The sequence below is a fragment of the Globicephala melas genome, chromosome 4, assembly GCF_963455315.2.
Source record: "Globicephala melas chromosome 4, mGloMel1.2, whole genome shotgun sequence".
Lineage (NCBI taxonomy): Eukaryota > Metazoa > Chordata > Mammalia > Artiodactyla > Delphinidae > Globicephala > Globicephala melas.
Window position 1 is genome coordinate 114,696,886 of NC_083317.1, and position 72,089 is coordinate 114,768,974.

The window sequence follows — 72,089 nt, forward strand, 5'->3', positions numbered from 1 at the left end:
TATTATGTTTTTTAATGGTTGTGTTTTTTTATTGAAGGCTGTTTATATTTGTACCTAAAACTTCGTATAGCTTGTAATAGTTTTGATTTTGAATCTCGTGGCTTTTCAAGTACTACAATGCTATCATGTGCAAGTAACGTTAATTTTGCCTTTTTCCTCCAAGTTTTACAGCATATATTTCTTTCTTTTCTTTCTTTCTTTTCTTTCTTCTTTGTCTAAGTGTGTTAGCTAGAAGCCAGTTTTCATCTTCTAGTTGTTTCCTATTAAGCTTGCTGATGGATTTTGTATTTAGAAATAACTAGAAAATATCCATCTGTTGTTATTTTATGAATGGCTTTAACCCAGCATAGATATTAAATTTTATCAAATGTTGTTTCAGCAACTACAGCAGTTGTGCATCAGTATGGGTGCAGATATCATGCAGTCTTTCTGTACTCAAATGGAATGTCTCTAATTGTAACTGTGTAAGTGGGTAGAGCTATTTCAGCTCTTTTAAATAGGCAGACAGTATGGTCCTACTTCCTGGGCTCACATGGGGAGCCATTTCCTGTTCCCTGCTATGTGTGTGGCCGATTTGACTTCCATACCTACAGTCCCTAAAGTACCATCTCTAGTACATATATATGGTTATGACTCGATCTGGGTTATAATACTGTAATCTCTGCTATTGCCCTGGGCTCCCTCTGCTTCTGTAACATGAAGATTTTCCCTTTCTATTTTTGAGTGTGGTCCTATACCTTTTAACACTTAAATATTCTATCCCTTATTTCTATTTTGGTGGGAAAGAGAGATCCAAATGAGGAACTGCTCCATGTTGACCCAGACATTCTGCTCTCTCTGTGCACTGTCAAGTCACTGAGTTATTCAGTGGCTTTTATCCAAAAGTGGATAACTAATGAAACTTAAAAGCTTTTGCACAGCAAAGGAAACTATAAACAAGGTGGAAAGACAACCCTCAGAATGGGAGAAAATGTTTGCAATCAAATCAACGGACAAAGGATCTCCAAAATATATAAACAGCTCATGCAGCTCAATATTAAAAAAACAAACAACCCAATCCAAAAATGGACAGAAAACCTAAATAGACATTTCTCCAAAGAAGACATACAGATGGCCAAGAGGCACATGAAAACCTGCTCACCATCACTAATTATTAGAGAAATGCAAATCAAAACTACAATGAGGTATCACCTCACACCAGTTAGAAGGGGCATCATCAGAAAATCTACAACCAACAAATGCTGGAGAGGGTGTGGAGAAAAGGGAACACTCTTGCACTGTTGGTGGGAATGTAAATTGATATAGCCACTATCGAGAACAGTATGGAGGTTCCCTCAAAAACTAAAAATAGAGCTACCGTATGACCCAGCAATCCCACTACTGGGCATATACCCAGAGAAAACCATAATTCAAAAAGACACATGCACCCCAATGTTCATTGCAGCAGTATTTACAATAGCCAGGTCATGGCAGCAACCCAAATGCCCGTTGAGAGACGAATGGATAAAGAAGATGTGGTACATACATACAATGGAATATTACTCAGCCATAAAAAGGAACAAAACTGGGTCATTTGTAGAGACGTGGATGGACCTAGAGACTGTCATACAGAATGAAGTAGTCAGAAAGAGAAAAACAAGTATCGTATATTAACACATGTATGAGGAATATAGAAAAATGGTACAGATGAACCGGTGTGCGAGGCAGAAATAGACACAGATGTACAGAACAAACGTATGGACACCAAGGGGGGAAAGCAGGGTTGTGGGGGTGTGGTGGGATGAATTGGGAGATTGGGATTGACGTGTATACACTAATATGTATAAAATGGATAACTAATAAGAACCTGCTGTATAAAAATTTTAAAAACTAAGGCATTTGGGAGGAGGCTTCCTTTCAAAAAAATGTGCAATTAGGCATTTGTTTAGCATTTCGCCTATTTTATAGAGGAGGAGCTTGAAGCTTGGAGACTGAGGAGCCTGCCTGAGGTCACACAACCTCTAAGGGGGTATTGTTTGGTCTGCTCAGCTCAGCTCAGCTCAGTGCTTGCCCTCATTCTGGCTGCACAGGCCGAGCTAGGCAAAGAGAAGGTCAGGGAACAAGAAAAAAAAAAAGGGTAGATGGTTGTAAAATGCACCAATGGTAAGGCAACCATTTTGAAACCTAAACATATTTCACTATTTTAGATTATAGAATTCTGAATATATTTCATTACTTTAATACAAAACAAAATTCTTAAGAGGAAAGTTAAACAAGTAAGGTTTCTGAGGTGAAGGTCAGAATGAAATGTGTAATTCTCTCAAGAATTATACTTTTTCAAAACTGTGTCTCCTGGATGTTATAGATGTGGCCTTGGGGAAGTTGGGTGTTTTATTCATAGGTGAGTAGGAAGGTTTTTGGGGCATGCCCTCTGAACTCTGTCATTAGTGTACTTCCATTCCCATTCAACTAGCAGCATCAGCTATGTTTCCCATCCCTCTACCCTCCCAAATGTAACAGCACTTTCCTGCAATGTTGCTAGTTGGATTCATTCTTGCCTCTCCTTAAGAAGGTCATTGCCCGGTGAAGAAAACATGAAGCCTAATAAAAACTACAGGAGTACAATTCAATTGAATTTAAATGAACATTTTATTAGAGGAAGATAAAAGTTCTCTTCCTATTTGTTAATGAAATACCATTTTGATGCTATACATAATAGAACTAAGCAAGAAATTTTAGCTCTAGAAGGAAATTGCTAGCCTGGTAATGTTCTACCAGAGAAAAGAGCAAAGTGCCTTTTAAAAGAAGCTTTACCGTCAAGTTAATTCTAAAAATCTCACAGCTATGAGATGTTCAATAACAGCTGAACATTTGAAAAACTATCCAGGAAGGAAAACCAAGTAACAATAGTTTTGTAATTGAGTGAAAATCATTTGTGCAAGACAAGTGCCCAGCTCCTCCTTAGCAGAAATCCCAAGAGAACAAATACGTGAGCCACTGAATGATCAAAGAGAAGTGAAGAAGAGAAAAATATATGACATGAAAACTATTATTATTCTGGAGACAGATAAAAATGGTTTCCCTCTTGAAAGATGGCATGAGCCAAAATAACTTCAATGGCCATTTGGGGAAACATGATTGACCAAGTAGCAGAGTGAAACATGCTCTCCAGGGAACTGAACAGGCCTTAGAAACCCCACAAATAAAAATGGGTAATGATCACGATGACAACTTATCTACATTTTTTTATTACCTTGAGAATCCATTAAAGAAAATAAATGTGTTCTCTCATAAGAAAGACTTTGTTCCAAAAAATTATTTGGTATGCTTTAAAAAACCATATTTATAATTCACAGGCATGTATGTTCCAGTAAATCTTAGTATGAAAACCCAAGCAAGATAATTTGAGAAATCTATTCACTTTATTTATAGTTAGCACTAGGGAAATCAAATGGCTATGTTTCTGGTAAAAATGACTGATTTACATTTCATTGATATAAAAAAGATAAATAACAGTTTTATTGACTCTATTTTGAAATATTAACTTGTAAAAAAGTAAAAATAGGCATTCCTTATCTTTCATTATTTAACACACTTTCAATGTCCTCCTCTTCTAAATGTTCTTTTTCTGCCTTTTTTTCTTCCTTCCCTTTCTTTACTCTTATTCATGCAGTTTCATAGGATGATGACAGTCACAAGCATATGAATATCCATAGTAAACCCACAGCACTGAAGTCTTATTATGAACCAGGCACTTTATATTTTAATCCTCATTTATTTGTCCTTTCAGTACCTGAGGAAAAATCTCCCACTTCATTGTGTTTTACAGAACTTCCTTCCTAGGGTATAAACCGTTTTGCTGAACTTATTTTATATCTTTTTCTCTATTGGTCTAAGCTCCTTGAGGGCAGGACCCTCTAAGCACCTTTGTGTCTCCAGAAACCAGCTCAATACCCAGGACTGAACAAGTGGTGTTAACATCATGCTAACAAGCTTTTTCTTAAAGGGCCAGTAGTAAATATTTTAGACTTGAGGGCTATCCAGTCTCTGTCACAACTACTCAGCTCTGCCACTGTAGTACTAAATCAGCCACAGATAAAACGTTTTTCTAAAAATGAGCATGGCATAGCACAGGGAGATCAGCTCCATGCTTTGTGACCACCTAGAGGGGTGAGAGGGAGATGCAAGAGGGAGGGGATATATGTATCTGTATAGCTGATTCACTTTGTTATACAGCAGAAACTAACACAACATTGTAAAGCAATTATACTCTAATAAAGATGTTTAAAAAAATGAGCATGGCTCTAGTCCAATAAAACTTTCTTTACAAAAAGGTAGGCAGCCTGTATTTCAATAAAACTTTATTCACAAAAAAGGTGGGCTGCCCACAGCACCATAATTTACCAACGCCTGCCATAGAAGGGTGGGCATAAGCACAAAATTGAAGGCTAAAGGGTGAGTCTAAAAACATTGTAGCCTAGGTGAGAATTACTTACACCTCATGCAGTGTGTCCATAAATAAAATATGGTTGTCTTCAGGTTTTAAAACTTTATATAAATGGTTTCATAGAATAAATGGCTTCCTACAACATTTTGTTATTGAGAAATGTCTGTGTTGACACCTGTGGCCTCTAGTTCATTATTTTTGACTATTGAATAATATTCTGTTGTACCAGTAGACCACAATTTTCCCTTGCTCTTGATGATAGACATTTAGGTTATACTACCAAAAATGCTGCCACTATCTTATATAAATTCCCTTGAAAGCTGCAACTATCTTATATAAATTCCCTTAAAAATGTGCTATATTTTCTGAAGGAACTATACCTAGAAATGAAATTGCAAAGTCATCAGACATAAAAAACATTCAAGTTGAATAGATAGTTCCTATTGTAGGCAGAATAATAGTTCCTCAAAGAAGTCCATGTCCTAATCCCCAGAACTTGTGAATATGTTTGTTTACATGGCAAAGGGAAATAAAGGTTGCTGACTGACTGACCATGGGATGAGATTATTCTGGATTGTCCAGGTGGGCCCAATGTCATCACAAGGGTCCTTATAAGTGCAAGAAGGAGAAAAAGAGTAAGAGGAAGAACCAGACAGATGGTAGTATGAAAAGGACTCAGCTCAGTGTTTCTGACTTGGAAGATGGAGGGAATGTAGACTGCCTCTAGAAGCTAGAAAAAAACAAGGAAGCAGACTCTCTCCTAGAATTTCCAGAAAGGAACACAACCATCCTGACACCTTAATTTTAATCCAGAGAGACCCAATTCAGACTTCTGACCTCCAGAACTGTGAGATAATAGATTTGTGTTGTTCTAAGCTACTTAATTTATTACAGCACCAATAGAAAATTAACACATATCCAGATCGCTCTACAAATGTGAGCTCATGTTAATTTATACACTTACTAGCAGTATATAATACCTGGAGTTATTGTTTGTATATGGTTTTAGGAAGGGCTATAACTATGTTTTTCAATGTGCATAGCTACTCAGTACAATTTATTGCATCATTTCCCTACTGATATGCAATACCAATTTCATTATTATATCAAATTTTTATATATAGGTGGATCTGTTTCTTAGTTTTTTTATTCTGTACGACTGGTGCCTTTACCTAGCCTGTTTGAATACCATGTTATATTGATTACCATTTTTTTAAATAACTTTTGACATTTATAATTTCACCTTATTTTTCTTCAAAGTTTTAGCAACTCTTGGCATTTTGTTCATCCATATAAAGAATTCTCAGAAATTCTCTCTTAATGTATTACTTCTCTGACGTTCTATTATTTTTTTCTCTGGTATCTCTTCTAGAAGCCTCTCTATTTTCCGTCTCTTACAACTGCTCTATTATTTCTTCTTCTTTTATTTAACTGATTTCTCTTTGCTTTGCTCTGGCATTTAGCACTCTTCTACCTAATTAATTTGTTTTCTTTACAGAGTTTCTCTCATTGCACGACTTGCAGAAGGTAAGGGGAAGCTAACGCTCCGGAATCCCCAGTTGACACTCAAGCTTATTTTTCCAGAGAGCAGCATTGTTCATGATAGCTGTTTCCTTAATGGTATTAGTATCCATGGACATTTCAGGAATCCTGTGAGTTAAAGAGGCTTTTGATAGCTGGCGTAGGAACCTAGCCACCATACAGAACAGTTGGTTCTAAGGAAAAATGTATTCTAGGTTCCAAACAATGAACTTTAAAATGAATTTTTAAAATACAATCCGTTTGTACGGTGGAAACTGCCTTTATAAACACAAACTCACATAAACACCAGATGGATTTTGTTTGTATGTGCTCCACAATCCCAACTCCCTCCACTTGTAAATAGACTTTATAGTGACCTCCAAGATTATCTATCAACTTAATGACATCAAGAAAAATGTTTAGTTCTCTAAGAGCCAAGTCCAAGGTTTAGAATAAATTTTATTCAACATTGAAAAATTATAATACACTGTGCTAAAGAATGCAAATAGCCAGAAGCCATACTGAAGAGAACTACCTAAACAATTTTATAAGGGTTTCTGTGGATATTCCCTTAATCATTGGCCAATGAACACCAAACCAAATGCACGCCACTTACATAACCATTAGCTTTTTCATATGCCAAACTTTGAACACTATATCATTGGCTTTTAAAGCATATTTTAAGAAACATATTAAGGATATACTCAGAAATACTATGGTAAGCTCTTTCCCACAGGGATGCTCATGACAAAAATTATAAATTAAATAAAGATTGTCTTTGGAGTCTATTCATCTTGGCATTTTTGATACTCCTTTCCATCTAGATAATCTTTTTCCAATTCAAATATCAACTACTTTTTTTTTTTTTTTTTTGCGGTATGCGGGCCTCTCACCGCTGTGGCCTCTCCCGTTGTGGAGCACAGGCTCCGGACGCACAGGCTCAGCGGCCATGGCTCACGGGCCTAGCCGCTCTGCGGCATGTGGGATCTTCCCGGACCGGGGCACGAACCCGCGTCCCCTGCCTTGGCAGGCGGACTCTCAACCACTGCGCCACGAGGGAAGCCCTCAACTACTTTTTAAGAAGTATTTTGCCCTTCTATATCCCAATAGAATTTCTCCTTCAACGCTCTAAATCAGTATATTCATACTTATATAAAATTCACATATCCACAGTAATTTCACTGCAAAGTAGTTACTATTTGAGAAACTAATTCTGAAAGGACATGACCTTGCATTATTGAAAACAAAACGAGCCACTTTTCTTAGGAGTATATGCATTATAAAAGACATTTTTGAGAAAATGTCTCAACACAAAGGGATATATTTCTAACAATGGATTATCTAACATTATTATAGATGATGGATGATAAACTTATTTTCCCCCCACATTAAGGATCATGTATACAAAATTTAACCTTGAGTCCATGAGCACTTCAATGAAAAATATTCTGTGCTTTTATGAGTTTGCCTAATTTAGATACCCCATAAGAGAAACCATGCCATATTTGTTCTACTATGACACTTATTTCACTTAGCATAATGTTCTCCAAGTTCATCTATGTTGTAGCAAATGGCAGGATTTCCTTCTTTTATAAGGCTGAATAACATTCTATTGTACATGTATACATTTTCTGTATCTATTCATCTGTGATGACATTTGGATTGTTTCCCTATCTCGGCTATTGTTGAATAATACTGCAATGAACATGGGAGTGTAGATATCTCTTCAGGATTGCTTTCACTTCTTTTGGATACATACCCAGAAGTAGGATTGCTGAATCATATGGTAGTTCTATTCTTAATTTTTTAAGGAACCTCCATATTTTTTCCATAGTTGCTGCATTATTTTACATTCCCATCAACAGTGTATAAGAGTTTCAATTTCTCCACAGCCTTGCCAACACTTGTTATCTTTTGGGGTTTTTTTGATAATAGCCATCCTAACCAGTGTGAGTTGATATGTCATTTTTTTTTTTTTTTTTTTTTTTTTTGCGGTACGCGGGCCTCCCACCGCTGTGGCCCCTCCCGTTGCGGAGCACAGGCTCTGGACGCGCAGGCTCAGCGGCCATGGCTCACGGGCCCAGCCGCTCTGCAGCATGTGGGATCCTCCCAGACCGGAGCACGAACCCGTGTCCCCTGCATCGGCAGGCGGACTCTCAACCACTGCGCCACCAGGGAAGCCCCGATATGTCATTTTTAATTTGCATTTCCCTGATACTTAATGATGCTGACCATCTTTACACAAACACACACACACACACACACAGAGCAGGGGACACAAGGGAGCTTTGAGAGGTATTGAATATGCCTGTTACTTTGATTGTCATGATGGTATCACAGGTGTTTGCATATGTTCAAACTCAAATTGTACACATTAAATATATGCAGTTCTTTATGTAATAATTATACCACAGTAAATCTGCTTTTAACTGCAAATTAAACAGTTTTATGGAGAGAAACAACATCCTAAATTGAATACATACGCATATAATCTGAAATTACAGAAGAAACAGTAAATCAAGTATGGAATATATTTTCTTTATGTTGGCAAACTGGAACAATTGTGGCTCTCATTTTATAACACTTTTGAGCCACTCATGTCATGCGTAATTCACTCAAACACGAGTAATTGCTAGACCCTTTCTGTTAGGGGTGCTGTCTCCTGAGACTGCTCAACTTAAATACCAAAATGTACTAGCAAATTCAATTGAGATATAGCTGGTACAAGTAATTATCTCTAGCAATATATAACTGGATAATAGAATTTAGAGAATAAAAAAAGATTAACTGAGAATGTCTGAACTCAAAACTCAGTAATGGACTATATATATACATGTAACCCCAAGTTTCACCAAGACCCAAAGATTGCAATAGTATCAACTCAGATTACACTGGCTCTTTCCTGCATTTTCCACAATAATATCCATGTTCTGCTGAGTAACTTGCATGCATTTCTGTGAGAACCCAGAGGATGATTTGCATGTACTTAAACTCCTTTGACAATCTCTACAACCACCTCTATTCACTCTTCTTGTTCTCCAATAATTCCATGACAGGCACTGACATAGCCACCTCTCAGCAGACACTGCAGTCACTATGCTGAAACTATGGAATAAAATGAAGGAGGAGAGTCACTAAAAACCTCTAAAAGCTGGAAAAGTTAAGAAACAGATTTTCCTCTAGAGTCTCCCAAAGGAATGAAGCCCTGAATTCCTTCCAACACCTGGTTTTAGCCAAGTAAGACCCATTTCCAACTTCTGACCTCCAGAACTGTAAGATAAATTTGTACTGTATTAAGCCACAGGATTTGTGATAATTTTTCATACCAGCAATAGGAAACTAATATAGAAGGAAACTGGTTCAATTCAAATTTTCCTTCCCTTTTGTTGGTTGGGTGTGACTTCCTAATCCTGTTATATTCTGCACTGGTTTTGTAATCCACAAGCATCTATTCCAGAATTTCTGTTTCTTTATATCAGGTCTTTAACACTAATTGCAGAGAATTTTAGGTCTTTTCCTTAGAGTTTATATACCCGTATCTCTAACTTTTGGTTTTCTGTTTGCATCTGTATCTCCTTCAGTTGAATTCTCAGCAAAGTGTTGGGTGCAGATAACTGTTATTTGGGAATGGCTTATTTTGGGGATGGGGGATCTTTCTTTTCTACTTTTTATACTCTTTTGTTGCTCTTTCCCTCTGGGTCATTTTGGAAGAGAAAAACTTGAAGGTTAACCACCACCTGAAAAAGCATTTCCCAAGATGCTGAAATCACTGTTTCTGTGGTATGTGGGTATCACACAATCAGACATCTTTTTTATTGGGGTATAGTTGCTTTACAATGTTGTGTTAGTTTCTGCTGCATAACGAAGTCAATCAGCTATATGTATACATATATCTCCTCCCTCTTGGACCTCCATCCCACCACCCCGCCCCCCATCCCACCCCTCTAGGTCATCACAGAGCACCGAGCTGAGCTCCCTGCGCTTATACGGCAGGTTCCCACTAGCTGTCAGTTTTACACATGGTAGTGTATATATGTCAGTCCCAATCTCCCAATTCATACCCCCCATGTCCACATGTCGGTTCTCTACGTCTGCGTGTTTATTCCTGCCCTGCAAATAGGTCCATCTGTACCATTTTTCTAGATAACACATTTTTTGTGAATAGAACAGCCTAGGATTGTGCTATGAAATCATCTTACACTGTGTGTGGCTTACACCAGGGGAATTAAATGAGAAAGAAAATGTTTATCCATTTCCAGGGTTTCTCTTGGGGTGCTGAGATTTCAGCAAGTTTCTGAAAGAGAAAGAAAATGCTTTGAGAACTTGATAAGAATTACATACTAGGTACAGGAGCAAACGATAAGAAAATGGAAGATGGAGCTAGGAACAAAAGGACCACAAGACATTCATGTGGAGATAGGGAAAGAAGTCTAAAGGAGTGGAGGATAAGGAAGGAGACAGTCCTATGATCAGTGCTGTTGATTTCCCTGCTGTATCAACATTTATTCAAAACATCTGAGCTTCCATAACTTCTCACATCCAACCAATGTTCCTATTCACTAGCAGAATTATCTTAAAGCTGAAGGTTAGTCAGTGGCTCAGCCTAGAAGGGAATTCCTACATAGTTTTTCGTTAACTACTTAATATTCCTTCTCCAATCTAGTACCTAGTATAGTTATTCAAGTAATAAATCTTAATTCTTAAAAAAAGAAGGAATGCAGAGTTCAGGTTAAAATACAAGTGGCAAAAGGTACATGTAATTTAAGCTGTTTTCTACATGCAGCTAAAATTTTAGAGGTAGAGTTTGTTATTATTGGACTAGCATACATCATGTCAGGAGGTCTTAATAATTTTGGCAAGCAAGAAAGCTCATGGAAAGTTTCTCTGGCTAACAAAAATCCTTTTTAAGGACTCATGGAAGCTGTCCATTACAGAGAATGGAGAAATCCATGAGGAAAAGGCAACATTAAAAAAATACTGTTTTTGTTCTGGCTCTCATGTTTTCTCTTTCCCTTTTTATAGAAACAAAATCAAGACATTCTTACTTTATAGGTCAATAAATCAAGATATTGGATCTGTGCAGGCTCAAAATGTATGTTTTGCCCATTTGGTCACAGGCAAAAGTAACAGACCTTTACATTCAAAATGTATAAATAATAAATGCCCAAAGACTTAATACTTAAAGTTTGGGGAACTTAAACATTTGGTGAATTTTCATTGAAAACATTAAAGTACTTTTTCCAGGTGTACTTTCACTAGAAATATGAAGAATGTTTATAACATTTTTAGAGAGATAGTCTCATTTACAAGATTTTTTTGAACTATGTGAATTTTTGCATATGACAAGCTACATTAGAAATTTCATATCCTTAGTTGTTTTTTCTCTAACTTGATTTATGACAGTCTAACAAAAATCACAACATTTTCTTCCTTCTTTATAACCAAACTACTATGTGCTTTTTTTAAAGACAAAATCAGTTTAGCTGGACAGCCTGAGGCCAGCAGAATGGAAACCCAATTAAAAAAAAAAAAACAAGAAAAACCTTGGCCTTGAAAATATGCATGTCTTACCCGAGTTTAATTAAAACACATTTACACACACCTTTGTGTGAGAAGTTTGCAGTTTTCATAATTTATATATTTGATCATTATGTCATTGACTAAAGATAAATCTTATTTTGAAAATGATCATTAAAGGGGAATCTAAGAAAGTCTGAGTAACTGTGATACCTGTAACCCCTCTCCAGATAAAGCTCTTCCTTCTGTTTGCATTAAATTGCTTTGTCCCACATGAGCTGCATCATGGGCCATGATTCGTTTGAGCTCCAGATACTAAGACAATCGTCCATTGACTGACACAAGGAAAACTAGTAGCCTGTGAGATGGCATGGTGTTCTGCGATGGGAATGGAGTGGGTCTATTAACTAGGTTACTGACTCACTACTCAGATTTTCTTTCTTAGGGAGTTAGGTAATAGCTACATAGCAAGTCCTACCAGTTTGTCTTCAAAAATATTCTCCATGTCCATGCATTCCTTTTACCCCACTGCCACCACGCTATCCAAGACACCATCTTCTCTATCGGGCTGAGGCCATGGTTTCCTTATCTGGTCTCTCCACTGTGACCACTGACCCATTAAAATCCATCTTCCATGAAGCAGAGAGTGTGTTCTTTTAAAAAATACTTAAGATCATGTCACTTACCTGGTTACAATTCTCCAGTGACTTCTCATTTCATTTAAACTTCAAACATATAAAACACATAAAATTCCAACTCTGTCATGAACTGCTCTCTACCTGCCTTTTTCATTCTCTCTAATCTACTGTGCTCCAGCTATGCTGCCCTCCAGTGTCTTCCTCGGGCACACCAAAGTCTCTAGCACCTCAGGGCCTTTGCAACTGCCCTCTCCTCTCTCTGGGGCAATCTCCTCCCCCCTCCAGCAAGCTGGCTTCCTCTTCGTTTTCCTTCAGGTCTCAGTTCAAATATCTTCTTCAAGAGATCTTCCTCTAAAACAGTAATTCTCAATCCTCACCATGTATCAGAATCACCTAGGAAGTTTATAAAAACTTCAGCTGACTGCATCCCACTCCTAGTAATTAATCTGAATAGGACCATGGCATCAGAATTAAAACAAAATAAACCAAACCTCTACAGGTGATTTTAACTGCAGCCAACTTGTGAATCAGCAATCTAAAGAAAATTACTATCTCCTCATATCCACCAGTTAGTGTGCCTCTTAGTATAATATGTATCCTACTCAGTAATTACCTTGTTTACTTGTTTTCCTGTTAATTGTCTCTTTCTTCCACTAAAATGCTGATTCTGTGAGGGCAGGGAAATTTCCTACCTATTCACTGCTGTTTGCCCAATGCCCAACATAAAGTAGGTAAATGAAGAAAGGACTGAAGATCCTTCAGGTCAACAGACAGAAGTTTTAAGCATATGAAAGACAGTATGGAGAATCTGCCAACTAGAGAGGATATAGAATGAGAGAGTAAGTGGTGAAAATAGATGAAGAAACAAACTGAGCGATGAGAATGAAGCAGAGTGTAAACCATGGACTACAAAAAGCTCTCTTGGGCCACTGTCTTTTCCAATGAAACCTGAAAATTCAAACGCTAAGATTGAATCCTTTTTTGGGAGCCCTTAACATACCCTAAATTGTCTCAGTTCCGTACAAACTCAGTTCCCTGCAAACAATGCCTACTTTGTTAACACACTGAGATTAAGGCTATCTCGTTATTGATTTTTAGCACAGAGAAGTCTTACCTTAGATCCTGAAGGTTTCTCCTTTTATTCAAACTATTTTGTTAGAAGCCTTCTTAAAAATATATATTACATTTACTTACCTTCTTTAAAAATACGTGAAGGAAATTTAACATTATCTTGATAACTCCAAGATTTTCAAAGTCAGATATTTTGCTATCTATATTACCTTGATATTCTTAAGAAATCTTTAAACATATAGACCATATTATAAAAGTCTTTGGAACAGGGAACTTTTATGGCTCATAAAAACATTTTAAGTTTTCTTTTTTCAGTTTACAGGAGCTCTGCTTATACCTGCATGCCCTCACTGCTTATCTTGCTTATATTCAGCTGTGACCTTTTAAAGTTAATCACATCCTTTTTAAACAAATGCAAATACAAAGGCTCAGTAGTTCCCAAACTTGGCCATGATTGTAATCACCTGGAGAGCTTTAACATCCAGGAATGCCTGCCTGCCTCCCTCTTCAGACTGTAGAATTCATGATTTAATTGGCCAAGAGTGTGACCAGAACATTAGTTGTTTTTTGGCTTTGATTTTGAATTTTTGGTTCCCAGGTGATTCTAACCCTCACCCTCATGTTGAAAACCTTGCACAAAGGCTTAATAAAGAAGTTTGGAATGACCAGATTTTCTCCCTATTTTTAAGGGTAATTGTTTAAGCCGTCTTGACTCTTCCTCTTAGTTTGGTTCTCTCTTTAAGGTCCTTCAGGTGAATGCTGCTGTCCCCACCCAGACTCAGCCCCAAGGCTCCCATTTAAAATTCCAGATCAAGAATGGGCAACGTGGGCTTCCCTGGTGGCGCAGTGGTTGAGAATCTGCCTGCCAACGCAGGAGACACGGGTTTGAGCCCTGGTCTGGGAAGATCCCACATGCAGCGGAGCAACTGGGCCCGTGCACCACAACTACTGAGCCTGTGCGTCTGGAGCCTGTGCTCCCCAACAAGAGAGGCCACGATAGTGAGAGGCCCGTGCACCGCGATGAAGAGTGGCCCCCACTCGCCGCAACTGGAGAAAGGCCACGCACAGAAACGAAGACCCAACACAGCCAAAAATAAATAAATTAATTCATTAATTAAAAAAAAAAAAAGAATGGGCAACCTCCATTTTCCTTGTTTTCCTTTAGCATAAATATTAGAGCTGGAAGGGCTCTTTAAAAATAATCTAAATGAACTCTTCTATTTACAGGTGACAGATCTGAGGTAGGAAAGTAATTTCCCTGAGGTCCTGTAACTAGTTCCTCACAGAGGCGGCACTGCTGATTCTCCATTCCTCGCCAATTACAACACTGTCCCTGAAGAAAGGTGGTTCTATAGGAAGAGTGTGTCTGTAGCAAACTCTCTTAGGCTATTCTGGAGGGCAAAAACAAAAACCCACTCAAAAAATCACAGAGTCTCAGAGAGAATCAGGAGCATCTTACAAACCTCTGGTCAGGTCTCCTTAGGAACTGGAACCTGCAACTGGAAAAGCAGCAAGAACCCAGTTATTCTCTGCCCCTCTATGTGGGTGTGTGTATGTGTCTCCAGGCTACTTTCTCTGCTTCATTTTGCACATGAAGGTAAGTAATTGACCCCCCTGCTCCTGCATATAAATGTCCTTCAGTTTCTAGAACTAAATGAATTTATAACAAATACCTCTGTTTCAGAGTCTCAGGAGAAGGATCTGCTCAGCCCTTTTGGTCAGGCATCCACCCATTCCCCTTCCAGGAATGAGCAGGGAGCAAAGGCAGGTTGTAGAAACAAACATAGGTACAGGGTTACCTTAGAGCTGGTCAGAGTTCTAGGGAGAGATTCTCAGAAATGGGACACGTGGGATCTACTTACACAGTCATAAACAGCAATCTTAGCCATACATAGTAGGACAACTTACAAAATTTGCATAACAAAATCTTGACTGTTTGTTTTTCTTTGACTCATATTATGAGATTAATAGCAGTAGTTCCTGCGCAGTCCCATATTGAAAGCTCTATTCCCGAAACATTGAGTTGTTTTTACTTTCAAAAGATTTTTTTTTTTTTTTTTTTTTGCGGTATGCGGGCCTCTCACTGTTGTGGCCTCTCCCGTTGCGGAGCACAGGCTCCGGACGCGTAGGCTCAGCGGCCATGGCTCACGGGCCCAGCCACTCCGCGGCATGTGGGATCTTCCCGGACCGGGGCACGAACCCGCGTCCCCCTCAGCGGCAGGCAGACCCTCAACCACTGCGCCACCAGGGAAGCCCCAAAAGATTTTTAAAAATTAAATAAATAGCCGAAAGCTGAACTGCACCAAGGATACAATCATAGAGAAAGTAGTTCCACATGCATGCTTAGACGGGTGGCAGAACTTAGTAAAAACACAGTAGAGTAGCAAGCCCAGCCTGTCTTCTTTCACCCGCCTCACCGAGAAAGATTAGCCAGTAAAACTGGTTCAAGTAGCAAAGTGAAAATGGCCTCCAACCAGCAGCGTCGGCATCACCTGGGAACTTACTGACAGAAATTCTCAGGTCTAATCTAGACCTACAGAATCAAAAACTCTGTGTGTGAGGAAGGGGGGGCCAGAAATCTGTGTTTTAAACAGCCCTCTAGTTGATTCTGACCATTTTGAACTTTGGAAACACTAGAACAGAAAGCTATTGAGGCCATGGCCATTAATCTGACCTGGTATAAGCTGGTCATCTTTCCATACCGAGGTGAGGTGGAGAAATGAGCATGGGCTATGTCATGGGAATCTAGCTATGTCCTGGTGTCATCTTTACTAGAAGTATTATGGCCTTGAACAAGTCACCTAGCTTGTCTAACCCTTAGTTTCTTTCATCTTTAAAATAGAAAATAAGGTTTCTGAAAATCAAATTTGGAGCAATTCATGATTTTTTTTTTTTTTTTTTTTCCTGCGGTACGCGGGCCTCTCACTGTTGTGGCCTCTCCCATTGCGGAGCACAAGCTCCGGATGCGCAGGCGCAGCGGCCATGGCTCACGGGCCCAGCCGCTCCGCGGCATGTGGGATCTTCCCGGACCGGGGCATGAACCCGCGTCCCCTGCACCGTCAGGCGGACTCTCAACCGCTGTGCCACCAGGGAAGCCCCGCAGTAAGTTTTTTGAAGAGAGAATTTTTTTTTTTTTTTTTGCGGTACGCGGGCCTCTCAGTGCTGTGGCCTCTCCCGTTGCGGAGCACAGGCTCCGGACGCGCAGGCTCAGCGGCCATGGCTCACGGGCACAGCCGCTCCGGGGCACGTAGGATCCTCCCGGACCGGGGGACGAACCCTTGTCCCCTGCATCGGCAGGCGGACTCTCAACCACTGCGCCACCAGAGAAGCCCCATGATATCTTTTTGATTAAAAAATTTAAAATAATTGTACCACAATTTTCATAGCCATAGACTATACCCAGTGCTGAAGAATAAAATCCAGAAATACAGAGTGAATAGCTCTCCTGGGGGTTAGGCCTCTGAACTCAGACTAGAAGTAAACATCAGCTCTTCTGGGCCTCCAGTATGCTGACTCATCCTGCAGATCTTGGGACTTGCCAGCCTCCATAATCAGGTGAGCCAATCAATACATATATACTGGTTCTGTTTCTCTTGTGAACTCAGACTAATAAAAAGGAGTGAAAATTATAGAAATAATGATAAGAATGAAAGAGAGAAAGTTCTAGGAAGAAAGAAAAGCGGTACAGAGATCTGGAAGCAGAGGGTATAGCATCTTAAAATAATTGAAATAAAAATTACAATAGCAAATATTTACTTAGTACTTACTGTATGTCAGACCTTGTTTTAAGTTCCTTTCACATGTTACCTCATTTAATCCTCACAACAGCCTCATGAAGTAGGTTCAGTTATTATCTCAAAGTGCAAATGAGAAAGTTGAGGCACAGAGAATTTGAATAACTTGCTCAAGGTCACAGAGATGGAACGAAAAGAACCAGGTACCACAACCAAGTGTTCTATCTCCAGATCCATGCTCTTAACCATGACTCCTTCACTTCTCTATGGGGCTGGTGACGAGAATAAGGAAGTGGTAAAGAGAAACGCCAGATCATGGGGAACCTTGGAAGCCCTGTTCAGGCATTTGAGCTTTTCCCTAAAAGCAGTGGGAACCACAGAAAGGAAGGTTTAAAGCAGAAGAGTGACAAATCAGATTTTAACAGATAAGAAAAAATTGCAGGGAGGAAAATGGAATGGGGATAGCAAGACAGGTGATTTTTGCTTTGATACAAGATTTTCTCTTTTAACCACTTTAATTGAACATTTAAGAATAGTTTAAATCACTCCAGAAAATCCATACTATGGGATTAAATGAAACCATGTGTGTAAAATTCTGTAAATTGTAAAGCAGTATAGAATTTAAAGAATTTTTCATTCAATAAAAAAGTACTCCAGAAAATATCAAAAGCAAAAATTCAAACAATATAAACGTGTATGTTAATATCATTTAAGTTTTTCTTTTTTTTTAACATCTTTATTGGGGTATAATTGCTTTACAATGGTGTGTTAGTTTCTGCTTTATAACAAAGTGAATCAGTTATACATATACATATGTTCCCATATCTCTTCCCTCTTGCATCTCCCTCCTTCCCACCCTCCCTATCCCAACCCTCTAGGTGGTCACAAAGCACCGAGCTCATCTTCCTGTGCTATGCGGCTGCTTCCCACTAGCTATCTACCTTACGTTTGTTAGTGTATATATGTCCATGCCTCTCTCTCGTTTTGTCACAGCTCACCCTTCCCCTTCCCCATATCCTCAAGTCCATTCTCTAGTAGGTCTGTGTCTTTATTCCTGTCTTACCCCTAGGTTCTTCATGACATTTTTTTCCCCTTAAATTCCATATATATGTGTTAGCATACGGTATTTGTCTTTCTGACTTACTTCACTCTGTATGACAGACTCTAGGTCTATCCACCTCATTACAATGGAATATTACCAGTCCTATTCTTAACTGAAAACATCAGAAGGTGTCCACAACAAAGCCTGCCTTAGCAGAGAAAGTCTCAGAGAAAGAAAGTCGCAATAAATATGCCCCTAGGCTGCCTCTAGTTTTGTTTTCATTCTTAAGGGTTGCTAGTTGAATACCACTGATAAAAATAGGAAATTCTTGCCAAGGCTTTAACTTGATTTATAGCAATACTCCTTGAGTGATGACATGTGTTTGACATCCACGATCCCTCAAGAAAGATACCTGAGAGTGTACTTAGCTGCCTTTTTCTGTAGGAAGAAAGTTTTTGAAGACTGTGGCTAACTGCCCTGAGGGGACACATGGCAGAGCTTGGAATGAGCTTTCCTTAAGGGTCCTCCTCATTGTAAGCACAGACTCTTGAGGTCTTTTAGTTCAACGCCCTCGTGTTCCTGGGTGTCCGTTACTGGTTCTGTGTCTATGGGAGTACACGTATAGATCTCTGTAATTTTCAACAACTTATTGACAGAAAGAAGCACGAGGGTGCTGAGCTCAAACCCGCACCTCTGAGAAACTTTACTTTGGATTTTAGCCTATGTGTTAAACCTCATGAAATTTTATACATGGACAGAGAATACAAGTCCCAAGAAAAGCAGTCTGATCATTAAGCCTCTGTCTCATTTAAAACAGGTTTTTTTGAGCCAAAGCAACAGCTTTTTGTTTGGTGAGCGTCTTTTTCCTAGGCAATATGAGAGTTGACTTTAAAATTTACTCAAAAAAAGTGTGTGTGTATTTTAATTCCAAATTCCATTCTTCTTTCAAATGTATTTTTGCATAATTTTCAGCTATTCTGCATGAATTAAAATTGCTAGTTGTTTCTTCTCTTCTGATTACTATTCCAGTCCTCTTGGGATTGGCTCTGTTACATTAAAAGGATTTTACTTTATTTTTTCTTTACCCTGGATCTGCGTCCCTGAACTTGTTCATTTAGACTTTGGGCCAGTAACTGATTATTCAATAGGGAGATATGGTCACAAAAAATATTCATTATAGATCACATGGATTTGTGTGGCTCTCTCACAGGATGTGGTGTAAAAGTAAGCTAAGTTGGGCAATTCTTGTTTTCTGGTAAAGTAATTGAAATCTTTGAATAATAAGGGTTTTTTTTTTCCATCTATAAAATTTGGCTTGAATAGGATTTCTTTCCCTAACAAAGTACTTTCAAGAATTGTATTATTTTTAAAACAGAACATGATCCCAATAGAAGAATAAGCCAAGAACATGAACAGACAATTCAAAGAAAAGGAAATGACCTTTAAACACATGAAAAGATGTTCAACTTCATGATCGTATGAGAAATGTACTTAAAGATTATAAGGGAATGACTTGTTTTTTCATCTATCAGTCCGGAAAAGATTTAAGAGTTGGCTATTACCCTGTTTTGACAAAGAGATAAGAAAATATACACTATGATATATAGTTGAGATGGTGTAAATTAGTTCAACTTTTGAAAGTCAATTTGACAATATTTGTCAGTTTAAATTATAAATATCCCCTTCTCTGAAATTCTACTTCTAGAAATTTTTCTTATAGAAACCCTGTACTACATGCATAGAGATGTTTGTACACAGTTATTATAGCATCCATGCATCAGAATACTGTGGAGCTCTTAATAAGGGAGAGCTATAAAGATTGATATGAAATGATATGAAATCAACTCCAGGTTATATTAACCGGCAAAAGGAAGGTACAGTACAGTATGTAGAGTGCGTTACTGTGTGAATAAAAGAAAATGGCACTGTATGCATATACACGTTACATATGTATGGGTATGAAGTATAAGAAACTGGCAAAGTAAACTGCCTCTGGAGAGGACTGCCAAACTGAGGAACTAGCAGACTAAAGTGAAATGGAAGTTCACTTTTTACTGTGTATCTTTTTCTCCTGTTGGGATTTTTTTTTAAAGCATCAGCACTATCTTGTATTTTTTTTTAATAGCATTTAAAAAAATAAGAAATTATGCACTTATCTACATGATGGTATGTGAAAAAAATGCCAATATATATAGAGGAGTTCTATTTACCTGATTTAAATTGATAAAGACGATATAAAGCCCTTTTTAAAATGCACATTAATGATCTTAAGTCTTAATGATATTACAGCTGATTGAAAATGATCAATTTAGACAACTTATTGTTTTGTCTACATGGCAAAAACATATTTGTTACACCCCTGTGTTTTCCAAATCAATGCATAGTCAGAAAATTAACATCCTCTTACAGGGACTCACACCCGAATGGGCCTCACTATGAGGTCCGTTTCCTCCTGTCCTTTCATACTATCCTCATTATTTCTCATTTAGACCAGGAGCTGGTCAACTCGTTCTGTAAAGAACCAGAAAGTAAACATTCTAGGCTTTGTGGGCCAAGAGGAAAAGCTGAGGATATTATCTATGTGCTTATATAACAAAAGAGAAAACAAATTTCTCCAATTTTTTACTGAATAAATTAAAAATATAATAATTATTGAGAAAAAATGTAATGTAGATCTACTAATGAGAAAAACAGAATTCAGGGAGATAAATTTTGCTTAATTGGGGTTCAAGGTTAGTGTTCCTTATCATCAAGTCGATTGAAAATGTTTATTTGTAAAAACCTTTCTTACCTCCTGGGCCCATTAAAAAGAGGTGGTGAGTCAGTTTGGGCCTAAGCGCTGTAGTTTTCCACCCCTAATTTTAAGGGCAGTGTCCTCACCAACCAATCTACCTTCTTGCCTCTAGTATTTTGACAAGTGGACCCAATCTGCCTCAGAGATACTGCTAACCTCTAGTGTGACCACCCACTCTTCTGCTTAAATCTTGCAGTAATTTCCCACCACTCAGACTACAGAACAAAGCCTGAGCCCCTTGGCCTATCACGCCAGGTCCTCCCAGCACGCTCCTCGCTGGGTCTCAGCCTCATCTCCTTCCTTTCCAGCCCTCAACCCGCCTCCCATCCCAGACACACAGGCACTTTTTGCTGTAACAACTCTGAACTACTTTCTGGCACACCGCATGCCGTTGTACCACCTCATACCTGCTGCTTCCCTGTCTGGAGTACTTCCCTTCCTTTTCTGTTTGATGGGCTCCCAGCTGCAAAGTGCTCACCACTCACCCCTCTGGGAAGCCTGGCTGCCCCTCCCCCACCCCATCCCCATCAGAGTAACAATTTCACCACCTCCGTAGTTTGTCTGCACTTCCATTCTTGAATGGATAACATTTATTGTATTTATTAGTAGCAGATTTCTATTGCCTTTCCTATGTCTGATTTATCTATCTCTAACCTCTAGAATATGCCTAGAACACGATAGTTACTCAATAATTTTTGTTAAACTGACCTTTTATCAATTACAGAGCAATTATGATGGTGAATACAGCTGAGTCCATCATCCACCCACTTAGCACGTATGATGTTAATAACGTCCCAAACTTGTATTTTTTGGGTTAAATAATTAGGTGAACCCTTCAGCTCGAGCGTCATCAGTCATGTTCAAACATCTGAGAGCTTTCCCTTTTGACTGAGATGCCTAGGCTTTTGCAAGCACTTATTGTACTTAAAGGCTAAAACATGTTCACAGACATAGTCCCAAAGGAGAGCTCTCCAGATGAGAATTCGCTCATAAAAATATATAATACTTGAAGGAGGAGTTTAAGCTTAAGTACTCCAGCACTGCTATATAATTTACTCCAAACCCAGAGCAGATATGGAGGATGGGGGTGGGAAGAAGAGGTCAAGAATAAATCTTTTTAGAAAAATTTTATTGAGGTATAATTGGCATATAACATTATATTGGTTTCAGGTGTACAACATAATGATTCAGTATTTGGATATACAGCAAAATGATCACCACAAAAAGTCTAGTTCCCATCTGTCACCATACAAATTTAACTTTTAGGATTTCCTTTCTTGGCAACTTTCTTTTTTTTTTTTTTTTTTTTGCGGTACGCGGGCCTCTCATTGTTGTGGCCCCTCCCGTTGCGGAGCACAGGCTCCAGACGCGCAGGCTCAACGGCCATGGCTCATGGGCCCAGCCGCTCCGCGGCATGTGGGATCCTCCCGGACCGGGGCACGAACCCGTGTCCCCTGCTTCAGCAGGCGGACTCTCAACCACTGCGCCACCAGGGAAGCCCTTGGCAACTTGCTTGGTATGCTCTATGATATTACTGACTGCAGTGGCCATGCTGTACATTACATCCCCATGACATTTATTTTATAACACTTGACCCCGTTCACCTGTTTTGTCCACCCCCAAACACCCCTCCCCTCTGGCAACTACCATTTTGTTCTCTGTACCTATGATTTTGATTTTGTTTTGATTTGTTTTTTAGATTCCACATATAAGTGAAATGATGCAGTATTTGTCTTTCTCTGACTTATTCCATTTAGTGTAATTCCTCCAAGTTCCATCCATGTTGTTGCAAAGGGCATGATTTCATTCTTTTTTATGGCTGAGTAGCATTCATATATATATACATATTATATATATATAATGTGTAGATATATGTGACATCTTATTTACCCATTCATCCATTGATGGACACTTAGGTTCTTTCCTTATCTTGGTTACTGTAGATAATACTGCAATGAACATAGGAGTGCATATATATTTTTAAATTAGTGTTTTAGTTTTCTTCAGATAAATATCCAGAAGTGGAATTGCTGGGTCGTATGGTAGATCTATTTTTAATTTTTTGAGGAACCTCCATACTGTTTTCCATAGTGGCTGCACCACTTTACATTCCCACCAACAGCGTGCAAGTGTCCCCTTTTCTCCACATCCTTGCCAACACTTGTTATTTCTTGTCTTTTGATAACAACCCTTCTAACAGGTATGAGATAATAGCTCACTGTGGTTTTAATATGCATTTCCCTATTAATTAACAATGTTGAACATATTTACATGTGCCTCTCAGCCATCTGTACATCTTCTTTGCAAAAATGTCTTTTTAGATCCTCTGCCCATTTTTCCATCAGGTGTTTGTTTTGTTGTTGTTGAGTTGTATGAGTTCTTTATATATTTGGGATATTAACCCCTTAACAGATATATGATTTGCAAATGTTTTCTCCCATTCAGTAGATTGTCTTTTCATTTTGTTGATAGTTCTCTTTGCTGTACAGAAGCTTTTTAGTTTGATATACTCCCACTTGTTTATTTTTGCTTTTGTTACCATTGCTTTTGGAGTCAGATCCAAAACTTCATCACTGAGACTGATATCAAGTGGCTTACCACCTATGGTTTCTTCTAGGAGTTTTATAGCTTTAGGTCTTACATTCAACACTTCAATCCATTAGGAGTTAATTTTATGTGTATGGTGTAAGACAGTGGTCTAGTTTCATTCGTTTGTGAATACATCTTTTTAAAGTGCTAAAGAATTCATCCACACTCAAAAAAAGAATCACTACTCATTTGCACAGGTAAAATTTTCTGTTATTGCTATTGTTCTCTTCATGGGTTCCAGGAAGAACTCTTCACCAAAATATTTTAGTTTGTGCCTCTATATAGATACAGTCACTATTGTGTATAATTTGGGGGACTGTGGAATGCCAAAGTATTTCCCATCAGTTGTGGGTTTCTTTGTGCCAGGCCACAATAAAATAGCATGCAATGAAATTCTCCAAGTGATCATATTTTCTGATAATGACTGTTTAGGAGTTCCATGGCCTTTGCCAAAGCTGGACCTTGTGCCTTGGATGTTCTTAGTCTTAATCTTCATGGTTTCAAATCCTACTCATGGTTTCAAACTCTCCAACTGCTCTGGCTTGCATGTCATGGAATCTACACCAGCCCTCACTCTAATATGTCCATTTAGTTTATGGGGTCTTTAGTTTATGTCCATTTAGTTAAATGGGGTCCATTTAACGTTATCTCACTATCAGCTTCTTAGTGACCCAGTTCAATTCTTGAAAGGAAGAGAAAAACTGGCATAAATTGGGGGTCTATTGTCCAGTTCTGATCTAGACAGCTGTGGCCTGAGGGATGAATACAACACAAGGTACCCTAAAAGTTGTGAATATATGCCTTCTAAGATGCTAATGTGAGAGAGGATACAAATGCATGAGAAATGCCTAGGCAATTGTGGTTAGGCATAAGGGCATGCACAGAAACCATGCGCCCCTCCACACACACACAGTCACACACGCACAGACCCCATAATTTCTCTGTTTTGAATTAATTTAGTCTGGGCCTCCTTATATGAGAAACCTTTTTTGTTCATCATTTTGCGTTTTGTTTATCCTTCAGACTATTGAGAGTGCAAATAAAATTTTTTAAAATACATAGGCCCATCTTGTCCAATGCATCCAAAAATAAGTAAACAAACATAATAAGAAGTATCTCACCCAGAGACTACCAGGCACCTAGTAAATGGGCATTCAATGGCATGCCCACTCTCATAAAAACATTTGTTTTGTCTATTGATTCATGATACTGTTTTTAAAAACCGACTATACCAAGCTCATTGTCACTCATGGCTCAGCTAATTCAAACAGAATGGCACTAAAAAGAAAACTGGAAGAAAGTACAAGTACTGAGTAAAACCTCACTGAACCATGGATGTAACCCCATGATTTGCATGTTCAGTTCTCTAGTTTGGTGCTTATAATACCTCCCAAGTGTACATGGAAACAGTAAATAGAGTTTTTTACTTAGTTACATAATGGAACCTTAGAAACCCAACTCAGAGTTCCTTAAAAAAAACAACCTCTGTGACATTACACTCATGGACTGTCTCCTATAGCTCAGCCAGCAGGACAAACTCAATCTGGGCATGTTTCTCAGGATTCTGAGTTCCAGTACAAGCCTTCCAAATAGTGTTAATGATGAGTCAGTTGAAAATGTAGTGTGCTACAGACCCCATAGAAGCCACTTAAATTTAACAGCAAGAAAGCACTGAAACCAGAGAGCAGACTAGAGGCAAACTGTAGTTGACCCCGTTGAAGGTAGCCTGCAGTACTTATAGTCTCTTCTGGTCTGCCAAATTAATTCCTTCAACCTATTCCTCAATCTTTTTTTCTTTTTCTGAGATGAAATCTATCCAGAGTTTCTACTTGTTGTTAATATTATCAATTTTTTCATCAAAGTTTGTACAAATAGACTTTCCCTTTCTTTTCCACTTCAAATTTTCTTTTAAAAAAATCAGGGTCCCCCTAAGAAGCATTTTAATATTCTTTTTTACTTACAGTTTTTAACTTTGAGTTGTCTTTTCTTTTAATATCTCCCTATATCATCCCTTTCTGACATTTAATAGCTGAAACACTCAACATTTCAAAAGTACTCCTTTACCAATATTATATATACTTGCTATTCTTTTCCTGTCTTTCATCTTTCCTAAATGATCCTTGACTTTCTTTTTCTTTCCAAATATTTGTTCGAAATATGTCTTTGTCCTATTGTAGTCAAAAAAAATTGTTTTAATTTTTCCCTGATGATTTTCCATATCTACATATGTACAAACGTTTGTGAAATGGTCCAAAAATCTAAAGCCCTAAGCATCATAATAATCAAAAGAAAAAGCCCCAGACATAATTTGTTGTGCATAAAAGGTGGTAACAGCCTCTGGCTCCCTCACAGGAAGCTATCGTAACATTAATTAGGATCATTTTTACATTCTAATTGTTATACTTTGGGTTAATTAATAAAATATTGACAGAGTGTTTAAACTTCTGTCAAAATGACTAATGGACCCAAAGCAGTTAAGGGCTACTGATCCAAAACAAAATTTCAAATTTCTCCAAGTATATCTCTGAGAAATATCTGTCAATATAAACACATTTCTCTGTAATTCTTTTTTTTATTGGAGTATAGTTGCTTTACAATGTTGTGTTAGTTTCTGCTGTTCAGCAAAGTGAATCAGTTATACGTATATGTATATCCACTGTTTTTTAGATTTCCTTCGCATTTAGGTCACCACAGGTCACTGAGTAGAGTCTCTGTAATTCTTTTTACCTGAATATATAGTAAATATTGCAATACTCAAACCTTAAGTTAAAGTTTATTTCACAATAGTTGTGCTTTCAAAGAACTACATTTTAGACCACATAGACTATTCTGCAGTAAAGATAATAGTGTATATTCACTGAGTCCTTTTTAATTTATTTTTTTATTGAAATAGTTGACTTACAATGTTGTGTTTCAGGTGTACAGAAAAATGATTCATATATATATATAGACATAGGTGTATATATATAGATATTGATATATATAGATATAGATCCCTGTGCTTTATGGTAGGTCCTTGTTCTTTATCAAGAGTCTTTAATATGTGCACAGCACTGTTCTTAAGTGTTTACACAGTTGAGGGAGATGGTCTTTCATGAGTATCTCATGCCCCTATACGCCTTGCTAGGTATGCCAGTAACGCAAGGCCTTAATAGCCCATTACCCAAGCCATTTCTCAGGGTTGTATTTGCAGCAAGTAACACTGAGGAATGAGATAATGTCTCCCATTAGGACCAAGAGCAGGCCCACTTACTAGCTGCTATGAAACAGGTGGATTTCCCAAGCTTAATGTTGCCTGGCTACAACATAAACCCACCGTGTGCATAACGTCTACCTGGATCCTCTACATGCAGACCTGATACTCATGCTGCTTGCTGACCATCAGTAGTGAAGTCCTTTGTCTCTGACCCAGGAGTTTGATATGTTTTGCCAACATCCATGAAAAAAATAACAGTGTAATTTATTAGCTTTTAAGTAGGGTAAAATAAAATTCCAGCCCCTTATATAATCAAATCCCAGCCCCTTATATATGTGTGTGTGTGTGTGTGTGTGTGTGTGTGTGTGTAATTTAATCTCAAAATATTTTACAAGGTAAACATTACTCTAGCCCCCTTTTTATAGATAGGGAAACTAAGACAGACATAAGAAGTTCAATCATTTACTCAAAGTCACACAGCTGGTAAGGGTTAGAGCTAGGATTTGAACCTCGGCCATTTGCCTCCAGGGTTCATGATTTTAACCTCTGTGCTTTGTTACCACTTTAGGAGACATATTATTTCATTTATCTTTTATATTTTAAAAGACCTTTAATTCCTTTTTTTAGCAGTACAAACTATACTAAAATTTTTATCTTAAAGCAATATTCCCGATGTAATGAAACAGAATGATATATTTGTACAGCCAAAAGAGGTTTTTTTCCTGCCAAAATATTCCCAGGATTTTTGTATCTTTCAACAAACAGTAAATAAAAAGAATAATGCAAAGCAATATTCTTCCCCTCTCCAGACCTTCATGGCCAGTCTCACACATTTTCCCAGGCCAAGCTCAAGGGCCATTTCCCCAACAAATCTTCGCTAAATAGCTTCATATGATCTCTCCTGCCTGTTTAGCATTTTCTTTCTAGCTGGAACTCAGCACCTTAGCCCATGCATTCTCCTTAGCTGGTGTCGGTCACCTCCGCTTCTAGACAGTCAGTTCCCTAAAGGCAATTTCTACTTATGTTTCACCTTTTCTCCTTCACAACTTTGAGCATGATGCCTTGCAACTGTTAATAAGTACTAGTTAAGAAACCATCTTTAGTATTTGATAAAAAATAATAAAGTGCAATGTGAAATTTTTAATTTTTTTTTTTTACAAAGAATATTTGGAGCATACCGAGATTTTTAAAATCTCTGCTGTGATTGCCTGACAGCAGAATTAAGGTATTCCCACTATAAATTATAGGAAAATTTTCTGAATTTATATTTCCTGATGCATTATTCTAAAATACATGCTTCAGTTGAATGTTCTGACATTTTGCGGGTGAGAAATGTGTATTTTCATCATGTTTTCCCACTTAACAGCACATGATAGCCATCACAAGGGAGATTTTTATCACATCACATCTCTCCTGCCATTAAAGTCCACGCCTGGCCTCCTCCTCTCCAGTCTCCTCCTCCAATCCATTCCACCGCCAGATGGATCTTCTTAATATCCTACTTTCTCTACACTGTGATTCTACTCAAAAACCTTTAGTGACTCTCCATTGACCATAATATCAATCAGAACTCCTTGAGAGCCTGGCACCCAAGTCCAAATTTAACACAGTATACCTAATGACACTTTTTGCCTGCTTCTTTTCTACATGAAAACATTACTTCAGTCAAATTGACCCACTCCCTAGCTAACACATGTCCCTTGCATTTCTCTGCTTCTTTTTCCATCCATGGGATGGAATACACGTCCTTTTCTGTACATCTAAATCTTACACATTCTTCAAGGGCAACATCTAAGGCATGCTTTTCTTAACACCCTGGTCAGGAATATTGCCTCTATTCTCACCTTTCTCCCCATGGTGTCATGCTAAATTTACTTTATTCCACGTTATCCTTTTTACCTGAGGGGTGATTATGATGTATATTGAAATGTTTGCACTCTACTAAATGTCATCTTTCAAAGATTTCCCTCAGGAACTCTTCTAATAATGCTTACATTGTTTGAAATACTGCAGCAGCTCTTTCCTGGTAACAGCAGCCCCAGCTACACTAGAGAATTAGCCTCTTTATTTTATAGTCTCTTCTGGTTTTTATAAAAGAAAAAAAGTGGCCCAACCTGATCATCGATCCTCCTTCACAAAATCAGCTAGCTGCCAATGATTTTTTTTTTTTTTTTTTGTGGTTCGCGGGCCTCTCACTGTTGTGGCCTCTCCCGTTGCGGAGCACAGGCTCTGGACGCGCAGGCTCAGCGGCCATGGCTCACGGGCCCAGCCGCTCTGCGGCATGTGGGATCTTCCCGGACCGGGGCACGAACCCATGTCCCCTGCATCGGCAGGCGGACTCTCAACCACTGTGCCACCAGGGAAGCCCTGCCAATGATTTTTTATTGTCTCTTTAAAAAAAAAAAAAAAAGTGTGTTCTTTCAAAGGGAAAAAGTTGACCACCATTGAGGACATCCTAAAAAATGCACCATGGGTTCTAAAACCATATACTCCTTGCCATGAATAAAAAAGAAAATCCTTCCCTTAGATTAATTGATAAAGTAAAACTAGGGTCAGGTCTATCTCCATTTACTTTAGTAACCAGAAGTTCCAGTCACCCTGCAGAATCCTTTAGAGTTCATTTGCATCACTTTTGGCAATGACTTAGGTGGTGGTTTTCCCATTAAAAAAACTTTTTTCCAACTGGCATGGCATGAAAAGATGAAATATTTTGTCGCATTTCAGACTGTGCAATAATAAGAGAGCATATTCCACTGCCTGAAATTGCAGACAAGTGTGCTTGCAAATCCTTCCTCTGTGGCCAAAAGAGCAATGGAGATTTTTTTTTTTTACTATGGAAGAACTGACTATGAATTTCCTCAGTATTTCTGCCACTTCTAAAGGCTACACAAGTGTTCTGTGGTCAGCTGGGTTAAATATGTTAATGTTATACGTCTGTGTATATGTGGATGTAAGACCACTGTCAAGTACGTCTTCAGACAGAAAATTAGTGATAGTACATCTGCATTAAATAAAACCTAACTTCATTGCCTTTTTCAGAAGGTCTGTGGGAGGATAATATGCTTCTACCACCATTTCCATTTGGTTTCATTTGTGGAAACCGAGCGTCTTCCAGCTTTTAGATGATCTCTAACTTTACAGAAGCCAGAAGTACAGTAAGCTAAGAAGACTTTTAGCAAGAGCTCACTGAATTTTCCATGAAGTTTTACTGAATAAAATCTAGCAAAAATTCTTCTTTGGTTACTTCTGATTTTCCAAAGAAGGCATACTAATTTTACCCATCATTTCTTTTTTTTAAATCAATTTATTTAAGTAACCATAGAAAGAACTTTAATGAAAGATTTTATGATTCCTACATCTTATATTCCCAATATTATTGATATAAAGAAATTATAACAAAGGTTTAGAAAAAATAGTTTAAAAATCATTAAAGAAATGCAAATTTTTGCATTTGTTTTATTTTGATGTAGTTTTCTTCATAGCATGCTGTCACTCTTTACCCTCTTACCATACTTTGTTATTTCTTCATTACACTTACCTAATTTTATATTATACATTCTTTTGTTTTATCTGCTTATAGTTATCTGTCTCTCTTCTCACTAGGATATAAGCCCTATGAGGGCAGGGAGTTTTTCTTCCTCATCATGATATTTCTAGCACCAAGAGCAGTATATGTAGGTCCTCACTAAATATTTACTAAATGCATAGATGATTTATTTAATTTACAGTAAGTTCTAATTGACATAAATTTGTACGTCATATCAGAAACTGGGCTATAGTCTTGTAATAGGGGCTTATAACTGGGTGTCTCTGAATTTATACAGCAAGATTTTTGTATATGCATCTCATGATTTTCATAAGATTCTCTCAATCGATCATAAACCCCCAAGGGACAGAGGGTTGTTGCTATAGGGGGAAAAAAATGAGGAGAAAGTATCAGCTATGCCAGGAAATATCTGGAACTGAGACAGTGGGGAGAACTAGACACAGGGGCTACAGGACGTAGGAAGGGGCACCCTTGCACCCCATTCTGAATTTTCTCCAGTGACATTTTTCTGGAGATTCAGGACCAGAACAGAAAACACCATCATGATGGAGACACATAGAAGTGAATTATAAAATCATTATATATGCTCAGAGGAGTTCCCTTTATTTATCTGTCTCTGACACATGCATCTAACTGAAACGCTGACAGTAGCTGATACATCATGATCTGGAGCCCCAAATCCTCAACTTTTAGAATCTCAAAAATTAGTTTACATTAACTATTTATTTCATACCACACTATAATTCATTTAGTGTTTTCTGGGAATTTTGACCTTATGTCTTTAAAGGTTGAAATTTTTGGGGCCAATATGCTACTGGAGGAGATTTGGCAAACGTTAACAAGAAAACGAATTCATAAAGTATCAATTTGAAAACAAATCTGTAATCCTATATAAGCAATAAAAACTGGAAAAAGAAATCTGATTCAATGCCCAGAAAGCAAAGTACCATTCAAACGCTGCAGGTAGTAAAAGTTAGCTATTCTTTTTAAGCAAATTAAAGCATCACCTTAGTCCAAATCAAACCAGAAATTACACATTCTCAACGAGAATCCAAACTTACATATTAGTTCACAAGGCAAGATGATGTTAATCCAGTGCAATCACAAAAACAGTATGGCTTTCAGCACTAACTGTAAATTACCTCAGTGCACACTGAACCCTTGCTGCGGGAAGAGTAGGGCCTGATTTATTCAAGTGTTGTCTCATTTCCTTTGCCAATAGTTTCACTGGGTTTACTCCTTTTTGTTTATTTGTTTTTTCTTTTTCCCTTATGATGTCATTTCATTGGATATTTGGGCTGGTAACAGAAGCCCCTTAAGTCAGCTTTAAAGAACAAGGGCATCTTTTTTTTCACCTTTTGTTTACTTAATAAGTAGGACAGCCTTCATGCTTGGTTGATTAAGCACTTCAACAGTGTTATCAAGGACCCCAGGTATTTTGCACCTTTCCACAAGGAAATCATCAGTGTTAGCTTAGCAAGATATCCAGGGTAGTTACAAATGCTATATGCAAACATGACAATTTTAAGAGGAGATAAGAATACTCTGAAGAGAAACTTCTCCCAGATTACTGACAGAAGGCTTATCCTCATGTTTCACTGGCCCTGATTACGTCATATTTCTGATCTAATTACATGCTCCATCTTCTCCTGGTTATGATAGTTGTTTTCCCTTTCCTTATTGTCAGTTTTTGTTTCCTCAGGTTAGCTTTGATATCTTAGTGCTAATTAGTAAAATGAGAGCACTTAGCCTTGAAACTGCAGACCCTTAGACCTTTCTAATGTTTGTGAAGAAATACCAGAAAGGTTTAAAAAGAAAGATGTATCCTCTCTCACTGCAGTTATTATTTTGCATCATAATGTCCATGTTAAATTTAATTCTAATAAAGAAACTTTTTACAATAGATGAACTTCAGCAATGGTTATATATTATAAAAAGTAACCTTTAACCTCTAAAGTGTTTGTAATTCTGATTGGCTTATTTCATAACTTGTTGTCCAGGGAATGGTATTAAATTGACATCACCGTATTCTAAAATGTATAAAAGTTCATGAGTCTGTTAGGCCACAAGAGGTTAATTGACACTTTCTTCTTCTCCCAAATGCATGGAGGTAAAAAGAAATAAAAGGTACGAGTTTTTCGATATCTGATTTAAGAGAGAGAAAAACTATTTCCAAACAACCCAAAACTGAGTTTGTCAACAACAAAACCGAAATAAAGTAAATACTAAAGAGAATTCTTCAGGCAGAAGAAAAATCATCCTAGAAGGAATAAGGAAATGCAGAAGGAATGGAGACCAATGGAAAGATAAATAAAAATGAGGGCAAATATAAATAAATATTGACCATACAAAAAATAGCAATGAGGGAATTCCCTTGTAGTCCAGTGGTTAGGACTCCACGCTTTCACTGCCAAGGGCCAGGCTTCCATCCCTGGTTGGGGAACTAAGATCCCACAAGCTGCGTGACACAGCCTAAAAAAATAATTAATTAATTAATTAAAAAAAAAAGTTCCTCCATATCTTTAAAAAAAATAGCAATGATATTTTATGATCCTTATTGCTGTTTCCATAACCAGTGAATTTTTACCTTACAATGCAATTTAGTAAACATTCCTTATTTTGCTTTGTGCATTCTACCTTAAAAAAAACAAAAGGGCTTCCCTGGTGACGCAGAGGTTGAGAGTCCGCTTGCCAATGCAGGGGACACGGGTTCGTGCCCCGGTCCGGGAATATCCCACATGCCGCGGAGCAGCTGGGCCCGTGCGCCATGGCTGCTGAGCCTGCGTGTCCGGAGCCTGTGCTCCGCAACGGGAGAGGCCACAACCGTGAGAGGCCTGCGTACCGCAAAAAAAAAAAAAAAAAAAAAAAATGTATGCAACAATAACAAGTGTGAGAATGAGTAAAAAGGATTTTAACATTGTAGTATTGCTTGGGAAGTAGGAAAAGCACCAATTTATATCAAACAGAGTAGTCCCATTGAAATATAATGCAAGCCACTTACATAATTTAAAATTTTCTAGTAGTCACATTAGAAAAAGTAAAATGAAATTGTTAACATCAATTTTGATGTATTTTATCTCACCAAAATTATGAAAATTTCAACATATCATCAATTTTTAAAATATTAATGAGATATTTTACATTCTTTTTTGTACTAAATCTTCAATATTCAGTATTGTATACTTACAGCAAATCTCAACTCAAACCACACTATAAGTGCTCAGTAGCCACATGCAGTGGCTACTATGTTGGACAAAACAATATTAGACCTGAATGAGTCAAGGAACTCTCTTGCAATCTTTACAGGAATCACTAAAAGTACTAAAAGTAGAAGAATATATAGCCCTCAGGTGTGAAAATGGAAAAAAGTGGAATATTAAGTAAAATTAGTAAACAATACTGATGGTGCCCTGCGCAGATCCCCTCTAGCTGGCCAGCGTACCTGCACTCCAGCTGTTCTGAGTGTTTGCTGCTAATGGCTCACAGCTTCCCTTATCTGAAGAATTGTCCTTAACCAAAAGGGAACCAGCTTCCCCTGGAGGTTATGCTCCTGACCCCAAGAGGAAGTCAAAGGCAATGACTGACTGACACAGGGCAAAAAGGCCTGGCATCTTGGCAAAGATTGGACCAAAGGAACATAAAACAAGTGAGACAAATAAAACAACTATTAATAATATAGTGGATATAAACCCAAATGTATCAGCAACTAAATTAAAATATAAACGGTCTGAATATTCTAGTTAAAAGGTAAAGATTGTCAAATGATTAAAATATTTTTAAGAAAACCTAATTATATGCTTCTTATGAGAAAGAAACACATCTTATATATAAAAGGACTCAGAAAGATATACTGTACAAACACATACCAAGAGAAAACTGATTTTGCTATACTAACGTCACATAAGATCTACTTTAAGGCAAGAAACATTCCTAGAAATGAAAGAAATCTTTAGTAATAATAAAAGGGTCCATCCACTAGAAAGATATAAAAATTCTTTTTTATAGACCTACTAATACAGCTTCACGATACGTAAAGTAAAACTGACAGGTTTAAAATGAGGAATACACAAATCCACAATCAGAGAGGCAGAATTTCACACATCTTTTGGATAATTGAGAAAACAAACATCCAGAAAATTAGTAAGGCTATAGATAATCTGAACAGCACCATTAGCAAAGTAGAAACATTGTTTTGTTAAAATGCACCAAAAAATGACAGCATACACAGTTTTGGCTAGTATATATGGAACATTTACAAAAATAGACCAATATCTGTGGCCAAAAAGCCAAACTCAACAAATTTAAAAGGACTCCAACAATTTAAATGTATTATTTGATCTTAGTGGAATAAAGGTAGAAATCAATAACTAAAAGATAAAAAAAATCCTCAAACATCTAGAAATTAAGCAACATGCTTCTACATAATGAGTTGAAGATGAGATTATAATGTATAGTAAAATACTTGAACTGAATAATAACTGAAATATAATATTTTGAGACATGTAATTTAGCTATCACTGTGCTTAGAGGGAAATCTATAACTTAAATTCATATCTTAGGAAAGCAAAAAGCCTGAATATCAATTGTTTAGGTATTCATCTCAAGAAATAAGAAAAGATACCAAATTAAACTCAAGAAAGAGTAAAGAAGAAAAAATAAAGATAACAGTAAAATTAGTAGTAATAAAAATAATAAACAATAAAAGGACAAAGATAAATAAGAAACATACATGCAAGAGAAAAATCAATAAGTTGAGCCAACAAACACATGAAAGAATGCTCAACATCATTAATCATTAGAGAAATGCAAATCAAAACTACAATGAGATATCATCTCACACCAGTCAGAAGGGCCATCATCAAAAAATCTAGAAACAATAAATGCTGGAGAGGGTGTGGAGAAAAGGGAACCCTCTTGCACTGCTGGTGGGAATGTGAATTGGTTCAGCCACTATGGAGAACAGTATGGAGGTTCCTTAAAAAACTACAAATAGAACTACCATATGACCCAGCAATCCCACTACTGGGCATATACCCTGAGAAAACCGAAATTCAAAAAGAGTCATGTACCAAAATGTTCATCGCAGCTCTATTTACAATAGCCCGGAGATGGAAACAACCTAAGTGCCCATCATCGGATGAATGGATAAAGAAGATGTGGCACATATATACAATGGAATATTACTCAGCCATAAAAAGAAACGAAATTGAGCTATTTGTAATGAGGTGGATAGACCTAGAGTCTGTCATACACAGTGAAGTAAGTCAGAAAGAAAAAGACAAATACAGTATGCTAACACATATATATGGAATTTAAGGAAAAAAAATGTCATGAAGAACCTAGGGGTAAGGCAGGAATAAAGACGCAGACCTCCTAGAGAATGGACTTGAGATTATGGGGAGGGGGAAGGGTGAGCTGTGACGGGGCGAGAGAGAGTCATGGACATATACACACTAACAAACGTAGTAAGGTAGATAGCTAGTGGGAAGCAGCTGCATGGCACAGGGATATTGGCTCGGTGCTTTGTGACAGCCTGGAGGGGTGGGATAGGGAGGGTGGGAGGGAGGGAGACGCAAGAGGGAAGAGATATGGGAACATATGTATATGTATAACTGATTCACTTTGTTATAAAGCAGAAACTAACACACCATTGTAAAGTAATTATACCCCAATAAAGATGTTAAAAAAGAAAAAAAAAAAAAAAAAAAATCAATAAGTTGAAAAGTTGATTACTTGGAAAGACCTATGAATTGATATTGGTCTCCTAGTAAGACTAAACAATGAAAAGCAGAGAAGTCACAAATAACATATATCAAGAATGAAACAGGGAACATCACTATAGGTCTCAATAGATGTAAAAATTTTTTGATAAAATGTAAGACCACAGCAGGAAAAAATAACCCTCTATGCAAACTGGGAATAAAATATTTACTGAAAAATGCAAACCAATAAAAGAAGGGAATTACCTTAAACTGACAAAGAATATTTATTTTAAAAAAACTATCACAAAAATGATACTTAAGTGTGAAATATTGAAAACTTACCCCTAACTTTGGGAATGGATGAGCAAAGATTGCCCACTATCAGCATTTGTATTTGACATTGCACTTCAAATCCTATCCAGGATGGTAAGAATAGATTATTGATTGATTGATAGCATCAATAGTTGAATGGATGAATAAATGGTGAAATATTCATACAATGGAATACTATGCTGCAATGAAAAATAAACTGTTTCTACACAGAAGAGTATGAATCAATCTCATAAACAAGGTGATGGACTAAAGAAGCCAGGCACAGAAAGGTATATACTGTATGATTCCATTTATAGAAAGGTCAAAAATTTGTAAAAATAAATTGGTGGTAATAGAAATAAGGATAATAGTTAATTTGGTGGCAATAATCACTAAGATGGAGAAAAGTGGGACTTCTGGGACACTTGATTAGCGCTCTATTTCTTGATCTGAGTATTGATTACATGGGTTTACACTTATAATTTGTGATTCTTCTCTCTCTCTCTCTCTCTCTCTGATATTTTCAATAAAAGATTTATTTAGAAACAAAAATGTATAATACCTATTAGGTGTCCTTGGGTCTTTCCTGAGACTCATGAAAATATCTGTTTGTTACAGAAGGCAGATTAAATTTTGTGAGACAATCTACTAAATTATTATTTGTTCTACTTACCTTTTAGAAATATATTTTAGAAAGAACATTTGATGTTTATTAAAATAAATAATGGCTATATTGTACAAATACAGTCACCATTTAATAACAACTGAAATGTAGAGAATAGAGAAACTGTAAACTTGGTCACAAATGACTTTAGATAACCTTTTAAGTTTTCATTATTACTTTTCACACTAGGAGTCTGGTCTTCAAAATGTGCTGGAAAGGATTTTTTCTAGTAGTGAGAAGGAAAGATGTAAAGTTTAGATCCATTACCTGGTGGAGGCAACAGAAATCTTTGGAGTGTGAATGAGGTGAGCTAAGTCGTTCGCCTAATGAGAACCCCAGCACTGTTTCAGTAATCTCATTATATCTTTTTTATTTTATGCAGCTCCCTCTATAGTGTGTGTGTGTGTACATATATACATATGTGTATATGTGATGTATAATATTATATAAATTATAGGTGTACAATAATTCACAATTTTTAAAGGTTATATACCAAAAAGCACAATGAACAACAGTCCTCCAGACACTGTTTAATTGTGACAGTGGGCACTCTATTTCTCTAAAAGAAATAGTTTTTAAAACATCTTCTCTCTATTTTTCTATTTTGATGGAGATCATTGTAGGTTACAAGAAGTCTGTGGAGGCTTGTGGGATGAGTAGAAAGTGTGAGAAGTACTGACTTCTGTTGAAGCAGTTGGGGTCTTAAGATGAATGGGGTTTCTGACCTACCACATTACATCACTCCTGGCTGTATCAAATTTATATTTACTAAGCACCACAAAATTTTTCGGCAGACTTCTTTTGCCCACAGCCTAACACAGAAACATATGAAAACGGAGTTAAATGTTTGCTTTAACCTCAAAGCATAATAGTCCATTTATACACACAGAAAAAAGATGGGTGAACATGCATATAAAAATATGAACTTTTTTTACAAATCAGTTTCTACCCAAAACAAGAAAAATTATATAATAAAATAGTTTTTTCTACTGTAATAAAAGACTTTTCCTCTCCTCTCTCTAGTCTTCTCTCTCTCCTCCAATTTCCCTCCCTCTGTCACTCTCTCTCTTTCTCCCTCCCTGTCTCTCACGCACACACACAACACACACAAAATCTGATTTTACAAAAAGCAGAACCGCAATTTAGATGCCATGGGAATACAGTAGACAAATGATATCATAAATTTAGAGAATGCTGTTGGAAAAATGTCTGGTATAAACAAATGGGGGAAGCTGCAATGTATCAAACTGGGCAATTCAGCTCTTTCTTCTCTAAAGCACAAAGGATATCAGAGTGGGAAAAGCAGTAAATCCTCCTTGGAAATTGAACCACAATGAAAATCATACATAAATGTTCACACAATAAGTTCTCTTTTAGACAAAAATTTTAGATAGAATTTAAACTGAATTTTAGAGATAATCTGTTTTTAATGTTAAAACCTCTGGAGTTTTTTTGTTGGATGATTGGTGGGTAGTTGAATAAGAGATATGATAAATAGCAGTCTCGAGTCACAGCAAACCTTGACAGGCTTACTCAATAATCAAATATTAAAATGATTTCGGCCCGCCCCTCCCCCCGGCGCGCCGGCCCTCACGAGCCGGGGGGGGGGGGGGGGGGGGAGGCAGGCGGGCCCAGCTCCCCTCCCCAGCCCAAGGGGTTGGCTGGCTGACCTAAGCAGGCGGGGAGGGGAGGGCTGTGCCGGCCGGCGGGCAGACGGCGGTGCCGAACCTCTGCGCGGATCCCCAGCTGCACGCGGAAGAGCACGCAGTCGGACCTGGCCTTTTTCAGGTTCCCGCGTGATCCAGCCAGATGCCAGAAGTGGAGAAGTGCAGGAGAGCAGACTTAGAAGATAAAATACCTGATCAACTAAATAAGCATTATCGATTGTGTGCCATACACTTTGAGACTTCTTTGATCTGTAGAACTAGCCCTTAAAGGACAGTTCTTCTAGATAATGCAATACCAACAATATTTGATCTTACCAGCCATTTGAATAATCCACACAGGAGACACAGAAAACGAATAAAAGCATTGAGTGAAGATGAAATCAGGACACTGAAACAGAAAAAAAAAAAACCTGATGAAACTTCTGAACAGGAACCAAAACATAAGGAAATAAACAACAGCAATGCTCAGAACCCCAGTGCAGAAGAAGGGGGTGAAGAGAAGGATGAAGACATTTTACCTTTAACCCTTGAAGAGAAGGAAAACAAAGAATACTTAAAATCTTTATTTGAAATTTTGATTCTTATGGGAAAACATGTCTTCATGTCTGGATGGACGTGAAGCTGATGAAATCCCAGAAGGTCTCTTTACTCCTGATAACTTTCAAGCACTGCTGGAGTGCGGGATCCATTCTGGTGAAGAGGTTCTGATAAAACGCATTGAGACAACAGCAGCTAACACACTGTTCTGTTTGAAAACACAGCAGAAACGGATGCTAGAGATCAGGGAGGGCTGCATTCATGAAGAAACCCTCAGGGAAGTGAGAGGCTCTCACTTCTTTTCCATCATCACTGACGATGTGGTGGACATAGCAAGGGAAGAGCACCTGCCTGTGTTGGTGAGGTTTGTTAATGAAGCTCACAACCTGAGAGAGGAATTTGTGGGCTTCCTGCCTTATGCAGCTGATGCAGAAAATTTGGCTGTGAAATTTCACACTACGATAACTGAGAAGTGGGGATTAAACATGGAGTACTGTCGTGGCCAGGCTTACATTGTGTCCAGTGGATTTGCTTCCAAAGATAGTTGTTGCTTCTAGACTTTTAGAGAAATACCCCCAAGCTATCTACACACTGTGCTCTTCCTGTACCTTAAATATGTGGTTGGTAAAATCAGTGCCTGTTATGGGAGTATCTGTCACACTAGGAACAATTGGGGAAGTTTGTTCTTTCTTCCATCCATCACCACAATTGCTTTTAGAACTTGACAATGTAATTTCTGTCCTCTTTCAGAACAATGCAGAAAGGGACAGAGAACTGAAGGAAATTTGCCATTCTCAGTGGACAGGCAAGCATGATGCTTTTGAAATCTTAGTGGACCTCGTACAAGCACTGGTTTTATGTTTAGATGGTATAAAGAGTGACACAAATGTTAAATGGAATAACTGTATAGCTGGCCGAGCATTTGTACTCTGTAGTGCGGTAACAGATTTTGATTTCATCATTACCATTGTTGTTCTTAAAAATGTTCTATCTTTCACAAGAGCCTTTGGGAAAAATCTTCAGGGGCAAACCTCCGATGTCTTCTTTGCAGCCAGTAGTTTGACTGTAGTGCTGCATTCACTAAATGAAGTGATGGAAAATATCGAAGTTTATCATGAGTTTTGGTTTGAGGAAGCCACAAATTTGGCAACCAAACTTGATATTCAGAAGAAACTCCCAGGGAAATTTCGCAGAGCTCAGCACAGTAACCTGGAATCTCAGCTAACCTCTGAGAGTTACTATAAAGAAACTCTAAGTGTTCCAACAGTGGAACACATTATTCAGAAACTGAAAGAAATATTCTCAGAACAGCACCTCAAAGCTCTTAAATGCTTATCTCTAGTATCCTCTGTCATGGGACAGCTCAGATTCAATACATCAGAGGAGCATCATGCTGACATGTACAGAAGTGGTTTACATAATCCTGACACGCTGTCTGCTGAGCTGCATTGTTGGAGAATCAAGTGGAAACACAAAGGGAAAGATATAGAACTTCCATCCACTATTTATGAAGCCCTTCATCTGCCAGACATCAAGTTTTTTCCTAATGTTTATGCATTGCTGAAGGTCCTATGCATTCTTCCTGTGATGAAGGTTGAGAATGAATGCTATGAAAATGGGTGAAAACGTTGCAAAGCATACCCGAGGAACACTTTGACAGACCAAAGTTCAAGTAACTTGGCTTTGCTTAACATAAATTTTGATGTAAAACACGATTTGGATTTAGTGGTGGATACATACATCAAACTCTATACAAGTCAGAGCTTCCTACAGATAATTCAGAAACCATTGAAAATACCTAAGAGACTTTTAAGATAGGCTTTCTCTTACATTTGATATTTGAAAAAATCTGTAAGAAATTTGAAAATATCTTACAGAAAACTTGCAAGGTGTACATAGGCCACTTAGTCACTGAATATCTTGACCTATAAGCCTCCCATTGAGTATGTTAGTCATTGATAATCTGCCTGTTTAAATGGCCTGTTTGAAGTCCCATGCGTTGGAGACCTAACTGTTCTTCCAGAAGATAGCATTGAAAGTACCATGTTACATTCTGTGTGATCTCTGCTAATGGCACTTTGGAATTGTATTAGTTAAGTCACTTTAGACATAAGTTATATCACGGTGGATCTAATTGTCAGGTATTGAGTTATCAGTTCTTTGAAGAAATAAATTTTGAGGAGGTATGGGAGGAAGGAATACATTTTATAAAACATTACAGTGAAGTTCATGACTGACCTTTGCATAGTAGAAGTTTTAAGTATGCTGTTAAAAATCTGTAAGGGACAGTTAAGAAAATTATCAGACTGTAATAGAAACATGTGAGCTCGCCAAACAAGGATTTCAGTGTAGATTTTGTCTTTATCAAATGAGGTTAAAGGAGCAAGTTATAGTCAAAGTTTGAATGGAAGAGCCTGCCATTGTTGTTCCACATGTGGTTGTTGCTGTTTACATTCCTTTACTGAGCCTACATCTTCATAAGCTTTTTGACAGGTATATGTTGAACACTTCTATCTTATGGTCAAGACAGGATCAGAGGCCATGGATACTGACAACTGATTTCTCTGTTTTCTTCTGTCTTTTTCCATGACTGTATCTACTGCCTCATCTTGATTTACAAGCAAAACCTAGAAAACCTGCAAATATAAGTGTTTTGTGGTTTATCTAGGAATAATACATAAAATATTGCTGTTATTTTTGGTGAAGAAAATCAATTTTTATAGCTTATTTCAACCTAAATAAAATGTGAATTTTGTTTAAATAAATAAAATGATTTCAATAAACATTTATACATTGTATACACATAACACATTACTTCTTCTTTAGTCAATTATCTTTTAGTATTATCAAAATAAGAAAAGTGAATTGTATATCTACTGTCATTTTTACCATTTCCAACACTTTTTTTTTCTTGTATAGATCCAAGTTTCTGTCTAATAACATTCCTTCTACCTAAAATACTCTTTTAACATTTCTTATAGTGAAAGTTTGCTGATAATGAATTCTTTTTTTTCCTTGTCCATAAATTCTTTATTTCTCTTTCATTTTTCAGTGATAGATTAACTGGGCCCTGATTTCTGAGGTGACCATTTTTTTCTCTTTCAGTGCTATAAAGATGCCCCTCTATCATCTTCAGACTTAGATAGCTTCTAATAAGAAGTCTGTTGTAACTCTCACCTTTGTTCCTCCATGTGTATCTTTTTTTCCACTGGGCTGCCTTCTAGATTTTATCTCGATCATTGGTATTGATGTGTCTAGGTGTTTTCTTCCTCCCTCCTACATACTTCCCTCCCTCCCTCATCTTCCCTCCTTTCTTCCTTCCTTTCTTTTTAGTATTTATCCTACTGGGTCTTCTATGAGCTTTCCAAATCTATGGTTTAAAATCTTTCATTGTTTGAGGGGAATGCTCTGCCATTATATTTTCAAATATATCTTCTCCCCATTCTCTTTTTTCATTTTGGAATTCCAATTGCTCATATATTAGACTATTTGACATTGTCCCACAGCTCTTGGATGTATTGGCTTTTTTCCCCTCTTTCTTTGTGTTTCGTTTGAATCATTTATTTTGAGTGATCTTTATCTTATGACTATATCTTTATTTCTGGCATTTCCATTTCATACTTTCTTACAGTTTCCATTTCTCTGCTAAAATTTTCCATGTGTTCTTGTATGTTATTCTTCTTTTACACTAGAACCTTTAACACATAACTCATAGTTTTATCTTTTTAATACCATGCCTATTAGCTCCAACATCTGGGTTCTGCAGATTGCATTGTCTCTTGGTAGAAAGTTGTTTTCTCTTGAATTTTTGTGAATCTCATCATTTATGGTTAAAAGCTGGATATCACATGTAGGACAGTAAAGACTGAGATGGATATAGGTATAGGTATAGGTATAGATATAAATATAGGTATAGACATATATATAGATAGAGATATAGATATATGCCTGGATTGGGCATGCCTCTTTTTCTACTATACATTTAATATGGAGAATTGTGTCAATCTAGTCAAAAGTTGAGTAGGGTTTGGGTTTTGCTAGCTCAATGTTTTTACCTTCTGCACACTATTGACTACAGATTCCTCTAGAATTACCTGTACTTAAGGTGGGGGTTGAGTTTCCAAAGAATATTTTTCAATGTTCCATTTTCAGTCTCAAGTTTAATCTTCTTCTGTGAATGTAACCTCAAAGGAGGTCTCTCTTTATCTTCTTGCCCTGCCCCCAGTGGTAGACTGCTGTTACTTGTTATTCAGTGCTAGCAAGCCTGCTGGTAGAGGGTGGGAATATTCTCTATTTCTTCCTTTATCTTCAGTCTTAGGCAAGACCTCTCTCTTGTGTCTCACAGAAAGAGATTTTTCAGTGATTCTGCCCCTTGGCCAGCTGTAGTTGACCTCTAATGGTCTGGGCCAAGGGAAATTCCTTTCCTTCCCTCAGGCGTTGAAGGGTTTTTTTTCTGTTCCCTTCCCTTCCCTTCCAATGGGTCTTCAGTTATGTCTGAGAAAGACAGTATTTGCTGCCAGTTCCCCAGAGGCTTAAAGTTTTTGTACCATAGAAAAGATAGAAAAAAGGATCCAGGGATCCCCCACTGCTGTTCCCCTACCTCAGTCCTGCATTGCCAGGGGCCTCTTTCTGGTCTACTGCCCTGCTCTCAGTCTATCTCATGAGAAACCAGAGAGGTCCATGGAAAAGAGTCTGGAAGTGGATACAAACTGCCTTTGTGTCTGTCATTTTCAGGTATTCTACATTAGGGCACAGAAAACTATGGTTTGTGGGCTAGTCATCTGTTTTTTTAAATAAAGTTTCAATGGAATGCAGCCACACCCAATCATTTGCCTAATGTCTATGGTTGCTTTTGCACTATAAACACAGAGTTCAGTAGTTGCAAGAGTTACCTTATGGCCCACAAAGCCTAAAATATTTACTATTTGACCTATTAAAATAAGGTTTCCAACCCCTGTTCTATACTCTTACACTAGCCCACAGTTAGCCTTTAGCAATTCATTAAAAATTTAGGTAATTTCTTCTTACCCACTTGTTTGGTAGTCCCATTTTCCTCCCTTGCTCTATCCCAGGTAAACTCACTTTCCCATGTTTTAACAGAGCCACCTATATTTTCTTAGTTTTCAGGTTGTTGGTTACCCTATGAAACTCAGTTCTCTGGTTGGTTGAAGAAAAGGTATAACTTTGTCAAAGTGCTGGCAATTTTATGAATTTTGGGGGGTTTTCTTATTGTTATATTGGAAGTGATGCTTTTTCCAGTTTTTAATATTATAGCAGAAGCCCCTCAATGAACTTTTAGTTTAGTATGATATGTAGTTTTTAATTCCAATCATCAGAAAGTTGGTAATCAATATGTAGTATAGATGCTACAGAAAGGACTTAAGGAGTATCTTTAGAATTTGAGGACAAGCTTAGAAACTGACACAATCTGAAAGTCATGTAAAAATGGAAAAGATTAGCTGCTGGAGAAGGTTTGTATAGCACTGTAAGCATGGTAACTGTAACCAAAGCACAGAATTCTTAAAATCCTACAGGATGTGTATTGCAGTTCCAAATCCTTGTTCTTGACCTTGTTGTATAGCTTCTCCATTCTCAAGAGAAATTTTAAAATATTTTGAACTAAATTAAAATGAAAACACAACTTATGAAATTTGTGGGATGCAGCAAAATCATTACATACAGGGAAATTTATAGCATTGAATGTACTTATTAGAAAAGAAGAAAGATGTAAAATCAAGAATCTAAGTTTCCACCTGAGAAAACTAGAAAGAGAAGAGTAAATTAAATCCAAAGTATGCAGAACAAAATAAATAATAAGAATTAGAACAGAAATCAATTAAGTTGGAAGTAGGAAATCAGTAGAAAAATCAACAAAACAAAAATCTGGTTCTTTAAGGTAAATAACATCAATACATCTCTAGGAAGGCTAACTAAGGAAAAAAGAGAGAACACAAATTATTAGCTTCAGAAATGAAAGAGGGCCATCACTTTGGACCCCATGAACATTAAAAAGATAATAAAAGAATAGTACCAACAACTCTATGACCACAGATTTGATAATCTAGATGAATTAAACCAAATCCTTGAAAGACATAATCTGCTAAAACTCATACAAAAAGAAATAAGCAATCAAAATAGGGCTATATATTTCAAAGAAATTAAAATACATATTGTTAATAATCTTCCAGTAGAGAAAGCATCAGTACCAGATGGGTTCACTGGTGAATTTTATCAAATATTTAAGGAACAAACTATAACAGTTCTCTAAAATCTCTTTTAGAGGATAGAAGCATAAGGAATACTTCCTAACTCATGCTACAAGCTAGCATTATCCAAATGACAAAACAGACAAAAAATTACAAGGAAAGAAAACTACAGACTAATAGCTCTCATGAACATAGTTGCAAAAATCATCAACAAATTTTAGGCAAATGAATTCAACAAGTATAAAAAAAATTATATACCACAATCAAGTAAGACTTATTCCAGGTATGCAAAGTTGGTTCGTCATTCAAAAATCAAATAATGTAATCCATCACAATAACAGACTAAAAAATAAAAATAGCATGATCATATCGATACAGAAAAACATCTGACAAAATCGACCACCCATTCATGATAAAAACTCTCAGTAAACTAGAATATAGAAGAATTTCCTCAACTTGATAAAACATGGCTACAAAAAAAACTACAGCTAATATTCCACTTAAAGGTGAGAAATGGAAAGCTTTCCCACTAAGATCAGGTACAAAACAAGGATGTGCCCTCTCACCACTGCTTTTCAACATGTTGCTGAAACTTCTATCCAAAGCAATGAGATAAGAAAAGGAAAATATACGTATACAGATTTGGAAGGAAGAAATAAAACTCTTCGTTCACAGATGACATGCTCGTCTATGGAGAAAATCCAAAAGAACTAACCAAAAAAAAAAAAAAAATCTTGGAACTAATAAGCAATTTTAGCAAGGTTGCAGGATACAAGGTTAATACACATAAGTCAATTGCTTCCCTATATACTAACAATGAATGAGTGGAATTTAACATTGAATGTATGGTATCATTTACATTAGCACCCAAAATATTAAATACTTAGGTATAGGTCCAACAAAATATGTACTAAATCTATATGAGGAAAACTACAAAACTGATTAACAAAATCAAAGAACTAAATAAATGGAAAGATATTTCATGTTTATGGATAGGAAGACTCAATATTGTCAAGATGTTTTTCTTCCAATTTGATCTGTAGATTCAATGCAATCCCAATCAAACTCCCAGCAAGTTTGTAGGTATCAATAAACAGATTCTAAAGTTTATAGAAGAGGCAAAAGATCCAGGATAGCCTACACAATATTGAAGAGGAGCAAGGTTGGAGGACTAACATTACCCAACTGCAAGACTTACTATAAAGCTGCAAAAATAAAAAACAGTGTGATATTAATGAAAGAATAGACAAATAGATCAATATAAACCTAGAAATAGACCCACACAAATATAGTCAACTAATTTTTGATAAAGGAGCAAATGGTGCTGAACAACTAGACATCCACATGAAAAAAAAAAAAGAATCTAGACACAGATATTACACCCTTTACAAAAATTCACTCAAAATGAATCACAGACCAAAATGTAAAATGCAAAATTATAAAACTCCTAGGAGATAATGTAGAAGAAAACATAGATGACCTTGGGTATTGGTGTTGACTTTTTAAATATAACACCAAGCACAATCTATGAAAGAAACAATGGATAACATGGACTTATTAAAATTTCAAACTTCTGTTCTTTAAAGACAATGTCAGAGAATGAGAAGACAATCACAGATTTGGAGAAAATAGTTGCAAAAGACATAGCTGATAAAGAACCATTATACAAAATATACAAAACTCTTAAAGCTCAGCAGTAAGAAAACAAACAACCTGATTAAATAATGGCCCAAAGAGCTTAAGAGACACATCACCAAAGGAGATACACAGATGACAAATAAGCATATGAAAAGATGTTCCACACCATAAGGGAAATGCAAATTAAAATAACAATGAGATATCACTACACACCTATTAGAGTGGCTTTTTTTGTTGTTGTTTGTTTGTTTTTTTCCACAACATAGACCAGCATTCATTGAATTGGCAATACATGTTCTGTGTAACTATTGGAAAATACTCTGGGTAACTGACAGGTCAAATTTTCTTGGCATTGTCAGGTATTGTGCTCTTGTGCAGCATTTCTTTTTTTCCCTCACTTTTTAAAAATAAACTTTTAAACCAAAGTACAGTACTTTTTATATACATATATATTTATATAGGAAAAATACAAATATATAACTAGGTGAGTGATCACAAAGTGAACATATCCATGTAACTAGCACCCAGGTCAAGAAATAAAATACTACCAACACCCCCAGAAGCCTTCCTTCTCCCCCATTACTACCTTTTTTTCCTACCAAAAGGTAATCACTATCCTAATTTCTAATAACATATTACTTTTGCCCATTAAAAATTTTTAAAAAATTTTTATTGGAGTATAGTTGCTTTACAATATTGTGTTAGTTTATACTGTACTGCAAAGTGAATCAGTTATATGTATACATATATGCCCTCTTTTTTGGATAACCTTCTCATTTAGGTCACCACAGAGCACTGGGTAGAGTTCCCTGTGCTATACAGTAAGTTCTCATTAGTTATCTATTTTATACATAGTATCAATAGTATATATATATGTCAATCCCAGTCTCCCAATTCATCCACTCACCCCTTCCCCCTTGGTATCCATACATTTGTTCTATACATCTCTCTATTTCTGTTTTGTAAATAAAATCATCTATACCAATTTTTTCAGATTCCACATATATACATTAATATATAATATTTGTTTTTCTCTTTCTGACTTACTTCACTCTATATGAAAGCCTCCAGGTCCATCCACGTCTCTACAAATGACCTAATTTCATTCCTTTTTATGGCTGAGTAATATTCCATTGTATATGTGTGCCACATCTTCTTTATCCATTCCTCTGTTGATGGACATTTAGGTTGCTTCCATGTCCTGACTATTGTAAATAGTGCTGCAATGAACAGTGGGTTACATGTGTCTTTTTGAATTATGGTTTTCTCTGGGTATATGCAAAGTAGTGGGATTGCTGGGTCATATGGTAGTTCTATTTTTATGTTTTTAAGGAATCTCCATATTGTCCTCCACAGTGGCTGTATCCATTTACATTCTCACCAACAGTGGGTTGGTGCAAGAGGGTTCCCTTTTCTCCACACCCTCTCCAACATTTATTGTTTGTAGATTTTTTGATGATGGCCATTCTGACCAGTGTGAGGTGATACCTCATTGTAGTTTTGATTTGCATTTCTCCAATAATTAGTGATGTTGAGCAGCTTTTCATGTGCCTCTTGGCCATCTGTATATCTTCTTTGGAGAAATGTCTATTTAGATCTTCTGCCCATTCTTTGATTGGGTTTTTTGTTTTTTTGATACTGGGCTGCATGAGCTGTCTGTATATTTTGGAGATTAATCGTTTGTCAATTGCTTTGTTTGCAAATATTTTCTCCCATTCTGAGGGTTGTCTTTTCATCTTGTTTATGTTTCCCTTTGCTGTGCAAGAGCTTTTAAGTTTCATTAAGTCCCATTTGTTTATTTTTGTTTTTATTCTCATTACTCTAGGAGGTGGGTCAAAAAAGATCTTGCTGAAATTTATGTCAAAGAGTGTTCTGCTTATGTTTTTCTCTAAGAGTTTTATAGTGTCTGGCCTTACATTTAGGTCTTTAACCCATTATGAGTTTATTTTTGTGTATGGTGTTAGGGAGCGTTCTAATTTCATTCTCTTCCATGTAGCTGTCCAGTTTTCCCAGCATCACTTACTGAAGAGGCTATCTTTGCTCCATTGTATATTCTGGCCTCCTTTGTCATAGATTAGGTGACCATAGGTGTGTGGGTTTATCTCTGGGCTTTCTATCCTGTTCCATTTGTCTATATTTCTGTATTAGAGTGGCTTTGGACAACACCAATGCTGGCCAGGAAGTGGAGCAACAGGAACTCTTCTTCATTGCTGATGGGAACATAAAATGCTACAACTACTTTGAAAGACAATTTGGTGGTTTCTTTCAAAACTAAACATATTCTTACCATACCAAACAGTAATCTCACTCCATGATATTTACCCAAAGGAGTTAAAAACTTACTGTATTTCCACACAAAATCCTGCACACAGATGTTTATAACAGCTTTATTCAAAACTGCCAAAACTTGGAAGGAACCAAGATATCTTTCAATAGGTGCATGGATAAATAAACTGTTGTACATCCAGACAATGGACTACTAAAAAAAAAAAAAAAAAGAGCTATCAAGCCATGAAGAGACATAGAGGAAACTTAAATGCCTTTTACCAAGTGAAAGAAGTCAATCTGGAAAAGCAACATACTATATGAGTCCAACTATATGACATTCTTGAAAAGGCAGAACTATGGATTCAGTAAAAGAATCAGTGGTTGGAGGAGGGGGGAGGAGAATGATGAATAGGTAGAGCACAGAAGATTTTTAGAGCAGTGAAAATATTCTGCATGATACTGTGATAGTGGATACACATCGTTATACATTTGTCCAGACCCATAGAATGTACAACACCAAGGGTGAACCATAAAGTAATCTATGGACTTTGGGTAGTAATGATGTGCCAGTGTAGGTCTATCAGTAGTAACAAATGTACCATTCTGGTGGGGGATGTTCATAATGGGGGAGTCTATGCATGTAAGGCAGCAAGGAGTATATGAGAAATCTCTATCTTCCCAATTTTTTTATGAACCTACAACTGCTGTAAAAAAAATTTCTTTTAAAGTCTTTTAAAAATCTTCCTAAATACCAAAAGAAATGCCAAAAAAACCCACCACCCCAACAGTTCTACCTACTGCAAGTATGTGTGTCCATACGTATACTTCTATATACAGAAACATATGCACAGAATAAATATAGCATAAAATAACATGATTGAACTGGGGCAAAGATACTGGTAGTTTAATTAAATGTAAATAGGATATCACACCTATGGAAAATTTCAGATTGTCTACCAAAACAAAGTGCAATTCTAATCTGTGTTTATGGAAACATCCAAAAAAGGGAGATTCAGAAACATGATGATGCAGATGAGATGATGGCAAACAAAAATGTAAATAAATAAATAAAAGGAATCCCAATCTTGATTTCAAACAAGGCATAATTTAGCCCCCAACATATAAAATGAGACCAAGAAAAGTATGCTTTATAATGCTAAGGACCAAAATGCATAATGAAAAATGTTATTAATATCTATACATAAAATAGCACGGCAGCTACTTCGTAGAGCAGAAACAGGAGGAGATGAATAAAGAAGGAGACACAAACAAATAAACTAACATACCCCTCTTAAATCTAGTAAAATCAAGTGGGAAAAATTAGAAAGGTGGGAAAAATGAGAAAAGTTATCACAGTTCTAAATCACACAATAAAGCAGGATATATAGAAAAATCCATGTTAAACTGTGCCACAGTAAAAGAGAACATGCTGTTCACTCAGATGGACATGGAGCCTTTTGTGAAAATTGCCTGTACCTAAGTCTACAACAAAGCCTAGTTTAAAGTTTTAAAAATAGATATAGTATCATGATCATTTGAAAGCATATTCACAAGTTCTTTCATATTCCTAAAATTCAGAGATGGAATCTATATGCCCTACCCTTGAAACAGGGCAGGCCTTTGTGATTGCATTTGAAATTGTTAGGCCTTTAGAAACAGCTTTTGTGTCTGGGTGATAAGGCATTATAATGTCCCGATAAAAGGGTGGGACAGATTGTTTTAGCACTCAGGATCACTTCTGCACCTTTTATGCTCTCCTCTGGTGTCACAGGGCTGGAAGCTTGGGAGCTACATCTCGCATGGTGCCTTCCCATCAGAGTTTAGTACAGCTAACAAATGAGAGGCAATGGTGACACTCAATAGGTGTATTCTTGCTACAGAAATGCTGTGGTAGACTAGTAGCCGTGGCTTGCTGAAGCTACCTCAGACTGCACACGCGTCTCTTACCCTCCAGGGTGAGGATTATGAGGTGGCTGTAGCTTCAGTATTAACTTCTGCACTTCCCTGTAATCTCTTAAGTCCCACTATTGAATTCTTTTCTCCTTGAAATATTTAAAGTAGTTTTGTGTTTATGACTAAACCCTGACAAATACACCTGAGGGCAATCATGGGGTTTCCTTACCTGGCATATCAAGCTTGAATAGCCCATTCTTCCCGAGCCAGAAAGAGCTAATTCAGTGTGTGGGAACCCAAGACTGCTGGGTTACACTTTTCTATTTTACACCAGCACTAAGTGGGGAAATAAATAAAATCCTGCTGTCCTAAACTCTCCCCTGTTTTGAGGTTCTGGGACTAAAGGGAGGTAAATATTCTCAATAAACTCTATAGTGATTGAATGTCAGGTTATTACAAACAGAAGCAAAGCTATGAGTTTATAGAGAGAGGAAAATTGTGCCTTGAGTCTCCCCTAGAGAGATATATCAAAATCATTATTCAAGCATTTTCGTGTCCCCTAGCCAAACACTGTCTAGGAGTGTCCCAGACTCCACTTAAAACCCTAACAAGAGGATTTTAGTATCAGTAATTTAATTCTGACAGAACTGAGGTCATTGTCTTGCTGTCATAATAAAGAATGGTAGTTTTCACAGTGTTTGGAATAAAAGAGGAAGAATGTATCCATGTGCTTCTAAGTTCTGTCCAAGAGAGAGCATGCCTGTGACAATTAGAACTGATTTTCTACATAAAAACATGCTTAGAGAGAAGGATGATTCACTGTAATGATAATATAAATTTAAGGGAGGAAAAGTACTTCCTTTACTCTATTTTTTCTGTGTACCTAAACAGCTTACAATTTGAATATCTAAGAGGACCGCCTACCAGAACAGAGGGTCCTACCTCTTCAGACAGATTAATCAATAGGTAACCTAAGGTGGAGGCCCAGAAGAAAACAGAGAGAGGTTTTATTTTAATATGTACCTGGGATTTCTTTTAATCATGTATGGTAAGACAAACAGACACAGAAATGACTGTTGTGAAGGATGAAGTTTTATACTCACAGATCCCTAGAAACAGGAGATGTGGCACACAATTCAGGGGGGCCACATGGGGAAGCACCAGGGTCAATCTGGGATCCAAGGACATGAGAGGAAAGCAGGTGCAGGAACCTTTGTTGTGGTTTTTGTGGGAAGGAATAGACAAAGCAGGGGAAGCCAGGATAAGCAGGTTTAAGATTGCCCTGCTTTGAATAATTTCAGCAGGCTCTGGGGTGTAGCGGCTGTCCCAAGTTGTCTGGTGCCTTACCCCGGGGTGATTAAGGCAGGGGAACATTGGCCTGGAGTCTAAGAGTCTAACCAAGGAGGGGTTGGGGTGGGGTGGGGTGGGGGGAGGCCTCTGGGTTGGTTGTTTGCATACAAAAGGTGTATTCCCAGGCAAGGTGTTTGCTAGCTCTAGGAACTAGGTAACCTGGGAGCGGTAATCTCTTCAAAGTCAGTGAGGTCCCAGATGCCAGAGCGTCAAGAATACAGAAAATAAGAAAATTAAGTTAATAAAGGTTTACAGTGAGATTCTTTTCTATTAGTCCCCAACTGTACACCCCAGCATGAGTTCCAAAATTTCTACATAGATCCGGCATAGACCAGGGGTGACAATCTAGGTAGAGACAGAGTAATTAGGATTCTCCATTCATATAGATAGTCAAATGGCTCAAACAAGGATTTATTAAAAGGCTGTAAAGCTACCTCACAGAAATGAGGCACAGAATAAGACCTTATTCATGGGACTAGGAGCTGGGATCTAGGAACTACTGAAGTTGCAGGAAGCTTCTCTTGCACTCTAGCTCCTTCTCTCTCTCTCTCTCTCTTTCTCCAGAACCACATATAATCCTGTATCCCATTTATTCCACTCATCTTCCCTTATCATTGGCTACTCTGCCCAATCTCTGCTTGATTAATTTAGGATTATGATCATGGCTGAAAATGCCTGCCCTAGGCCCAATTCTATAGAACCATTTAGTTCATAGGCCTCACACCCATTTGATTATCGACTCTGTGACTCAGAAAATATGTTTGGTTACAGGCTAGCCAGCAGATTGGCATCCACTGGGATAGGTGTCAATCCCTAGTTCAGTCTGTCGTGGGAAAACATGATGACATGTACCAACATGACCAGAGAGACTCATGTCTTCAGCAAGGGGTGAGTGTGGAGCACAGTGCCCAGAGAAGTGGAGAGGGGGGAATAGGCACCCTGTAACTGCCAACCACAATCGTATGTCCTACTGCCGTGAGAGTTTTTCAATCATCTCCATTTTCTAAGTGCGTTCATTTCTTTTTTTAAGTGAGTTAATTTTAGCAAGAAATTGCTAAAACTCTGACAGGACTTCTGGCTCTTTATTCAGGGAGAAAGGTGGTAGCAATGACTACTGCTCATTGAATATTTCCATCATTCTGCCTTCCAGGCACATGTTATAACAGCTCTTTCTGGCTCCCATTGGTTGGCTGAGGGCATGTAACCATTCTGGCCTAAAAGTACAGACTTTCTGGCTGAACATTAATTTCTTGCTGTGATATCCTCTGAGCTCTCTTTTGTCCCTTTTATGACAGCATGTTCCTGATGGTGGCTATTCTATCAGTCTGGGTGTTGAAGAAAGGACAACACATAATAGAAATGGGCTGTCGCAAGAGCAAGAATGAAATTCACTCCAACACTTTAAAATAGAGCGAACTGGGATTCCCTGGGGGGTCCAGTGGGTAGGACTCTGTGCTTCCACTGCAGGGGGCACAGGTAGTTAGCATAGCACTGACTACCCAAGTGAATTTTACTGCTGTTGGCGATGACTCCACAGTACGTGGATGTATTCTAGCAGAAAAGCAGGTTGTTGCTGAGGACATGTATGTACCTGAGTAGGATTCGACTTGATGACTGCTGAGGTCTCTTTCAGGTTTAAAAGTGTACTTCATCTTACTTGGCGATGAAGCTCACAGAGAAAACTGCGCTCTCTCCCCAGAGTTCTTAGCTCTGACTTAGACACAGGATTTTCTGAAACCTATACAGGCAGACCTCCAATTAAGAAGGCCTGAGTTTTATGGTTTTGTTATTCTAGTTAACTGATGCCTAAAAGCTAAGCAGTGTGTTCTGGGACACAAGAGGCAGAGGCTTGAACCTTTGCAAGAAGCACCAGGGAGAAGGAATGGAGGGGAAGGTCATCCTTAAGGCTAAAGCTGTTTATTCTCCCTCCTAAAGGAACACAGGATGAAAGAGCAATTCCCTGGCATTAAGAAGCCTAGGGCTCTAGTCTGGACTTTGGTACTAACAAAGAGTTTAACCCTGGGCAAGTATCTTCCGCTCTGTTCTGCACCTCAGCCATGAAACGGGGCAGTTTGACCAGATGATCCTCAACGTCCCTTGAATAGTCCGAGTATGAGGACAGGACAGGGCTGAAAGGCATGTGTTCGGAGCAGAGGAAGGTCAAAGCTGCACATGTGGTTACATTTTCAATGATTTATTTGTTTACTTTAAATGAGAAATATCGTCATGTGCTTAAATATTTAAACAGTACAATGGATGGCATAATAAATAATAAAAACATTATTCCTCCTACTCTGCCTTCCCCATACCCTGGATTCCTTTCCAGAGGCCACTAGAGATATGCACACATTATGACACCTCCCCTTTTTTGAACTGCAAATGGTAGCAAGATATAGGCATTCATGTGCTCCTTGTTTAAACAAAGAGTGTCTTCGAATAAATTCCACATCAGTACACATGCATGTTCTTCATTCTCTTTAAAGGCCACATAGTATTCCATTACATAGATATAAACAAGTAATAAAACTATTCCCCTGGGCTTCCCTGGTGGCGCAGTGGTTGAGAGTCCACCTGCCGATGCAGGGGACACGGGTTCGTGCCCCGGTCCGGGAGGATCCCGCGTGCCGCAGAGCGGCTGGGCCCGTGAGCCATGGCCGCTGAGCCTGCGCGTCCGGAGCCTGTGCTCCGCAACGGGAGAGGCCACGACAGTGAGAGGCCCGCATAATGCAAAAACAAACAAGCAAACAAACAATTCCCCTATGAATAGATATTTGTATTTATTTAAGAAGTAATCTTCTGTAACTAAAATCAATGCTTTGTACTGATGAGCTTTGCGGAGGGAACAAAATACTTGGTTTTCTAGGGATACTTAGACTCTTCATAAAAGAAGTAAAAAGAAGATGCTTTTGTCTGAGAGAATAGACTAAGTTCTCATTTAGAAAACTATTTAATCTATGTGCCTCAGACAATTAGATCTTTCTTGCTTTACTTTAGCAATAAAATCCAACAATCTTTTGTTTTCTTTTTGTAAGATAAAATTTATCACAAGTCTTTAAGGGTCATAAGATGTTTCCAAAACTCTCTTTGGGAAGCTGCTTATTGTTCTGATTCCAGTCTGTCACTGGTGGGCTGTTGTCAGCAAAATTGTACTAACTTGTTTGACAGGAAACAAATAACAGACAGATTCTTCCAGAAATGTTAACCAGACTTTATAAAAGAATGTATAGCCTCAGGATATCTTGGCCTGAAAGACGTTGGCTCATTTTATATGGAAAACAGGGATTTCATCGTCTTCTTCCTTGGAACGACTACAACAAATAGTTTTGTTAATTCTAAACATTTGCCAACAAATAAACTAAGATTCAGAGCCTATCTAAATTTAAAGTGTGTTGGGCCAAAAAGCCAATGTGGTTAACAGCCCATGTGGGTCTTTTTTTTCTCTGATTACTTTGTTCATAACATCTTGTAGCTTAAACAAACAACATACCACAGAGGCTAAAATTCCAAGAGATGGTGTCAATACAAAGAAATACACAGCATAGCTTATTCCCTTTGCTCAGGAGACTGTGGGAGGGAACAGAAGGTGGGGCATTGCATTATTTGTTATAGATCTTTAACTTGACTAGTCCCAGACCTTACCAGCTTGTGTTTATAAGTGGGATCAAATTTACATAATGACTTACATTTCATTGGCTCTAGCCCTTCTTGAATAAGACATGTGTTTCATGTAACATGTCCACCCCCAGTAAGACACCTGCCCCCAACTCAGAAAGATTTCCTTGAATTCTCAGAGAATGCCTCGCATATATTCAGATGTGCCCTTCTCTAGCCTGTTATCATTGATTATACTGCCTGAGAAGAACTGGTCCCACTGCCACAAAATAAACAGACCCTTCAGGAATCCAAGAAGCTCTCAGATATCCTGAGCATGCCTCATTCACACAGTATTTACTGCAAAACTCTTACTCCGCTCTGGGTTAGACTTGGTCATCTGAGCATCACACCATCTCCTCATAAACACTGATTTGACAACCTTCACCTGGAGCTCTGATTTCCATAACTCAGATGACCCGAAGACCAACCGGGGTATCCAATACAGACAGATACTAAGCTGTCTTCACCCCACCACCACCTTGCTCTATCTACTAATCACACATGAAATCTTTTCCTCCAGCCAAATGCCTTCTTGGTGACAACAGTTCATCAAACCTATTCAAAGTAGTCTGAATCCTAGTTTAGAATAGGCTGAGATCACCCCCACTCCACCTCTACCACACACACGTTTCTCTAACCCACCCCTCAAAATCTTTTCAACCATCATTTTATATATCAGATTACTTTATTTCACGCTTATAATTACCTTGATCCTATAAAACATTTTACCATGTTTCTGCAATAAATTAAGGAATTTTTCTGAATGTCCGAAGTTATCTATACAACCAAAATAATTATCTTCTAGAATCTCCAGGTTTTTAAAAGATTCATATGTCAATTATTCTCCCAATAGTTGTTTTCTAGCACACCAATCCATTTATAGTGTTTGTTCATGGTTTTCCAATAGTCATGTACTCCAGATGCTTATAGCATTTTTATTCTAAACTCTCAGTGATCAAATCTTTTATTTGGTGGATTCTCAATGTATATGTGATGCCACAGTCTGAAGGAACATTGATGTGGGATTGTCAGTCATCATTGACTAAAAACATTCTGCCTTCAGATACATGTTTACAGTTTCACAGAGATTGGCAAATACTTTGATTAGTAGTTTTATTTTGTTTTTCCTTCTTTGCATCATTCTTCTAGTCTGCCTAGAAGGCTCCTTCTATCCTGTGACTGGGATTAGCCTGAAGAACCTAGAAGTTGAATTGTTTAAATGACTTGAATTATTCCCCTCAGTGCAATGGAATCTATTTTTTTCCATTGGGTTGGGATCCTGTAACTGAAGCCTTAAGGCCTTTCTCTTACCTCATATCATTTAAATGAAGCTGGGCCAACACTGACTTCAGCATTACATTCCTAAAATTCAGGAGGCAAGAAACATGTTATCATATATAAAGACTGTACATGAAAAATAGAACCTGTCCACTGGAATTCTCCAAAACTCCTCCTAACATTAGACTCATTCTGTCTCAAGAATGACATGACATGGGTCATGGGTCAGGAGGACAGTCCACGAGAGATGACACATCTTCTGGGTTCTGCCAGAGCAGGCCAAACATTTTCACTGGCAAGCTCTAGGATTTCATGACCTGCCCAGGCCATCTTTTGCATCAAGTGGTAGGAAGAATATTTATTCATGTGGCCTATTTCCCAGGTAATGTGACAGCAATTATTAAACCCCAGTAGTATAGAAAGAGTATGTGGTTGGCAGCCTCTTGAGTGGTCATTACCTACATTTGTGGCCTTTCATTCTATTTTTTTTCCTGTCAAGGCTGGGTAATTCCTATAGAAGCCATCCTGAAGCAACATTATAAAATCACTGAAGCCCCCCCCCCCCCCCCGCCGCCTCTCTGTCGCTTACTCTCTCTTTGTCTTTGGTACCTTCTTTTAATCTATTAAAATTGAGTGAAAGGAAATCATGCAATATAGCTCATGGAAATCTCTAATTAAGGAAGGAATAAGGAAGGAAGGAAGGAAGGAAAAAGAAAGAAAGAAAGAAAGAAAGGAAGAAAGAAAAGAAAGAAAGAGCAAAAAGGAAGAAAGAAAGAGAGAGAGAGAGGGAGGAAGGAAGAAGGAAGGAAGGAAAAAAGGTGGAGAAAAAGAAGCTATACTCCAGCTGGTAAATAGGTCTCTAAAATGCAAATAATATACTGAAGAGGAATTAATTTTAAACTCGGGGGAAATGTTTAAACTTAGTAATAAAGAGATCAATTTTAGCAAGTAAAGATCTCAAACTAGGGAAGTGTCACTATTTTCACACAGGGAAACTAAGCAATCCATTCAACCTTCTTGGATTAGAATTCCTTCAAAAACAGGATAAATCTAGTCTTTAGATGAATTCTTTCCAGAGAGATCTGAGTCTGTCCAGAAAGAGATTAATGAAACACTTAAAGCCAGCTAGCTAATGCTGCTTTATCTTATATGTTAAGGAACCTGAGTCCCTCCCAAGAACTTAAGACCCTCTCTTCATCCTCCCTCTCCCCTCATCCCACCATTTTATTGGTCTCATTCATTTACACATTAAACAAATATGTGTTTTCTCCCCAAATCCTTGCTCTTCCCCTCTCTCTAAAAGCATTTCCAAGTGCCATTTGTGTAAGATGACCATAGAATTTATTGTCCAAACTGAGATATTTTAGCCAGGACAAATGGCAAACCATATGGGATCCTGGGGCATTAAGTGTAAACCATGACTAGTCCATGAAAATGCTAGATATTTTGAGAGACAGAGAGAGACCACATTCATATAACTTTTATTACAGTATATTGTCATAATTGTTTTATTTTATTATTAGTTATTGTTGTTAATCTCTTACTGTGCCTAATTTATAAATTAAACTTTATCACAGGTATGTATGTATGTATAAGGAAAAACATAGTATATACAGGGTTTGGTACTATCAGCAGTTTCAGGCATTCACTGGGGGTCTTGGAACATATCCCCTGTGGATAAAGAGAGACTACTGTAGTTTTAAAGTACCTGTGATAGTGATTTGTCATAACTGACAACATAATAGTGTTTTAATGTGATGTGGAAAATTCTTAGTTCAATTTTTTAATTATCAAGAGAAAACTTTACAGTTCATGCAACATGATACAGGCATGGTTTTATATAGAGATATAAACAGAGCAGCAAAATATATTAGGTAAAACAGAAGAAACATAATGAAAACAAAATTAAAATATCACATCTCTCTGTCATTGACTTTTTAGAAAACCCTGAAATAAGATAAAGTAAAATGGCCAAGAATAATTTCCAAAATAAAATAGTTAATGCAAATTTTATGTAAATATAAGACTATACACTAGAAAATGTAGCTTCCTTCCTCCCATCTTAATCCAATTTACCAAAGCTGATCCTACCTTTGTAGGAAAGCATCAGAGTCACAAAGACAGAAAAACAATGGACCCTCTGACCCATAGTGCAGTGTCCTCTGACAGAAATGCCACATGACCTTGCAGTGCCTCCTGCAGTGCTGTGAAGTGTAGACATGGAGATGGGGAAAGAGTTGGCTGGATTGATACAGGGCAAGAATCCACAGAGAAGTTGCATTATAGAAACAAGTTTCATCTCTCTCTAAATCAAACTTACTTCACCCATGATTTATCATTATTCCTTTACCCACCCCCCAAAATAATCTTTGAAAAGAGCTCCAAGAGAATGTTAGAATTGTAAAAGAACAAGATAACAAAGAATATTGGAGAGGAGAATAATAGTGGGATGGAGATATCAAAATATTCCAAACAATTGAAAGAGATAAACAGTGCCCTTATTGCTAATTAACTTAGCAGAGTGGGAATTCTAAAATCTTTGTGCCTGCCGAGGAAGATGCTCATGAGTTGTGAGTCAGTTCTCACTTACAGCATCCCAGGAGAGAACAGGATTATGTTCCAAGGGACAGTGTGCAAAACAAAGAAAACAGGGGCCCTGGTCAAGTCTTAGTAAGGAGAAGTTCGACCCACAGATTTCCTATCTCAGGTAATATATTCTAAGGACTGCATGTCACACACTCCATGTGGTAGACATAGATATATGCTACCCAGATCCTCCTTCAAAGAAGCACTTTTAACCCCTACTATTGGGAGGACTTCGTGGACAGCTTCAAGCTCTCAGCAACTTAAGAGTTAGCCTCAGCTGCAGAGAGAGGCCTCAAACAAGGCAGCCTCTCCCAGAAAAGACCACATTCAATGATAAACATGAGGGTGTAAATTTCAGGTGAGTTGCAAGTGCATCAGAGGTACTGGCCCCAAGATACCATGCAGGGATGAGGAACCATATTGAAACTGCACATATACCCTAAAGCATGACTAGTACATGATTCTATGTCATGAATTTAAAAATTATGGATTCTAGTACTACAGGCTACAAATAGGAGTGTCTCTCTTTCCATCACACCCAGTGATCCACTTGGATAATGTGTGTGCTTGTTCCCTACAACGCTGGGCTTTGTGGGTTTGGAGCCTGTGATTCCTACAGAAGAGTGTGCACACAAGAGGACACAGCAAAAGTCCCAATAAACTTCAAGTTCAGCTCCATTTGGTCACTTGACATGACAAGAGAGCAACAAGAAAAGAGAGAAGCCACCAAACTGGCAGGAACAACTCCATCTGATGAGATAAACATGCTTTTGCATAGTAGAGACAGGAAATTTTGTGGCTGATCTCCATGAGATCTAGTGGCATACCTCCTCTTGCCTAATTTGGATAATAAGGGGACAGATCAAACCACACAGCTATGAGAAAGACATTGTGACTGAGCTCAGACACCCCAGGGGTAGGTAAACCACTTGGACCAGCCCAGGTGCTCACCAGAGTTGAGGCAAATCTAGAATGGTTGGTGGAGGAGAATGATTAACCTTGGTTACATCCTTGAGACCAACCTGCTCCAGGAATGGACTATGCTTTCCCAAGGAAGGAGTGTAATCAGCCAGCAGACCTCAGCTGAGTCCCATTATGAGGCTAGCCCTTGGATATGGGATGGCCAAGCTCAGTAACTCTTGTACAAGCAGCCCATATTAAATAACTAACAGAGTCATGAAGTACCATGCCATTTACCTTCTCAGTAAACAACTTCTTTAACATTTCATCCAAAAGAGTCCCATAATTATTGTTTATCTTACAAGTCTTTATTTCCCCTTCACTTTTGAAGGATAATTTCACAAGGGACAGAATTCTAGGTTCGTGTACTTTTTTTCTCAACACTGTCAATATTTCATTCCACTCTCTTCTTGTTTGTGTGGCTTCTGAAGAGAAGTCTGATGTAATTCTTACCTTTGCTCCACTATAGAGAAGGTGGGTTTTTTTCCCTCTAGTTTCTTTCAGGATTTTTTTCTTTATTTGATTTCTTGTATTTTGAGAATTACATACCTAGCTGTTGTTTTTCTGTGGAATTTATCCTGCTCGATGTTCTTTGAACTTCCTGCATCAGTGGTTTAGTGTCTGACATTAATTTAGGGAAATTCTGCTATTATTTTTTCAAATATTTCTTCTGTACCTTTCTCTCTTTCCTCTCCTTCTAGTATTCCCATTACATTTATGTTACACTTTTTTGAAGTTGTCCTGTAGGCCTTGGATATTCTGTTTGGGTGTTTTTTTTTCTTTTTTTTTCAATCTTTGTTCTGTTTGCTTTTCAGTTTTGGTGGTTTCTATTGAGATATCTTCAAACTCAGAAATTCTTTCCTCAGCCATGTCCAGTCTACTAATAAGCCCATCAAAGGAATTCTTTATTTCTGTTACAGTATTTTTTTTTATCTCTAGCCTTTGTTTTTTTTCTTAGAATTTTCTTCTCTTTGTTTACATTGCCCTCATCTGTCCTTGAATACTATCTACTTTATCCATTAGAACTCTTAGCATAGTAATCATAGTTGTTTTAAATTTCTGGTCTGATAATTCCAACATCCCTTTTATATTTAACTATGATTATGATGCTTACTCTTTGTCTTTAAGTTGTGTTTTTCACCTTTTGGTATGTCTTGTAATTTTATCTTGGTAGCTAGGCATAATGTGCTGGATAAAAGAAACTGCTGTAAGTAGGCCTTTAGTAATGTGGTGATAAGGTGAAGGAGAGCCTTCTGTAGACCTATAATTATGTCTCAGTCTTTTAAGGAACCTGTACCTCTGGACTGTGAACTTCACATTTGTTTATCAGTTTCTCCTGAGCTCTTAGGTGGGACAGGATGGCTATCCTAGGCTGGGGTTTGGTATTTCCTTTCCTGTGCATGGAAGGCTAGAGCCAGCTGGAGTTGCATATTTCCCTTCCCCTAGGTCAATTAGGCTCTGATAAAACCCCAGCAGATTAGGCTCTGGTTAATTAGTTTCTCTTGGGGACAGACCTTGTTAAGAAACACAGAATTCTCCAGTGTATTTTAAAATGGTTTCTTTTTCCCTCCCTCTGTCAGAAGCAAAGGGGGATTTTTTTCCAGTATTATGAGAACCTGCTTGAGCTCATGGAGGAAAACTCACAAAAGTGTGAGTGGCTCCTGATGACTGAGTTCCCTTGGAATTTTTCTCTCTCAGTTTTTTCCACAATGAGCCTCAAACAATTTGTCAATTACAGAATTACAGTTCAGGTTTTTTTTGTTTTTTTTTTTTTTACTCCAACACCATTTCCAAAGACATTTCAGCTCATGAGTTTCTGCTCCAGGAAATTGTAATTCTCTATATTTTCCTGTCAGTCCCTCCAGTTTGGGAGGCAGTGGTTTGCCCTATGACCTCACTTCTTTCTCATATCTAAGAGTTGTTGATTTTTCAGGTTGCTTAGGTTTTAACTTGTCATTAGGATGGAGTGGCAACTTCCAAGCTTCTTATATACAGGACTGGGCACTGCCTCAGTTCAGTTTTTTTTTTTTTTTTTGCGGTACGCGGGCCTCTCACTGTTGTGTCCTCTCCCGTTGTGGAGCACAGGCTCTGGATGCGCAGGCTCAGCGGCCATGGCTCACGGGCCCAGCCGCTCCGCGGCATGTGGGATCTTCCCAGACCGGGGCACGAACCCATGTCCCCTGCATCGGCAGGCAGACTCTCAACCACTGCACCACCAGGGAAGCCCCAGTTTTTAACTTAAGTAATGCTTTAAGAATTTTTTGACAATTTTAACAGCTACTGCCTCAGCAGCATAAGGTTTACCTAATTTAAAATTAATAACAGTTTTATAATAAAAACTCAAGAAAGGTTGTCTTCTTTAGCATTAATTTTGTTAGAATTTAAATTATATGAGTTTTGATTATAAAAACATTCAGTGAACTTGCTGAAATAAAGACAAGTAAATTTCATGGAATAAATAGCACTTAATTTTTATATTTGTCTTTATTTTATCATTAGTAAAATTTCTGAATCTTCAACAGAACACTCAGACATGTAACCATAACAGTTATGGTCATCTTTTTTTAATTTAATTTTTTGTTTTTTTAAATTGAACTATAGTTGATTTATAATGTTGAGTTAGTTTCAGGTGTACAGCAAAGTGATTCAGTCATATATTTTATACATATACTTTTTTTTCAGATTCTTTTCCCTTATAGGCTATTACAAAACATTTAATATAGTTCCCTGTAGGGGAACATACAGTAGGTATGTCAATCCCAAACTCCTAATCTATCCTCCCTCTCCCTTCTGGTAACCATAAGTTTGTCCTCTATGTCTGTGGGTCTATCTCTGTCCTGTATACAAGTTCATCTGCATCATTTTTCTTTTTTTTTAGATTCCACATATAAGTGATGTCATATAATGTTTGTTTTTCTCTGTCTGGCTTACTTCACTCTGTATGATAATCTCTAGGTCCATCCTTGTTGCTGCAAATGGCATTATTTCATTCCTTTTGATGGCTGAGTAATATTCCATTGTATAAGTATACCACATCTTCTTTTTTTTTTTAATATTGCTATTAAGATATATTTATTGTTGAGCTTTTTTATATATATATATATTTTTAACATCTTTATTGGGGTATAATTGCTTTACAATGGTGTGTTAGTTTCTGCTTTATAACAAAGTGAATCAGTCATACATAAACATATGTTCCCATATGTCTTCCCTCTTGCGTCTCCCTCCCTCCCACCCTCCCTATCCCACCCCTCCAGGCTGTCACAAAGCACCGAGCAAATATCCCTGTGCCATGCGGCTGCTTCCCACTAGCTATCTACCTTACTACGTTTGTTAGTGTGTATATGCCCATGACTCTCTCTCGCCCTGTCACAGCTCACCCTTCCCCCTCCCCGTAACCTCAAGTCCGTTCTCTAGGAGGTCTGCATCTTTATTCCTGCTTTACCCCTAGGTTCTTCATGACATTTTTTTCCTTAAATTCCATATATATGTGTTAGCATACGGTATTTGTCTTTTTCTTTCTGACTTACTTCACTCTGTATGAGACTCTAGGTCTATCCACCTCATTACAAATAGCTCAATTTCGTTTCCTTTTATGGCTGAGTAATATTCCATTGTATATATGTGCCACATCTTCTTTATCCATTCATCCGATGATGGGCACTTAGGTTGTTTCCATCTCCGGGCTATTGTAAATAGAGCTGCAATGAACATTTTGGTACATGACTCTTTTTGAATTTTGGTTTTCTCAGGGTATATGCCCAGTAGTGGGATTGCTGGGTCATATGGTAGTTCTATTTGTAGTTTTTTAAGGAACCTCCATACTGTTCTCCATAGTGGCTGAACCAATTCACATTCCCACCAGCAGTGCAAGAGTGTTCCATTTCTCCACACCCTCTCCAGCATTTATTGTTTCTAGATTTTTTGATGATGGCCATTCTGACTGGTCTGAGATGATATCTCATTGTAGTTTTGATTTGCAATTCTCTAATGATTAAAGAAGTTGAGCATTCGTTCATGTGTTTGTTGGCAGTCTGTATATCTTCTTTGGAGAAATGTCTATTTAGGTCTTCTGCCCATTTTTGGATTGGGTTGTTTGTTTTTTTGTTATTGAGCTGCATGAGCTGCTTGTAAATTTTGGAGATTAATCCTTTGTCAGTTGCTTCATTTGCAAATATTTCCTCCCATTCTGAGGGTTGTCTTTTGGTCTTGTTTATGGTTTCCTTTGCTGTGCAAAAGCTTTGAAGTTTCATTAGGTCCCATTTGTTTATTTTTGTTTTTATTTCCATTACTCTAGGAGGTGGGTCAGAAAGGATCTTGCTGTGATTTATGTCATAGAGTGTTCTGCCTATGTTTTCCTCTAAGAGTTTGATAGTTTCTGGCCTTACATTTAGGTCTTTAATCCATTTTGAGCTTATTTTTGTGTATGGTGTTAGGGAGTGATCTAATCTCATACTTTGACATGTACCTGTCCAGTTTTCCCAGCACCACTTATTGAAGAGGCTGTCCTTTCTCCACTGTACATTACTGCCACCTTTATCAAAGATAAGGTGTCCATATGTGCATGGGTTTATCTCTGGGCTTTCTATCCTGTTCCATTGATCTATCTTTCTGTTTTTGTGCCAGTACCATACCGTCTTGATAACTGTAGCTTTGTAGTATAGCCTGAAGTCAGGGAGCCTGATTCCTCCAGTTCCTTCTTTCGTTCTCAAGATTGTTTTGGCTATTCGGGGTCTTTTGTGTTTCCATACAAATTGCAAAATTTTTTGTTCTAGTTCTGCGAAAAATGCCAGTGGTAGTTTGATAGGGATTGCATTGAATCTGTAGATTGCTTTGGGTAGTAGAGTCATTTTCACAATGTTGATTCTTCCAATCCAAGAACATGGTATATCTCTCCATCTATTTGTATCATCTTTAATTTCTTTCATCAGTGTCTTATAATTTTCTGCATACAGGTCTTTTGTCTCCTTAGGTAGGTTTATTGCTAGATATTTTATTCTTTTTGTTGCAATGGTAAATGGGAGTGTTTTCTTGATTTCACTTTCAGATTTTTCATCATTAGTATATAGGAATGCCAGAGATTTCTGTGCATTAATTTTGTATCCTGCCACTTTACCAAATTCGTTGATTAGCTCTAGTAGTTTTCTGGTAGCATCTTTAGGGTTCTCTATGTATAGGATCATGTCATCTGCAAACAGTGACAGCTTTACTTCTTCTTTTCCGATTTGGATTCCTTTTATTTCCTTTTCTTCTCTGATTGCTGTGGCTAAAACTTCCAAAACTATGTTGAATAAGAGTGGTGAGAGTGGGCAACCTTGTCTTGTTCCTGATCTTAGTGGAAATGCTTTCAGTTTTTCACCATTGAGGATGATGTTTGCTGTGGGCTTGTCATATATGGCCTTTATTATGTTGAGGAAAGTTCCCTCTATGCCTACTTTCTGCAGGGTTTTTATCATAAATGGGTGTTGAATTTTGTCGAAAGCTTTCTCTGCATTTATTGAGATGATCATATGGTTTTTCTCCTTCAGTTTGTTAATATGGTGTATCACATTGATAGATTTGCGTATATTGAAGAATCCTTGCATTCCTGGAATAAACCCCACTTGATCATGGTGTATGATCCTTTTAATGTGCTGTTGGATTCTGTTTGCTAGTATTTTGTTGAGGATTTTTGCATCTATGTTCATCAGTGATATTGGCCTGTAGTTTTCTTTCTTTGTGACATCCTTGTCTGGTTTTGGTATCAAGGTGATGGTGGCCTCGTAGAAGGAGTTTGGGAGTGTTCCTCCCTCTGCTATATTTTGGAAGAGTTTGAGAAGGATAGGTGTTAGCTCTTCTCTAAATGTTTGATAGAATTCGCCTGTGAAGCCATCTGGTCCTGGGCTTTTCTTTGTTGGAAGATTTTTAATCACAGTTTCAATTTCAGTGCTTGTGATTGGTCTGTTCATGTTTTCTATTTCTTCCTGATTCAGTCTTGGCAGGTTGTGCATTTCTAAGAATTTGTCCATTTCTTCCAGGTTGTCCATTTTATTGGCATAGAGTTGCTTGTAGTAATCTCTCATGATCTCTTTTATTTCTGCAGTGTCAGTTGTTACCTCTCCTTTTTCATTTCTAATTCTATTGATTTGAGTCTTCTCCCTTTTTTTCTTGATGAGTCTGGCTAGTGGTTTATCTATTTTGTTTATCTTCTCAGAGAACCAGCTTTTAGTTTTATTGATCTTTGCTATTGTTTCCTTCATTTCTTTTTCATTTATTTCTGATCTGATTTTTATGATTTCTTTCCTTCTGCTAGCTTTGGGGTTTTTTTGTTCTTCTTTCTCTAATTGCTTGTGGTGCAAGGTTAGGTTGTTTATTCGAGATGTTTCCTGCTTCTTAAGGTGGGCTTGTATTGCTATAAACTTCCCCCTTAGAACTGCTTTTGCTGCATCCCACAGGTTTTGGGTCGTTGTGTCTCCATTGTCATTTGTTTCTAGGTATTTTTTGATTTCCTCTTTGATTTCTTCAGTGATCACTTCATTATTAAGTAGTGTATTGTTTAGCCTCCATGTGTTTGTATTTTATACAGATCTTTTCCTGTAATTGATATCTAGTCTCATGGCGTTGTGGTCAGAAAAGATACTTGATACAATTTCAATTTTCTTAAATTTACCAAGGCTTGATTTGTGACCTAAGATATGATCTATCCTGGAGAATGTTCCATGAGCACTTGAGAAAAATGTGTATTCTGTTGTTTTTGGATGGAGTGTCCTATAAATATCAATTAAGTCCATCTTGTTTAATGTATCATTTAAAGCTTGTGTTTCCTTATTTATTTTCATTTTGGATGATCTGTCCATGGGTGAAAGTGGGGTGTTTAAGTCCCCTACTATGAATGTGTTACTGTCGATTTCCCCTTTTATGGCTGTTAGTATTTGCCTTATGTATTGAGGTGCTCCTATGTTGGGTGCATAAATATTTACAATTGTTATATCTTCTTCTTGGATCGATCCCTTGATCATTATGTAGTGTCCTTCTTTGTCTCTTTTAATAGTCCTAATTTTAAAGTCTATTTTGTCTGATATGAGAATTGCTACTCCAGCTTTCTTTTGGTTTCCATTTGCATGGAATATCTTTTTCCATCCCCTTACTTTCAGTCTGTATGTGTCTCTAGGTCTGAAGTGGGTCTCTTGTAGACAGCATATATAAGGGTCTTGTTTTTGTATCCATTCAGCTAATCTGTGTCTTTTGGTGGGAGCATTTAGTCCATTTACATTTAAGGTAATTATCGAGATGTATGTTCCTATTCCCATTTTCAAAATTGTTTTGGGTTCATTATTATAGGTCTTTTCCTTCTCTTGTGTTTCTTGCCTAGAGAAGATCCTTTAGCATTTGTTGTAAAGCTGGTTTGGTGGTGCTGAACTCTCTCAGCTTTTGCTTGTCTGTAAAGGTTTTAATTTCTCCATCAAATCTGAATGAGATCCTTGCTGGGTAGAGTAGTCTTGGCTGCAGGTTTTTCTCCTTCATCACTTTCAGTATGTCCTGCCACTCCCTTCTGGCTTGTAGGGTTTCTGCTGAGAGATCAGCTGTTAACCTTATGGGGATTCCCTTATGTGTTATTTGTTGTTTTTCCCTTGCTGCTTTTAATATGCTTTCTTTGTATTTAATTTTTGACAGTTTGATTAATATGTGTCTTGGCGTATTTCTCCTTGTATTTATCCTGTATGGGACTCTCTGTGCTTCCTGGACTTGACTATTTCCTTTCCCATATTAGGGAAGTTTTCAACTGTAATCTCTTCAAATATTTTCTCAGTCCCTTTCTTTTTCTCTTCTTCTTCTGGAACCCCTATAATTCGAATGTTGGTGCGTTTAATGTTGTCCCAGAGGTCTCTGAGACTGTCCTCAGTTCTTTTCATTCTTTTTTCTTTATTCTGCTCTGCAGTAGTTATTTCTACTATTTTATCTTCCAGGTCACTTATCCGTTCTTCTGCCTCAGTTATTCTGCTATTGATCCCATCAAGAGTACTTTTAATTTCATTTATTGTGTTGTTCATTGTTGCTTGTTTCATCTTTAGTTCTTCTAGGTCCTTGTTAACTGATTCTTGCATTTTGTCCATTCTATTGTCCATTCTATCTCCAAGATTTCGGATCAACCTTACTATCATTATTCTGAATTCTTTTTCAGGTAGACTGCCTATTTCCTCTTCATTTGTTAGGTCTGGTGCATTTTTATCTTGCTCCTTTATCTGCTGTGTGTTTTTCTGTCTTCTCATTTTGCTTATCTTACTGTGTTTGGGGTCTCCTTTTTGCAGGCTGCAGGTTCGTAGTTCCTCCTGTTTTTGATGTCTGTCTCCAGTGGCTAAGGTTAGTTCAGTGGGTTGTGTAGGCTTCCTGGTGGAGGGGACTAGTGCCTGTGTTCTGGTGGATGAGGCTGGATCTTGTCTCTCTAGTGGGCAGGTTCACGTCTGGTGTGTTTTGGGGTGTCTGTGGCCTTATCATGATTTTAGGCAGCCTCTCTGCTAATGGGTGGGGTTGTGTTCCTGTTTTGCTAGTTGTTTGGCATAGGTTTTCCAGCACTGTGGCTTGCTGGTCGTTGCGTGAAGCTGGGTGCTGGTGTTAAGATGGAGGTCTCTGGGAGGTTTTCGCCGTTTGATATTATGTGGAGCTGGGAGGTCTCTTGTTGACCAGTGTCCTGAAGTTGGCTCTCCTACCTCAGAGGCAGAGCCCTGCCTCCTGGCTGGAGCACCAAGAGCTTTTCATCCACACGGCTCAGGATAAAAGGGAGAAAAAGTAGAGGGAATTAGTAGAAGTATGAGGAAAGAAGGAAGGAAAGGAGGGTAGGAAGGAAGGAAGAAAGAAAGAAAGAAGCAAAGAAGGAAAGAAGGCAAGAAGGAAAGAAAGGAGGGAGGGAGGGAGGGAAAGAAGGAAAAAAGACAGAAAGAAAGAAGATACAGTAAAAATAAAATAAAGTATAATAAAGTTATTGAATTAAAAAATTCTTATTTAGAAAAAAAAAAGGGACGGATAGAACCTTAGGACAAATGTTGGAAGCAAAGCTATACAGACAAAATCTTACACAGAAGCATACACATACACCCTCACTAAAAGAGGTAAATGGGGAAAAATCATAAATCTTGCTGTCAGAGACCACCTCCTCAATTTGGGATGATTCGTTGTCTAAAGGAGGGAAGGAAGGAAGGAAAGAAAGAAAGAAAGAAAGAACGAAGGTAAAGTATAATAACGTTATTAAAATTAATTATTAAGAAAAAAAATTTAAAAAAAAACATGGACGGATAGAACCCTAGGACAAATGGTGGAAGCAAGACTGTACAAAGAAGGTCTCACACAGAAGCATACACATACACATTCACAAAAAGAGAAAAAGGGAAAAAATCATAGATCTTGCTCCTAAAGTCCACTTCCTTAATTTGGGATGATTGGTTGTCTATTCAGGTATTCCACAGATGCAGGGTATAGCAAGTTGATTGTGGAGCTTTAATCCGCTGCTTCTGAGGCTGCTGGGAGAGATTTCCCTTTCTCTTCTTTGTTCTCACAGCTCCCGGGGCTCAGCTTTGGATTCGGCCCCGCCTCTGCGTGTAGGTCGCTGGAGGGCGTCTGTTTTTTGCTCAGACAGGATGGGGTTAAAAGAGCCGCTGATTCGGGGGCTCTGGCGCACTCAGGCCGGCGGGGAGGGAGGGTCACGGAGTGCGGGGCGGGCCTGCGGTGGCAAAGGCCGCCTGAGGCGCGCTGTGCGTTCTCCCGGGGACGTTGTCCCTGGATCCCGGGAACCTGGCAGTGGCGGGCTGCACAGGCTCCACGGAAGAGGGGTATGGAGAGTGACCTGTGCTCGCACACAGGCCCCTTGGTGGCGGCAGCAGCAGCCTTAACGTCTCCCGCCTGCCTCTGGGGTCCGCGCTTTTAGCCGCGGCTTGCGCCCGTCTCTGGATTCCGCGCTTTCAGCCGCGGCTCGCGCCCGTCTCTGGGGTTCGCGCTTTTAGCCGCGGCTCGCGCCCGTCTCTGGAGTTCCTTTAAGCAGCGCTCTTAATCCCCTCTCCTCACGCCCCAGGAAACAAAGAGGGAAGGAAAAGTCTCCTGCCTCTTCGGCAGGTGCAGACTTTTCCCCGGACTCCCTCCCGGCTAGCCGTGGTGCACCAACCCCTTCAGGCCATGTTCAAGCCGCCAACCCCAGTCCTCTCCCTGCGCTCCGTCCGAAACCGAAACCCGAACCTCAGAGCCTCAGCTCGCAGCCCCGCCCGCCCCGGCGGGGGAGCAGACAAGCCTCTCGGGCTGGTGAGTGCCGGTCGGCACCGATCCTCTGTGCGGGAATCTCCCCCCTTTGCCCTCCGCACCCGTTGCTGTGCTCTCCTCCACGGCTTCGAAGCTCCCCCCCCCCGCCTCCCGCTGTCTCTGCCCGCGAAGGGGCTTCCTAGTGTGTGGAAACTTTTCCTCCTTCACAGCTCCCTCCCACTGGTGCAGGTGCCGTCCCTATTCTTTTGTCTCTGTTTTTTCTTTTTTTCTTTTGCCCTACCCAGGTACGTGGGGAGTTTCTTGCCTTTTGGGAGGTCTGAGGTCTTCTGCCAGCCTTCAGTAGGTGTTCTGTAGGAGTTGTTCCACGTGTAGATGTATTTCTGGTGTATCTGTGGGGAGGAAGGTGATCTCCGCGTCTTACTCTTCCGCCATCTTCCGCCTTTGTTCCCACATCTTCTTTATCCATGTATCTGTTGATGAACATTTTAGTTGCTTCCATGTTTTGCCTAATGTAAATAGTGCTGCAATGAACATTGGGGTGCATGTATCTTTTCGAATTATAGTTTTACCAGATATATGCCCAGGAGTGGGATTACAGGATCAGATGGTATCTCTATTTTTAGTTTCTTAAGGAATCACTATAGTGTTCTCCATAGAGACTGTACCAATTTACATTCCCACCAACAGTGTAGAAGGGTTCCTTTTTCTCCACACCCTCTCCAGCATTTATTATTTGTAGACTTTATGATAATGGCCATTCTGACCAGTGTGAGGTGAGACCTCATTGTAGTTTTGATTTGCATTTCTCTAATAATTAGAGATGTTGAGCATCTTTTCATGTGCATTTTGGCCATCTGTATGTCTTCTTTGCAGAAACATCTATTTAGATCTTCTGCTCATTTTTTTTTTTTTTCTAGCCCGCAGCTGGGACAGGGCTTAGAAGGAGGTTGGGGATTGGGACATTGGCGAGCCCAGTGGCCTTCTTTTCCGCATTTGAAGCAGGCCCCCGGCGGGGTTGCCTTTTGCGGACCCCGTGGATGCTGTGATCCATGGGAGATGGCCGGCCTTAGGGCGG

At 38.1% G+C, this 72,089-nt stretch overlaps 1 pseudogene; it reads left to right on the forward strand.

The window, feature by feature from the left end:
- The first annotated feature begins 15,830 nt into the window (after positions 1-15,830).
- Positions 15,831-40,759, forward strand: LOC115846159 (52 kDa repressor of the inhibitor of the protein kinase pseudogene; annotated as a pseudogene).
- The last annotated feature ends 31,330 nt before the right edge of the window (positions 40,760-72,089 follow it).